The sequence below is a fragment of the Mytilus trossulus genome, chromosome 10 (genome assembly GCF_036588685.1).
Source record: "Mytilus trossulus isolate FHL-02 chromosome 10, PNRI_Mtr1.1.1.hap1, whole genome shotgun sequence".
NCBI lineage: Eukaryota > Metazoa > Mollusca > Bivalvia > Mytilida > Mytilidae > Mytilus > Mytilus trossulus.
The window spans coordinates 24,322,022-24,394,110 of NC_086382.1; the positions used below are offsets into that span (position 1 = coordinate 24,322,022).

Below are 72,089 nucleotides of genomic sequence, written 5' to 3' on the forward strand. Positions count from 1 at the left end.
TCCCCCTTTTTTTACAAAATACTCAATAACTTCAAAATAAAGTTTTGAATCATCAACAAAAAGTATACAGATCTTTATATTAATATAACAAAGAAGTGTGTAAAGTCTTAAGCAATAATCATAAATTGTTTTTGAGATACGGCACAACATGTAAAAAAAACCTCCCCCTTTTTTACAAAATACTCAATAACTCAAAAATGAAATTTTGAATCATCACCAAAAAATATACAGATCTTTAGATTAATTAAACAAAGACATGTGTAAAGTTTTAAGCAATAATCATAAATCGTTTATGAGATATGGTGCGACATGTAAAAAAAACCTCCCCCTTTTTTACAAAATACTCAATAACTCAAAAATAAAATTTTGAATCATCACCAAAAAGTATACAGATATTAAGATTAATATAACTAAGAAGTGTTTAAAGTTTTAAGCCAAAATCAAGAATCGTTTTTGAGATAAGGTGCGACATGTGAAAAAAACACACCCCTGTTTTAGTTACAAAGTGCCGTAACTGGGTGATACATGTTGCATTGGAGAAGGATATGCTCCAGTGGTCGGGCTAGAACAAAACTGCTGTTGTTGTGGAAATGGAAACATTGGGCCTTGTTGGTACATTAATTGTCAGTGTATCAGTCTGATTGAACTACGACTGCCTCATTTTGTTGGTATTGTTATTGTTATTGTTTATATTTACACCCGTGTTTACTCTACCGGCACAATGTGGAACTGCTGATTTGTTTTTGAATTAATGTCACATGAATTGTTAGTATTATTGTTATTTTCAGTTGAATTTATACTTCTAGCCTTCTTCTTAGACTTCTTTCTTGTTGGTTTTTTTTGCTTCCAGAATCATTAAGTAAACTAATGTCCTTACGTTTAGCTCTTTTTCCAGGCAATATACATCATTTTTCCAAGGAAATCACATAATTAAGGTACCGGACAATCAAAAAATACGTCTGTCACCTGCCATATTGTATTCATATTCATAATTGAAGAAACACGATATACAGTACTCTAGGTATCCCACAGTGTGATATGTGTTAACAAAAAACACAATAAATGAAATAAAACAATTGTTTGTATTTTAAGAGGATACCCAACACTTTGACTAAAATAGATTTGGGATCCTTTAATTCTCATAACATTTTGACAACATATTTACTTTGACCTGTTATAAAAAAATTAAATAATTGCAAAAAATTTGAACAAACAATTTACAGGAATAATTTCATTGGATATAAATTATAGCAGTTTGAAGACCACTGGTTTTGAGCAATGAGAAGCTTGATTTTACTAATAGTACATGTTATGTGATTAAATTCTTCAGCTTATTTTTAAAGTGTTAACTCACTTAGGTGTTCTATACCCCCTTAATAAGACATACACTCGGCATCGTATAGGTTACCCAATGTTTACATGAAACATCAAAGTAGTTTTTAAACCGGTTTAGGTGTACATACATTAAATTATGATCAGACCTTTTAAACAGAACAAATATCAAGGCGATTTAAACTTTTGAAGTCAGAACTGGTGATAAAAAAAAAATGTTTGCGTATCAATATCTCATAGAGTAAAGTAATAGTTGACCATATAAACATAAAACGGCAATTATTAATTTGAATTATATTTATTCATGTTATTTGTATAATTTCCATATTTGTTATGTTTAAGGATATTTAAAGACCACATAATGCAATAATGTGTCCACGACGCTAGAATATTTTTCAAAATAATTCGTTTGTCAATATAATTAAAAAATGATGATTTAAATTCATTATCCTTCGTGCGATTTCAAAACCAAAATGTTACAAATGAATTACCAAATGAAAGTTGGCTTAGTTTATTGACGATTTAAAAATCCTCATCTACCAAAGGGACATTCAAACAAATAAGCTGACAACGCCCTGGCTGAAAAAAGAAAAAGAAAAAAGAAGACCAACAGACAAACAGACAAACAACATAATACGCCATTTGAAATAGCAGTTTTACTTTTCCAGAATTACAAATACTGATAAGTAATCATTTGAATACAGAAATAATCAGTAACTGTTGTATGAATAAGTTTAGATGCTTAATGAACGTTTCAATTGTTTTACATTTGACATTTCTGGGCCTTTTATAGCTGACTATGCGGTATGGGCTTTGCTCAATGTTGAAGTTCGTACGGTGACTTATAGTTGTTAATTTCTGTGTCATTTGGTCTCTTGTGAAAAGTTGTCTCATTGGCAATCATACCACGTCTTCTTTTTTTATAATTATTCTCGTTTTACCATATAGAATTTTTTTTTTCAATTTTTCGCATCACTTTGGTTTAACAAATAACGTGAAATACGGAAACGTAAATCTTCGTAATGAATTTTAAAGTAATTAAAGAAAAGATTTCACAATTTTAAAGTAATTAAAGAAAAGATTTCTCAATTTTAAAGTAATTAAAGAAAAGATTTCACAATTTTCAGATAACGGTTTTATCGTGTTAAAGTATTAGCTAAATAAAAAAATACATGATGTATACATAGAATTTTAATGTGCGTATTGGTATGCGTTTACTTTTCTACATTGGCTAGAGGTATAGGGGGAGGGTTGAGATCTCACAAACATGTTTAACCCCGCCGCATTTTTGCGCCTGTCCCAAGTCAGGAGCCTCTGGCCTTTGTTAGTCTTGTATTATTTTAATTTTAGTTTCTTGTGTACAATTTGGAAATTAGTATGGCGTTCATTATCACTGAACTAGTATATATTTGTTTCGGGGCCAGTTGAAGGACGCCTCCGGGTGCGGGAATTTCTCGCTACATTGAAGACCTGTTGGTGACCTTCTGCTGTTGTTTTTTCTATGGTCGGGTTGTTGTCTCTTTGGCACATTCCCTATTTCCATTCTCAATTTTATAGAAACGACAAATATTCCAAAACGGTATTAGTTTAATCTTTGGTGTATTAATTTGGCTGCATTATTGTACAGGTCAGTTTCCCAATAAAACTCATTCCATTTGTTTTAAGATGTTGAATAAGAATAAGATTGATTCTATTACCTAACAAATCATTACACATTCAATATATATTCAGAAAAAAAAATCATCTGATAAAAAGTTCAATCCAAGCTCAATATCGCGGTTTCCCGAGAAATCTGTAAAAAACGAAGTTAACCTGTTGGAAGTTCTTCAATATTCAACACGAGGGCACCGCGACATTTTTAGGTGGAAATGGTACCATTTGTTTATATCTTTATTGATTTGTTCATCGTAATACACTTTTCGGCTAAAGTATATCAAAATGTACATACAAGAAGAGGAGGAGATCTCAGGTACCTGAAATGGGAAAGCAGAAACTGCTGTGCTAGTATCGGTCGTCGTGCTATTCATACATTGTAGTAAGTGAAAATTAGTTGATAAGTTTTATTTCGTGATATCGTGATCGAGGAAAAAAGAACAGCTGAATTGTGGCTAAAGTTGGATCAAATAAGTGGTCATTTATGACACAGATTTCCACAACAGTCATCCGGCTTCCTTAAACCTTTCGAACGGATGACTACAACTTTACCATTTGATAACTTTCATTCAATTTTGCAAGCACCAATCCTCTTTCAGAAAAAAATGACAGGGAATGCAAGCTGTCGAATATCGTACATATATACTTCATATGTAGTGCTTATGGAATGTTATTAAATTGTAAAGAAACATTCACTATTGGAAATATGAAATCATTCTTTATGACGTAAAGTTTTGTTCCTATATGAAAATTATTGTAAATTTTCTATATGTAAGTCAAAAAAATATAAGGCAGAGACTTGACTGTATCTTTTTACTATTTATTTCATAATAACTCATCATAGATACCAGGATTAGATTTTGTATTTAAGTCAGACGACCGTTTCGTCCACAAAAAAACTCAGCAGTGACGCTCGAATCCTAATAAACGATTGGAATGGATAAATGCATCATAGTCACTATAAACTTTTATCGATATAACCGCTACGAACGTAAAATTAAAGGAATATACTAGCGTCTTTTTATTCTTCATGAGAATCTTCTGCACGAAATCAGTCTCATATATGAATAAAATAAGATGTCGTCAAGAAGAGGATCACAGTTTGTTTCCATAAGAATGCCGGTTGTTAATAAAACACGTCCTTCAATCACTTCCTCTAAATTTTAAATTATAAATATGCATTTTTTCGAATTTGACTTCCTGTAAATTCTTAACTGCCTTTTTTTCGACTATACGGTATTGTTTTTGCTCATTGTTGAAGGCCGTGTTGTTGCCTATAATTGCTTACATCCACTTCATTTGAACTTTGGTGGATAGTTGTCTCATTTGGAATCATACCCCATCACCCTTTTTTATAACCAACAGCTGTGTTTTAACCCTAGTAGTCCCAACTGCCAACCAGTCTTTAACTGCGGGAACACTGCAGTCTTTGGGATAAATAAAACATATGTTGATCACAAAACCAGTTCATAACTATTTTTTTTTTCAAATTATTTTTAAAAATTATTCTATTGTTTAAACTGCAAATAAATATTTTGTAGACAGTCAAATGATTCGTCTGATTGCTTTAATAATGTATCAATATTGTATCCATTCGTTTTCCATATTGGTAAATCAGGACATTATTCAGAACAATTTTTAAATGGAACCGACTTTAATTGTTTTGTTCACCTTTGAAAGGAGATTAAAATTTGTATTACATTATAATGGAAACGATTAATACAAGATTTGAGTCGAAATCAAAAGGTTTACATCAAATATGTCATAAATAACTACTTTGCGTAAATGTAATGCGTACAATGAAGACAGCAATATTAAAAGAAAAAGCTATAAAACAGTTAAAGGGTGACACATTATAAATGACGTTCACAAATATAACTATAACATGACACTATAACAAATGTGTTCCACACCATAGATTAAACTTTGTGTTTGTTTTAAATAGAAATTAGACAATGTATAAAGCATATTAAGGTGGTACTCAACACCTTGTCTAAAATTAATTTGGCTCGTTTAATTTTCATTATTTTTTAACATAATATTTACTTTGACCCTTTGACAAAAATATAAAAATTTAAAAACAAATTTGAACAAACTATTTCATCAGAAAAAATGCATTGCCATGGCGTTGTCACTTTGTTTTAGATTTATGAGTTTGTCCCTTTGGTATCTTTTGTCCCTCTTTTATATGTACAAACACTAATTTTGATCATTGGGAAGCTTAATATTACCTTAACAATACAACGTAATTTAAACGTTTAGCTGATTTTACAGAGTTATATCCCTATAGTGTTAGGTACCAACAACAATGTCTCGTTTATGTTCAAAAGTGTTATATGACAATTGGTTTACGTTAATAGGAATCAAGAAAAAAACATTCTCTAATGTTCATGCTTTTATCAAATTTCTCGATCGGTCTGAGTAGCATATTTCTCATCCTTAGAGAAACCTTGATCTCAGCAAATGATTGGTCGAAATTAAATTATGACTTCAAATGCTCTTGGTTACTTCTAAATTTCCTATTGCGACGTCATGAAAAAAGACTATCATGTCTGATGACGTTACGTATAAAGAACACAACTTTGTGCAAATCTTTGAAAAGAAAAGTTGCTTTTAAAAATCATTAGAGAAACAAATTCCATCATATGAATCGTGTATTACGATATTTCTCCACTCTCTATATTTAAATTTTATTTAAATTTTAATTATTCAAAAGCTCAACAAGCTTCGTGCTTTAAAAAATCTAACTATCTTGAGTGGAGATATAAACTAAAACACTTGATGCAGTGTTGGAGTCGATATTTTATCAAGAACACTAAAAGTTAAAACATATCTACCCGATGAATGGGAGGTTTTCTGCTGACGCTCTTAAATTGAAACAAATTATTCAACAGTACTTTAGATCTGATAAAGTCCGCCAGACAAACGAAAATATAGTAAACAGATGGAATCAGACCGCTATGTTTTGTCATATTTTGTTATCCCGGAGCTTTTTTGTAGCTGACTTGATATCAAAAGTTTAATTCATTATTGTAGGACGCACGCTACCTTTTTTTAAATCAAGTCGTGTGAATTGATTGGATAGTTGTTTAAAAGGCAACCAACTTATGTCTGCTTATTTTTATAGTTGGATTTACGTTCCCACTTCTCCATTATTTGTAACTTAGCCTAGATAAAATGTTTTTGACATCCTTTGTCTCATTTTTATATAAACCTATCATTTTAAGGTTGTTATTTTGAACTAAAATGTGAAATTCAGATATTGTATAATTGACTTGAACTTGAATGCATACTGCGTATTAATTAATCATACAAACTCCAAAAATCCCTCCTGACTAAATCAAAAGCGAAGGATCAGATTCATATCTATGCTCTATGATGCATGTATTGTATAAGTCTGATTTATCTTTAAGATGGCACGGTAGTATATTCTGGTCCATAGGAATACCGAAAGCCTTTTTAGAATTTTCAGCACTTTCTGACACTGCCCAATATTCTACGTACATATTTAACTGAAGTACTACATTATACTATTCAGAAATTAGTATGAATATGTATGATGATCGCTTGCTTTATTTGCTATCTTTATAAACATAAGGACACTGGTGATTAACGGTCTTGTGTCATGCAGTGAATATAAAATTAAAAAATTTCTCAAACACTTATTTTCACCTGTATGTTAAATCATTTCATATTTTTCACACCTGATTCATACCTCAGTTTGGGAACGAAGGTTCAGAAGATGCTGTATTTGTTGTCCAATTACACTGTTCAAATACATGTCTTAAGAAGGGTACACAAAAGAGCAACATAAATTTCGGAATGTATATACTACCGTGCCACCTTAAACTGTTACTGGTAAGTAATGACAAAAGAGGAACGAAAGATACCAGAGGGACATTCATACTCATATTTAAAAAATTATACACAACACCATGGCTAAAAAAAAACAAACAATAGACTAACAATAGTACACAAAACACAAACAGAAAACTAAAAAAATGAGCAGCACGAACCTCACCAAAAACTGGCGGTGATATCAGGTTCTCAGGAAGGGAAAGCAGATCCTGCCTCAAATGTGGCACCCGTTAGTACAAACCTGGTAATAAGTCTAATTCAGTAGATCACATTCGGGGAAAAGGTACGGGATTGCAATGTAGCAACAATAATATTATATCGTTTCTTATTCGTTGCAAGTGTTACGGTGATGGATACTGTAGTTGAACATTTTTGATGAAATATAATAAATTATATATATTATATATAAATATACTAAATAAATAAATGATTTGGAAAATACATTGAAGGTATAAAAAGTCATGAGAATTCCGAATGCAATTAGGTTATATCCGGGCACTCTGGTTCTAAACCTTGGTTCCATCTTGGTTTTCTGGTTCTGAACCTTGGTTCTTTGGTTCGAAACCATGGTAACTGGTTCTACATCCGGGTTGTTTGGTTAAGGCAACCCAACTTCTTAGTTCCATCTGGGTTCTATTTTAGATCATTCTAATGTTCCCGTTGAACATAACAGAAGATAACCGCAAGTCTCCGGTAAAGGTAAAGTAGGTCAAAGACGCTATAATCTTCCCTTCAAACAAACGAGTTAGTGAAAGAACTTATCCAAACCATCGATGAAAATCTAACACCCGAAGACATCATTCGATCTCATAGAATTGGTAAACCACGCACAAGGGAAGGCAATGAAGACGGTCGAGTTAGCAACAAGTTTCAGCCTCCTAGACAAATAATTGTCAAGATTAAGGATCATAATGTTAAAAAGAGGATCCTTAGATGCAGAAAATTTCTAAAAGGTAAAACACAATACAAGTATATCAGAATTAATGAGGACCTGACCAAGCCGAGGAACGCCATTGCATACAAAGCCAGACAGCTCAGTATTGAGCGTCATCTAAGAGACACGTGGACAGTTGATGGGAAAATTTATGTAAAGGACAATCAAATGCAAGTCCATGTTGTCAACACAATGCCAGCGTTCCTACGTTTTGTATCGATATACTGCTGTCCTGGTTCCATGGACTTCCTTGATAGGCTCGACTACAACAACAAACTAAACAGACGCGAGTACACACCACCATAACTCATAACATATGCGGAAGCACAAGCGAAGGAATTAGCAGAGAGAGCATCTTCAAATACATCAGCTGAAAACACGAGTGTCAAAATGTCATGATTTAACTTTGAATAAAACTGCATATATATATATATATATTGACAATATGTTTATCTGTTTTTTTTTTGTATATATTTACTACATTTTTTTTTAGACTATTGACAGTCTTGTTTCAGAATCTCGCAAAAACAACTGTATTCTGACTAAATATAGTGATGTCATATAGTCTGCAATTGACTTTTGCTTCTTTTTTTTTTTTTTTTTTTTTGTTTCTCATGTTTATGTAATTTTTTTTTTAAATTTTACTACAATTATATGCTACACAATTCTTGTACATAATACATCTAATTTGTAATTCATCCGCATTCCTGTAAATTACACGGGAATACTTACCATGATCGCTGATTTGTCACGTGACAAATTTTAACGTATTGATTTTCAAAACACAACCTCTCATAGTAAAATTAATTACTCATGCGTGAAAATGGTAAAACTAACGGTTGTTTTTACATGATGTTAAATTCCATGGTAAAGAAATTTTCATGGCTAACTTCAAACTAATAAAACTGCTTAAAACAAAAAGATCTTAATTTCAATTTGTAAATTTTATCTTATACACGCAAACCTTATCATCGTGCACAGTGAATTGCACTGCTTAAAACGTGTATGCTTACTATAAATTTTAAATTGTATAGACATACCTCGTCAATTCAGCGATCAAATAATCAATTAGGCAATCAAATTAAATCGAGATGATCTGACACGGCTGGTATTAACAGTTGTACTGAATTACTACGTATAGATAAAGTTGTACCATTCACCAATCATTTAAACATGTGTATATACTCATTCCTCTAAACTACTTGTTAAATCCATGCACATGTGCATACTTTTTCTTCTGCTTCAGGCATACAACACATTGTTATTCAATTTTAGTTCCAACATATTTTTCATATTTTTCACTTTCACTTTTTTCACCAAACAGATGAAATGCTATTATGGTTTATTAAACTTTGTATATGGCCGCTCTCAGTTTGACCAGTTTCAACCAGATGTAACATAACTCATGGGGGTAGGAATCGAGTTATATCGTATGAGAGTTGGTCAATACTCACCAGGCAAAAACATCAAACAAAGACTAAATTATATTGATTTTATCTGTATCAACTTATTTCTCACTTGTAAAAGTGTCTCGCAGGCACTGGTGTTATCAATTTTAATCTTCACGTTGTCGCATCAACTAGGCGTATGCCTAATACCTTCAGAGATGAAACATGTAGACTCAAATGTACAAAAAATAACAAGTGTAAATGTTAATCTTAGATTATTTATTATTTTATTTTTACTATTTGTTATTCAAATTTTGCTTATCCTAGCAGGACTAGAGGTAAATCCAGGTCCAAGTGACGATATCGATTATTCTCAATTGACATGTCGGATTTCGGTGAATTTTTTTCAAAATCAGTCTCAATTCTTCACTTAAATGTACAAAGCCTAGCCCCGAAAATAGATCTGATTCAAGCTGAATATTCTGATTTCGACATTTTAGCGTTTAGTGAAACATGGTTAAACAATAATCATACCGACGAATCTATTGAAATCCTAAATTACCAGCACCCCTTCCGTCGTGACAGAGGTCCACACAAGGTTGGAGGGGGGATAATTGTTTATATAAAAAATGATATACATGTTCAACGTCGAATTGACCTCGAAAGCGAAAGCTTGGAAGCAATATGGTTAGAATTTAAATTTAAAGATAAAAAGGCTTTGCTCGGGACCTTTTATGTACCTCCTAATAGTGGATCAGATATCTGGGAAAAAATTGAATATTCTCTTGATATGGCGTCTAATGATAATACTATTAATTACATAATGGCCACAGGCGATTTTAACGATAACCAACTAGCTCCTGTTAATTCAAAAATTACACCTTTGTTAAGCCAATTTAGTCTTACTCAAATGATAGATGAGCCTACTCATTTTACTGAATCGTCGTCATCATTGTTAGATCTTTTTATAACAAACGATGCTCACATAATAAATTACAGTGGAGTCGGGCCACCTTTATTGGACCAAATACGTTTTCACTGTCCTATAATTAGTCTTTTAAACTTTCCAAAATGTCGTTAAACAATTTTTAAGCGTAAAATTTGGCTATATGATCGAGGAGACTATGACAGATATCGTAACATTTTATCTGAAAAAAATTGGGATTCCGTAATTAACTTAAATAACGTTGAACAAGTTACAACCGAAATAACAAAAACTATCATAGAAGCTGCTGAAAAATGTATTCCTAATAAAATAATTACTGTTCGTAAAAATGAACCTCCATGGTTAACAAATGATGTTAAAAAAAAAGATAAGGAAAAAAAAATAGAATCCACAGAAAGGCTAAAAAATATAATAACCCATCGGAGTGGTCAAAATTTAAGAAAATACGAAATGAAGTTACTAGTTTAATAAGAAAATCGAAGGATGATTATAATAACAATTTAATTAAAAAAATCATGAACAGTAACCCGTCCACTACTAACTGGTGGAAAACGGTTAAACAAATATCCGGATTAAAAACGAGCGACGCAAGTATAGTATTACCTCCTTTAATGGTTAATAACAACTTAATATTTGATGAAATCGAAAAGGCAAATGAATTTAATCGATTTTTTTCTTCCCAGTCAAATATTGATGATTCAAGTGCTGTGTTACCCGAAGAACTTCATAATATTAGTGATGATATTAGTTATATAGAACTTACTGTTACTGAAGTTGAAGATATATTGAAAATTGTTAATCCCACAAAAGCTTCTGGCCCTGACCTCATAAGTCCCAAATTGTTAAAAGAAGCATCTTCTGTTTTAAAGTATCCACTATGTAAACTTTTTAACTTATCGTTAAGTACGTCTACTTTTCCAGATCAATGGAAAAGAGCAAATGTTACCCCAGTTTATAAAAATAGTAAACCGAATGACGTTAAAAACTATAGACCTATTTCCTTGTTGAGTGTAATATCAAAGTGTATGGAACGATGTGTATACAAACATGTTTACAATCACTTTATGCGCAATAATATTTTAACGAAAAATCAGTCGGGCTTTACACTGGGGGATTCAGCGGTTAATCAATTAATTAACATTTCGAATGATTTTGGGAAGGCTTTAGATAGCGGTAAAGAAATAAGGGTAGTATTCTGTGATATAAGTAAAGCATTTGATCGAGTCTGGCATAAGGGACTGCTATTTAAACTTCAACAAGCGGGTATATCGGGTTCTTTACTAAGGTGGTTTGAAAATTATCTTACAAATAGAGTCCAGCGGGTGGTTATTAACGGTTCAAGTTCTGGATGGCTACCTGTAAATGCAGGCGTCCCACAAGGGTCCATTCTAGGCCCTCTCCTATTTTTGATATTTATAAACGATATTGTAGAAGATATCCAAGCTCAAATTAAGCTATTCGCAGATGACACATCATTATATATTATGGTTGACAATCCAACAGAAACAGCTAAAATTTTAAATGATGATCTAGATAAGATTTATAATTGGTCCAAAAAATGGCTTGTGAATTTTAATGCCCAAAAAACTGAAAGTATGATAATTTCAAAAAAAATAAATAGACCCTTTCATCCTCCATTTAATATGAACACCCAAGAGTTACAAACAGTAAGTAAACACAAACATCTAGGTGTCCTCTTTTCTAATAACGGATCCTGGAACGATCATATTGAATATATAGTTTCTAAATCTTACAAAAGAATAAATATAATGAGAAAAATGAAAAATGTCCTTGATAGATTTACACTTGAAAAAATTTATATATCATTTGTTCGCCCAATTCTTGAATATACCGATATCGTTTGGGACTCTCAAAATCAGAATTTGATTGCTAAACTTGAAAGTATTCAGCTTGACGCAGCGCGTATCGTCACGGGGGGGGGGTACTAAACTTACCAGTATAAACAATTTATATGTTGAAACTCGATGGGAAAAATTATCTGAAAGACGACGCAATCACAGACTAACTCAGTATCACAAAATTTTGAATAATAAAACTCCAGAGTATTTAAGAGACTTATTACCTGATTCAGTAGGCAGTAGGCATGATCATAATACAAGACAGAGAAATAATATTTCACAAGTCAACACACGGACCCGTTTGTATTCTGAATATTTCATCCCTGCAACAACAAAACTATGGAACACTCTTAACTTAAACATAAGTAAATGTGAATCTCTATCATTATTCAAAAAACAAATTAGTACCCAAAATAGTAAGATCCCAGCGTATTATTATATAGGACATCGTTTTGGTCAAATTCTTCATGCTCGCTTAAGAATGGATTCAAGTTCATTGAATTCTCACCTTTTCCTTCGTAACTTAGTAGACTCTCCAAATTGTCGTTGTGGTGATGTAGAAACAAATTCTCACTTCCTGTTATCTTGCCCTTTATATACTAATTTAAGACAAGAACTATTAGATTCTGTTTCAGTTCTTCCTGTCCAAGTTAACACAACAACTTTGCTTTTTGGATCAACGGTACTCTCAGATGAGCAAAATAGTCTTTTATTTAGTTTGGTGCAGAAATATATTATTAAAAGTAAACGTTTTAACCCTTGATGTTAATGCTTCGTCACTCATTAGGAACCAAAGCATTTCACACTGTATACAGTACAATAATTCATGTTTATTTTTATTTATTTTTTATTTTTTTCTCAATAATTTTTTTTTTCTTCTTATTCTTCTTTCACCTTTTTCATATTAATATATTTATTACAGAGCATGCCAGTTATTTATTTTATGTATTGTTCAATAAGTGTATTATTTTTGTAAAGGAGACAGATTTGTAAAAGCAAATTGCTTGTTTCTGAATCCTGAATATATTTGTATTATATCGTATCATGATGAATTTATCTGAATAAATATTGTTTAAACTAAAGACGCTATAATTATTTTATAACATTAAACATTTTAGCATCGACGGTAAAGGAAGCTATAAGGTATTTATCTTCTCATTTTAATTATTTTGATAAGGAAACTAGATAAAAATAAAGCATCGTATAGATTTTCAAAACAAACCGAAGTATACAGTACATCGAACATCCTTTTATTTAATTTAGTCGTTTTTATTTTGTTTTGTTTCTCTTTTACTCATCCCTTATTTACGTAAATATTTCTAGACAGTGGCGGATCCAGAACTTTTCCTAAGGGGGGCCCGCTCCAGTCATGCTTCAATGATTCCCTATATAATCAACCAAATTTTTCCCACGACAAGGGGGGGGGTTGGATCCGCCTATGCTTGAAGTTTTAAAACCACCCAATTAGGACATGTTGTTTATATGGCTAACGATATGTGCATCTAGCCACTTGACCAGTTGACGACTTGCATATATATTTGATTGCACATTGATTATCAAGTTCGACTGAATTTTATTTAATGGCTTTTTAATAATGTCAGATTTGAAAGAAATACATGTGAAGTATATGTAACAAATCTTTTTGTTCAAAACAGAATGTTAAAAGACATATAAAGGAAAGCGATGATCAATAAGTTGATAAGCTTTAATTAGTTGGAAAAAAAGTTATAAAATATAATAAAATGTATAATTATGTACAATAAATTTGTATTTGATACTCTTTTAGTCATTGTGAAGGGTATGCATATACTCATTCGGCCAAAAATAAAGAAATCAAAATTAAGATTGAATACTTTTATAATAAAATTATGTGTACATGTGTTAATGACAGTGCTAGTGGGATGTGTATCACCAGCACAATAGTCAGAACTTCTGTGTTGGCGCCACGATTAAGGGGCATAAAGAGTTACACTAGTCCGTCTGTCCCGAACGTCCCATAAAAACGGGTTCCACTCTCCTAACTTTAGTTTGCCTCAACCAAATACTACGAAACTTATACAATATACACAATATACATGAAACATAAAAGAAGCTGGTGCATGAGTGCCAATGAGAACTCTCCACAAGAGACTAAATGACACAGAAATTAACAATTATACAATGTAGCCTAGGTCACCACATGGTCTTCAACAATGAGCAAGGTTCATACCGCAAAGTCAGCTATTAAAGGCACCGACATGACAATGTAAAACAATTCAAACGAGAAAACAAACGGTCTAATTTATGTACAAAATATAAACGAAAAACAAGATAGGCACGTGCATATAAAATAAGACAGGGTTAAACATGTTAGCGGGATCCCAGCCCTACCCCTTATGTGGCATGAGTGCCAGTGAGAACTCTCCACAAAAGACCAGATGACACAAACACTAACAACTATAGGTCATATACAGCTTTCAACAATGAGAAAAGTCAATACCGCATATAGTCAGCAATAAAAGGCACTGAAATGACATTGTAAAACAATATTTAAACGAGAAAATAAACGAACAAATTTTATGTACAAAAAATGAAGAAAAACAAGTATGTAACACATAAAAAACGACATTCATTGAATTACAGGCTCCTGACTTACCACAGGCACAAACATACCGAATAAGGCGGGGTTGAACATGTAAGCGGGATCCCCACCTCAACACAAAATCAAATTTGAAATTTTTAAGTGTCACTTTTACCGTTCAAGAATCCCTTTAAAAACATATGAAGTGCTGACTCTTTCGTTTCTTTCTCTTAAATAAGTCTGACTCAATCAAATGTTAGGAACCTTATACGCGATTCACATTACCCCATAACACAGATCTATAAAGTTCGATATTGGGTCCCGATGGCGTCACTTTTCATGCGATTTTAGATGTAAAAAGTTGTGGTACGAGTACCAATGATACAAATGTCAACCCAGAGCCTTGAGATAGGAAAACTGCTAAATCTGTTGTTTCCGTTCTTTAACTTTAACGTGCCTCAACCAAATGTTTTGAAACTTATTTACAATGCTTATGGTTACAAAACGGTCAAAATTACGCGAATCCTGCATCTATATGTGGAAGTTTACACATTTTTTTCACAAGCAGGGGCATCTGTGGTTAATAGACATATTCTACATTTATTTCAGTAATCAGCTTATTTACTTCCATTGAAATCTTCTTTAAATAGACTTAACTTGCACATTTTTTTCCGAATCTCGGTGCAGTTTGGTAACAGACAGTGATATTTCAAGTTAAATGTGACCAACTTAACAAAGTGTTTCACTATATTGAGCTCTCTGTCTAAGTGTACTTTAAAGGTTTAGCATTGAGTTCAGTTTATTGATATGCGTATACCTTCTGTGTGAATTTTTATGATGTAAAAGCAGACTATCCATACCTACATGTCCATGAAATGAAATGTAAGGTAAAATGATTGAAACATTTTGCATTATCTATCACAACTGAAAGCACACGATGCTACTGAAGCAGTAAATTTTCTTACTAGATATTCACGGAAATTAAAGGATTTAGTTTCATCTGAACCAAACATTCTTAAAAATTGAGAATGGAAATGTGGAATGTGTAAAAGAGACAGTAACCATGTCAAAAGAGCAGAAAGCAGTCAAAGGCCACTAATGGGTCCTCATAGCTGACTATGCGGTATGGGCTTTGCTCATTGTTGAAGACCGTACGGTGACCTATAGTTGTTAATGTCTGTGTCATTTTGGTATTTTGTTGATAGTTGTCTCATTGGCAATCATACCACATCTTCTTTTTCATATCTTCAACAAAGCGAGAAAATCCCTCGCCCAGAGGCGGGCTTCAGATGGCCCTTAACAAAATGTGTACCAGTTCAAACTCCAAATTATATAATAAACTTACAATTAAAAACATACAAGACTAACAAAAACCAGAGACTTCTGACTTGACGTCAAGGTAATCATACCAAGAGACACATCCAATTTGCAAAGGTCAAGAGTCAAAAAGTCATAGTCTGGTCAAGAGATCCTTGTCAAAAAACAAACACAAAGCGGATTTTGAGAAAAGGGTCATCGTGGTACACAAAACTAACAATATATATATATATCTAATATATCTAAGAAGATGTAGTACGAGTGCCAATCATACAGTTAATTCTCCATTTAATTCAAACAAAATATACAAAAGTTTTACATTTAGGGCAAAGGTCAAGCTCACATGAAGTTTTTTGTGCCAATAGACTCATCATCTTATGACAACACATCTACATGCCACATATTCAGAAGCAAGGTCAATTGAAAATTATATTTTGAGGTCAAGGTAATATGTAGGACTCGGAACCGCGATGGTACTCCGAACCGCGATGGTCACGCTGAAATGCGATGGTCTACGCTGAAATGCGATGGTTTACACGCTGTTCTAAGTGCGATGATGACATTGTGACGTTAACTTGTTGATATCATGGCTACGCTGAAGTGCGATGGTGGTAACGCTGTAGTACTGTACGATGGCTAACCTAAGACTTTGAGTAAAAGCAAAATATACCGTGAGCTGTTCTAAAAAAATAGCATCATTAAGATTTGACAAAAGTAGCTGCTAGCCTCTGAAGGACGCCTCCGGGTGCGGGAATTTCTCGCTACATTGAAAAACCTGTTGGTGACCTTCTGCTGTTGTTGTTTTTTTCTATGGTCGGGTTGTTGTCTCTTTGGCACATTCCCCATTTCCATTCTCAATTTTATCTTATTTGGAAGATGTATTAACTTCTGTTTAGATCAAACCAAAGACTTTAATTTTTGTTTTAATCTAATTTTCCAAGTCTCCCATTCTCCTTGTAGCACGCAAGAGTATGAAATAAGGTGTTCAAGGGAGAAATAAAAAAAAAGATTCAGCGTGTAGGTCTTTATAATAGTACTAAGAAGTGTCAATCTCATTTACTTAAATATTATGATAAAACTTAGTAATTGCTTAGAATATCTCAGGAATAAAACAACATTATATGAACTTGGTATAGCAAAAACATTGAAACAATTGCTAATACTAGCATTTTATTTTATTAAATTGCCCACATAAAATTATGTGACGCCTACGTAAAGATAAATTAAGGTTAATATTTAGATTAGTATACTGTATTTATCATACAAAAAGTCTGCGGCATAATTCAGAATACTGATTAGCCCATTTGGTGACCAAGTTCATTTTTCAGTCGCTTTGCTGCCTAAAATGTTTAAACATGTTTTTGTAACCTCAACATGTATGTAATGCTTAACACTGTTTGGGACTTGAATCATTCGTTACTTTATTTTTCCCTTACTTTCCTTTGTTAGCATGAAACCTTCATCTACAAAACCCTATTCTCCTGCCTGCGAATCCATGTTGTATTTTGAAAACGTAACATTATTCAAACGTCATACACAAAAACCATCGCACTTTAGCGTACGGACCATCGTACTTCGGCGTGTACCATCGCACTTCAGCGTGACCATCGCACTTCATCGTCCCCATCACACCTCCGAGTCCTACAAATATACCGAGGAACACACTGCAACATGATGACACACCCAACGTGCATACATGTAGGTCAGGAGTCAAAAAGTCAAAGTCTGATCAAATGTTCCATGTAAAAAATACACACACCAGTCTTGCACGAAAGCTCATCATGGTACACGTAACAATGTCTTATGTCATGATGCACTACACGTGCAAAATATAGAAAACCTAGGGCAGAGACAGAAACACAAGACATATAACTAAACTCAATTGAATGGTACTTGTATTGCAAGTCACTACAATTGCCTTCAACAAAGAATATAAACTCTCGCAACAATGCATTTAGTTAAACCCGTCTTTCACTAAAGTTTGAGCAGGATTCTTTGCAACGATTATTTTACCACATATAATTGAGAATCGAGTCGTACAGTTATGTCAATAAATTAAAACGGTAAGATTAGACTCTAAAACACTAAAAACTAGGGTTTACCTTTTTTTTTTAACCCAACCATATGATAGTACTATAGTAAACTTATGGAAACACATGATACAGTCATGAAATTGAATATTTGAAATTGTACGACCAGAACAATACAAGACAGAGTTATAAACAAAAGAAAGTAATGATACATATCGAATTTTTAATCCCAATGCACAAATTAGGAACTGTAGTTTTCATTCAATTTATTTGTCTAAAATGTACGCTTGGGTTAAACTTAAACAATGGAAATTAACACTGTATATTTATATAAACGATCAATCTTGTATATAAATAAATAAATAGTCAGAAGTAAAGAGCCTTGAAAAAGATTGTTTGTATTCCATGTTCTTCAAAGGAGTAGGGGTGATAAGGCCCTTATTTGGCTTAAATATTACTGCAAATTTAAAAGTTATCATACATATTTTTAAATGTGTTCTGCATATTTTATAAAATTTCTTGATTTTAGACCGAGTTGTCTAATAAGGAAACTATTTGTCTGTTTACTTGTATCAATTGCGTTGCAAACACTTTGTGACATTTAAAACTTTCATGTGATGGTGTTATATGTGTCGAATCTCATTAACCATTCAAAGGAGTTGGTTCACTAACTCATAATCTTGGCCCTAAAAATCAGATTTTTTTTCAACGAAAATGTATTGTAAATTTGATGAAAATATATGCTTAAATGTTCAATAGTTTCGCAGCTAAAAAAGATTTTCACCAATTGCCTCATTTGTGACGTCATAATGTACTACTAGGTGAATTTCGTAAAATTTGTTTTGTGTTTTTTGCAGAATTCTGAAAAATTTATGACAGTTTTCTGCAAAATTAACAGTGAGGCCATCCTTCGCCACAAATATTTTTATTTTTTTTATACCATATTCTTTACTTTTCAACAAACAATTCAATGGACGAGAAATGTTGCCACATATAAAATCATCAAATGAGGTTGAAAAAGTTTTCCTATTTCTGGCATTATCTATATAAATATGAAGCAGATGTAACTTTAACTTAATATACTTTCAAATATCATACGTTTAACAATACATACACAACATATTTACTTTGATAATAAGAGTTTAAAAAAGCACCTTTACAAGACCGTTTATAGGGGTTCCTGGCTCTACTCCTTTGATGTAACCGAGTTTAATATATTTTCAAGTGTTCCTTGTCTATTTATATCATGTCAACTTTCATTATTTTTTTTCTTTTGACTACGGTTGATAATTGTTAATATTATATCTATCGAACGTGGTATCAAGTAAAATATTTGATATAGTTATGACAATATTGTTTTCATTCTAGACTTTTAATCGTATATACATAAACCTCTAAATGTCTATGATAACATAAACAACTCAATAACATTTTATTGGATACATACTTAAAACGTACTAGATCGTTATCGAAAGCAACATATTTAAAAACATTAAATCACGAAAGGCTGCATTATTAAAGTGGTTATTCAAATGGTTTTTCGTTTATTTGGGAACATAAGCTGTGTCAGTTGTTCAGTTATAATGGATATTGGTAAAATTATCAGAATGTTTCTATTCTTTTATTGAGCCATGTTCATGGTCAGACGTCGTCAAATATCAAACAATTATACGCTGACATTTTTACAAGCTACCAACCATCAATTCTTCCAAATTCTGATTTTTCAGCACCTTTAGAAATAACACTGACACCATATTTGATGACCATTACTCAATTTCAGGCCCCGGCGCCATAAAACTATTTGAGTACAGTTTTTTTACTCAGCCTGAGAATTTTCTCAATTTTTTTATTCTCAGCAAAATACCCCGCCATAAAAAAATTCTCAGGTTTTTTTTACTCAAAAGTTAAGAATATTCTTAAATATTTATTATATAAACAATGGCCGCTGTCCATGTACGCCGTATGAGAGTTCGCAATCGCAGACAGAGAAACCTACCTAGGCCGAGGGTTTTTAGAGACAGGCTCAATCCACTTGAGTTTATGGATGACAATGAGTTATTTGACAGATTTCGTCGACCAACCATCACTTATATATTAAATGGATTTCACCATTTTCTCGAGCGTCAAACTAGGAGGAATTTTGCCCTGTCTCCCGTTACTCAGTTATTGTTGTTTCTAAGATTTGTGGCAACAGGCACTCACTTGAGTTTAGTGGGGGATAGTTTAAATGTATCTGAATCGGCAACTGGGAGGGCCTGCAGAGACGTTTGTCAGGCAATTATAACAGTATTCCAGCATGTCATTTCTTTTCCCGTTGGTGAGAAGGCTATCCAAGTTATGGAAGGGTTTAGAAGAATTGCTGGTAAGAAGCTGCTATCTATTCAGTTTCCGCGTGCATCTTATTCATCATTCCCATAGCAAGTTTCAGAGTAATCGGACTTTTTTAGTCTTTCATAAACACGTCTAAACCGGTTTACGCTCATAAACACTATGACTAGTTTTGGGGCTCTCTTTGAGGGCAATTTTAATATGTTCATACCAACTAAATTGTTGGTTCTTTTTCATTAAAAGATATTATGCCAGTTTTTCGGACCTTCTTTGCCTTTCCGGCTTTTTATAGTTTGAACATGTAAATTGTAAACATTTGTTGTACGTACCTAATTATAAAGATTTTCTTGACAGTAGGCTAACAACGAAAATGATGAAAATAGTGACCGTAAGATTACCAAATAAAATTGCATTTGTAGTTAAAAAGATACTATAATGCACAGATATTTGGATAATTTGACAATCTGTTAGGAACTCTAAAGGAGCGTCTGCAAAATCTTAATAAAAACGACTTCGGACTTGCATCATCCGGATCAACATGGTTGCTTCGTGCCTCGAATAGCACCGTCCCTTTTTGTGGAATGTTTTATGAAGTAAAATCCAAATCCCTTTATAGAATTTTCCGCCCTCTAAAAAAAGAAAATAAAGGGGTCGACAGGAAACAATACTCAAAAGTTTTCTCTGAGTTCATCCCACTTTACAGATAGTTATTTTTTCGTTAGATAGAGGGCTATTGAAACTACCTGTATTTTCCAAATATCCATTTAAATACCGATAATTAAATATTCCACCAGGTGAATAAGAATTTTCACTAACAGAATGTTATGTGAAAAATCTATCTAATAATTGAGGGGTTTACATTACAAAAATCTCCATAGAAATGAGATGTACACGTGACTTATATGTCCTTATATTATAACATATTATTAACTTACCGTATGTGGCTTCTATTTAACTACTCGTAGTTACATCATAACTTTCACAATGAAATGCCATTTATAGCCGACTATGCAGTATGGACTCTGCTTATTGAAGTACATAGCAGTTGTTAATTTCTGTGTCATTTGTTCTCTTAATCTTTTTATATACATTGTAGTCAGGAAGCTAATGTTCAAAGATCATTGTTTGTTAATGTGGTTCATAATTGTTTCCCGTTTTTATAAAGATTAGACGTTGATTTTCCTTTTTGAATGGTCTAAAACTAATTATTTTTGGGGCCCTTTGTAACTTGTTGTTCGATTTGAGCCAAAACTCATTGTTGAAGCCCATGCTTTTGACCTATAATGCTTTACTTTTCCACATGTGGATGTTGGACAGAGAGTTGTCTCATTTGCACTTATACCACATTTTTCTTTAACATTTATATAAGCAGATACTTTTTTAAGACGATGCCCTGGGAAAAACTATTTCTTTTTTGTCTCATTATTTTACTCTTTGTGTTGGCAAGACAAAAATGAAACAGGGCTAAATTATGACTAAATTCCAGACACCAAAAACGCATTCTATGCAACAACGTTTGTAACGTTCATTTGATTGGATAACGTCACTTCTTTACATGGCATCATTTGACAATTGATACTATTGGACGTATGCGCAAGCACATACAACAGATTTTAATTTACATATTTTAACGTTGTTTTCTGTCAGTTTCATAAGAATGGAGATAACAATATTGTATTTTAAGCTCCGACAGAGTCAAATGTGTATTCTTTAATAGGGCATAGATACATATATTATTAATTTGTACATTTCAACAAATTTGATTCGTTTATGGAAAGTCAAATGTTAAACTATATTTTCGATGGTAGAGAGAAAACGGTGGATAGCAAAAAACACTTTGCACATCAAAAAGCACAAGGAGACAATATGATATCTATAAAATTCCAACATTGACGATTTTGATATAAATATGGTCTGAAATTATTAAGATCACAAATATAGCCTTTGTATGGGATATCGACCTGAAAAAGTATATTGACCTCAAACTTCGTCATCAATCAATATACTTCTTTAAGGTCAATATATCCTTTTATCATATGTTGAGTAGTAAATACACTAGTTTAGAAAATTTGATAAATAGCCTGCTGTTTAATCTATATCGTGCAACTTTGATGCGCACCCTTTATTACACCCCTACATTTTTCGGTGACCATGAATTTGACAGCTAGTGCCCCTTTAAAACAAGACAAAAGAGGAAATAAGGGAACCCAGTGAACAGTTCATATTATATAACTCTCCTATTGATATATATGATAAAGCATATAAAACCTGGCAAAATCTGTATCACATGCCATATCACCTTTGACAAATATCATACCTGGGGCTTAAAGGCCCTTGGGGTGATATTGGTGTCTCGGGATGATACGACATATGATACAGATATGTTACCATGTATAATTTTCTATTTATCGTTATTTTGTGCATTTTTCCTTTAATTTTGTTTTGTGATAATTTTCATATCGTGCTTCTCGCTTGAGATGGAAAAATTATCGCTAGAAACTAAGGAGGCCATGTGGCTTTGCTAACGAAATTGAGATTGAAATTGACAACATCGTCATAGGTAAAATAGCAATAAACAGATCGTCATTGGTCGTCTCAACTTGATTGCTTTTCTCACTTTCGCTGTACCAGCTCATGCGAGAAAAGCAATCTCGTTGAGATAATCAACGATAATCTATAAGTATTAATCTCATACAAAGGCTATATTTGCATAATATCCAAATCAATTTGCAATATATATTATTTAAGTTGTATTGCTTACCAACAAATAATTCTTATAAGATTGGTGGAGAGGACTTCTTGTAGTTGAGATTGACTGTGGTTATTTTTAAATGGACAACATTGGCCGAACTTCTTTTCATAACAAATGTTAACAGGATGGCGGTGAAAATAACACAGAAGTTAATAAAATTCAATTCCCTGCATGTTATTTGTTAAATAAAATAACTAAAACAAAGAGATTCGTTTGAATGATAAAAAAAATTGTAGTTTAATTTTTACAAGATTGCATAATCGACGAATACATATTTTTGCGTAAATATACAACATATGTGGAATATAGTCCAGTCAAACTAAGATTTAACCTCAAACTAATTGCAACAGAAAATATTTTAGTTCTAATCTATAGCAATATGCCCTTTATATACACAGAAAAAAGTCCCATAAAATCTAACTTGAGGAAAACTCAAAATCCACATTTTTAATTTCCTATGGAAATTAGCATTGGAAGGGGAGATAACCCTTGCAAAAATGAGTCTTTTTTTGTCAGTTTTTGGTTGTTTTTCTTGAAATTTATGTAAAGTATGATACTTTGATGAGGTTATAAGTTTGTAATTGACTAAATTATATAATCTTCTGATCATGAAATATAAAAAACCGAAGTGTTATGGGTAGTTTTATTTTTTTCTTGTATTTTTCATTCAGGAAATTGCAAATTTGAAGCTTTGTGACCATTTTGAAAAAAATAATGTGAAAATTTGGTATTGTTTATATCTGGATATTATATTTTTTCAGAAACTTACTAATCTATAGAAACTTAAAGCCACAAAAAGAAGAAAACGTGCTTAATAATTTTGATTAAATTTGAGATTTTAACCTTGACATGTTGAAAAATTCAATAAATGGTCAACTAATGAATTACGAAATCTAGATTATAGCTTCATAAAAGATATGAAAACACCTTTAGAGTTGTTTGTTATACTCTAAAGACCGCTAAAAAATCAAGGATCAATACATTCTGATGTATAGAAGCGGTAAAGTTATAATTTTGTATCAATTTTTATTGATATTTCTGCATTTTTTGCAAGAGTTATCTCCCTTTTCAATGCAAATCTCCATAGGAATTTTCAATGGTGATTCTTTAGTCTTCCTCAAGTAAAATTTTATGGGACTTTTTTCTGTGTATATTTGGGGTATAATGCCAAAGATTAAAACTTATAAATCGTCTGTTGCAATTACTTTCGGGTTAGGGTCAAATTTATGCTAGATTGACTGGACTAATAGAGGTTATTAAAGTGTTAAGAAACATATTTTTCCTATTTCAAATCTTAAACAATTGTAAGGATTAAACGTCTTTTTAAAGGAATTTATTGGTGTATAAACTGGACCAACTCATTCCCTCTATTCCCACTTTTTATAAATCTGGTAAGAAAAGGTAAAATTGCATGTGGGAATAGGAGGAAAACTTGTGCAAACAAAGGATTATACTGTACAAACATTTTTTAATCAACTGTTAATTGACCAGTGTTTTTTCTTTCTTATAAGAACAGGTAATAAGTTATTTTTGCATCTGCATGAATTCTGTTTTTTGAAATAAACAATGTATCCTTATTTCTTAAATTTTGAACTTTAAACATGAAATCTCCAATAGATACTGGAAGATGGCAAAACATAGAAAGAGAAAACAAAAAATGTGTATTGTGTAATTCAGATGCCATTGATGAGGAATACCATTATATTTTTAATTGTTCAGCTTTCGATAATTGTAGAAAACAATGTATTGCATTTTACAATAGAAATAGAACAAACACATTGAAGTCTTATGGCTTAATGAATTCTCCAAAATGTACAGAACTGAACGAACTTTGTAAACTTACTAAGGAGATTAATAACAAATTGAACTTTTCTGGGTGAACAATTGTGAATGCCTCTATCTACTTTCGTATATTTTTTATTTATGTAATTGTATTGAATTATGTATAATTATCTCTATACCTTTCTGTAATTTGGTTTGTGAGAATAAAGATATATATATATATATATAAGATTATACTTGGTTATAATATTATTTATATCATGATTTATTAGTAAAGCAGACAATTTTTTAAAAGTTACAAATTAAAAGATTAAAAAAAAAATCTGACTCCAATCTATTTATCATAATTTTTCTTTATTTCTAATTACAAATTCAAAAGTTTAAAAATAAATCTAACTCTAATCTATGTATCATAAATTTTCTCTATTTTTAAGTATTTATTTGAGGAAAAAAGAAACATATTACAAATAAACAAGGTATAATACCTAAACAGTGTACCAAATATGTTATGTTTTAAAAAAAAAGTACAGGTAAATCTTTGGCGAAATTCTAATTAACCCTGACTGTTATAAAAACAAATTATTTATCAAAACATCTATTGTTATTTGCAAGTGGGAATAGAAGGAATAGTATTTTTAAAAAGTGGGAATAGGAGGAAGACACCACTCACAAACATATAAAGTCCCTTTGGACTTAAATTTGTTTGTGAGTTAATTGATTGAGTTTATACACCAGTGACGTCCTATAAATAGGCTTTAAATCCTGTGATAAAATATTATTATTATAGTGAGCAACTTTTAATGATTCTTTTTTATATTTGAAGGATTTCCAAATGTACTAGGATGTGTAGATGGAACGTTTGTGAAAATTATCAGCCCACATGAAAATGAAGCCGACTTTGTTAACAGAAAAGGAGTCCACGCTTTAAATGTTCAAGTAAGATTAACAATTATAATACAGAAAATAATCCTTCAAACAGTATAATAACTTTTTGTGCTGATATAATCATACTTTCATTCAATACCAATTTTGCATTGTACCCCAAAAATTTAATTGTCGGTTGTCAAATTTGGAATTAGTCTAAATGCAAAAACGTCAACTGTATTTTAAGGCAACAGTTATAACTATGCATTTATTTTTATATTTAAATAAGCGGATCTCCTGTGTGAAATTAAATACTACATTTTTAAAGGTAAACCATGTTAATTTCAATTCCGAAAAATTTGAATGTCATTCCAAGCAGATTACATGATACATACTGTGTGACATTAAAAAATATGTTGCCTTAGTTTTAAACATACTGTTCTTTTTTTTGAAGATGGTTTGTGATCCTAATTTTAGAGTCACTTCTTTATGTGCAAAATGGCCAGGATCAGTGCACGACAGCAGAATATTCAGAACAAGTGGACTATGTCAACAATTTGAAAATGGTAACTTAATTTAATTTTGTTTTCTTATTAGTAGAACTGAAGAAAAACTTCTTAATCTTCAAAACTTCAATTTTACATACTAACATATAGGATGCTCCAGCATTTACACATATTTCAGGCTTATGATGAACTTGCATGTATATTAACCATATATCTTACAATATAATAATGAGTCATTTAAATAGCCCACACAAGCTAGTAAACATATATACATATCTGGTCATTTGGTGTTGATATGCTTATTACAATTTCTTTTATAGTTTTGGCGAAAGAATGCAAATGATTTATTGTGCATATACTCAAATGCATCAATAGTGGGGAGATAATTGTGAAGTTTCTTCCCTTCGCAGAAAGTATTTTATTTGATTTTTTAATACAAATAAATTGGAAGGTGTAGTTTCTATAACTGTTTATGTTACAAGCTTTAACTGTTTTAAACTGAATGTTGATTTATTTGATTATTTGAAATACAATGTGAATATTACATTAAAAAATTATTTTAACAGGAATTCACCAAGGACTGTTACTAGGTGACTCTGGGTATCCATGTACCAAATACTTGATGACCCCCTACCTTAGTCCAGCTGATAACTGCCAGGGAAATTTTAACAGAGCTCTTTGCAGGACACGGGTTCTAATTGAACAAACATTTGGGATACTAAAAAGGAGGTTCAATTGTTTACATGATGGTTTAAGAACAACACCAGAACAGTCTATTAAATATGTTACATCATGTGTTATTTTACACGATATTGGCATTGACCATAATGACATAATCATAAATAATAATATTGAGGAAATTGCTGTTGCAGATTGTACAGGTTGTATTAATATGAACCCAACCTTTGATGGCACTGCAAAAAGGAATGACATAGCATGACAATTTTTTTAAGTAAACCTTGCATTTGTAAATATCTTACTAGATTTCCGAATTCACATTTTCTTCATTATTAATTTATTAAATTATAAATTTTGATTACACTGGAATATTATAACATAGAACTTTCCCAATTCATGTCCGACAGGTAAAATAAATTTTTGGTATTTGAATTTATTATTTAGAATATGTTAATAAATAAGAGATCTCTTACACAAAGATTTCATAAGCGATATGCAACATATCTATAGTCACCAATGATCTGAAACTTGAATTAAATATGCTGTCAGAAATATACAGTTGCTTACATTTATATGATATGAATATATGTCAAGGTGACAAAATGGGTCAAATGTAAGACAATATTTTACCTAGTATAATACATGTGTTTGAATGAAGAACAGAAATACTTTAAAAGTTAAGTTATTTAAAATTGAATACCAAAATTTTCAGATTTACAGTAATAAACAGTCAGGGGCATTACTTAAACAAGTAACAATAAAAATTACCTATACAAGTAATGTTGAAAACGAGGCTAATTTAAATAAAACTTATTTAAGGTGGTACCTAACACTACAGGGAGATAACTCTGTAAAATCAGCTAAACGTTTTAATGACGTTGTGTTGTTAAGGGAATATTAAGCTTCTCAATGATCAAAATTAGTGTTTGTCAAACTGCTATATAACCAGTGTAATTTTTCTGATCAAATGGTTGGTTCAAAATTTTTGAAATTTTTATATTTTTGTTAAAGGTTCAAAGTAAATACTTAGTCAAAATTTTATGAAAATTAAACGAGCCAAATTAATTTTAGTGAAAGTGTTGGGTACCACCTTAAGTTATTTTTCTGAATATTATTTTTATAGGTGTCCAAGAATACAGATTTTACTAGCTTTAAATAATTTTCACAGTTATTTGGTTATTTTTCCCTTGATATATAGAAACTAATTCTTCAGAAACACTAATTAAATTTCTGACGCACTTATCTTTCATACCCACGCTTCTGGGTCAAAGATTGGTCTCTTGGGACTATTAAATTATCATTTTCTCTAAAATATTGAAGGTAGACTGATATAAATAGATAGATACTTGTGAATTAATTAAGACCTGAACTTATTTATAATTTGTAACCTTAATCAATTACATATGTGCCTTAGATAAGTGTAATTGCTTTTTTTTCCAAAAATGTTTAAAATAACTTATTCAAGTAATATTTTTGTCATTATTTTCAAAGTAACCCTTTATCTCTATACTCCTCTCAAATCTGATAAAAAAATTATTTTATGATATAAAATGTTGTTTAAAATTATGAAAACTACATTTGGTCTGTTTCTATTGAAAATTAAAATAACTCTTTTAAGTAATTTTGTTATTTTTAAAATAAAAAAATACTTCTTTATATAAGTAATTAAAAAAACCAACTTGTTTAAGTAACGCCCCTGACTGATAAACATGTTGTGATTATGGTTCATTTAAAATTTGTACACAATCAGGAAACTCAGACTGAAGTTTACAGATTAAACTTTGTTTTTTCAGGATAAAAACTTCTTTTGCCAATTTCAAATTTTCTTGTTCCATCTTTATTTTCTTGGTTTCTTCACGCAACCTTTCATTGTCCAACATTAAGTTTTCCTCTTCCAACTCTGCCAAACTCCTTCGTCCCCTTTTGATGTTTCCTATGGACATAAATTATAAAACATATAAAGTTGTTATAAAGTTATACAAATGTACATTCTTTTTGAATTTCATGATGAATCTGCTTTGTGAGCTGTGTCATAAAATAAGTTAATATCAAACCTTCTTATAATAAAATAGCTGAATCCATTTAAAGACATCAAGAAAATTAATTTGTATTTATTAAGTTATGTCCTATATGCAAATTACAATTGTGCAACAAGGTGGTTAAATTTTCAAAGATTTAGTTCCCCTTTGCTTGTTGACATAATTATTCATTTTAATATCCTAGAAACATTTTCATTTTCATATATCTGTTTTATTTGTTAACAGTGTTTAGAATGAATTTTTAATTATAATTCTACATAAATAAATATGATTTGTTTTTTGTACCTGAATTAAGCCATTAGTTTTCTTTTTTTTGAATTGTTATACATCTGTCATTTCAGGGACATTGATAGAAGGCAATGCTGTGTAGACTGCTCATTGTTGAAGGCTAAACAAAAGTCTTTAGTTGTTAATGTCTTTTGGTCTATTGAGGAGAGTTGTGTCATTGCCAATAATACCACATCTTCTTTTTTAAAGAAACATTTATCCTACTTTTAAAATGATTTTATTTAATTTCCTAGGTAGCAACATGAACAAATATGTCTATGTTGATCTCTTGTCTGGTTCAAAGTGATAATGATGTTGCAATTTCAATTGTGACGGCAATCATGTGATTCACATGTTTTAATCGAATTTATGATTAGAACATGGTTGGGTTTCCAAAGCCATAGAATAAACTCATATCAGAATCCATAACTTTTGAAAGACAAATTAGCCCTATGTTAGGAAACTTACCTTTACCTTTACCCTTTGGATTAGAACTTGGTACACTTGTCCTTTCACCATTTTGTTCTATAAAAATCAATTTTCATGTAAACATTCATAGATTTTTATTACATTTTACATGGACGAAGACTTCAATTTTCAAACATCAACCCCATCGATACATTGTAAAGAGGTATACTATTTCACAAATATATAGGAAATGCCCAGGTTTTATTCAATGAGCTGGACATGATCTCTGGGAAGTTTGCTACTGTAGACGTTTATTATCTCAAAAAGGTTATATATATATGTTTTATTTCAAATATGTATTTAATAACAGTTTTGATGTTATCAACTTAACCATTTTCTTTTCAACAATTATCAAAAATCACTTTTTTCATATGTTTGTCATATATAACTTGATAGTTTCAATTGCAAACTAAAAAAAACTGTTGTTCTAAAATAATCAAATATACAATAAGCTGGGTTAATTTCATGTTTATATGTCCATGCCATATCTGGGGCCTGTGATTTTGAAGTATTTTTTTTCCATTTGTAAAGGTCACCTGTGTGTAATTGCTCAATCAAACTTTTTATCACTTGTCAATTTTTCCAATGGGATCCATTACAGTGAAGACAAAAATGAAATACTTTATGTAACATATATGTTATAAATGTTGAAGACCATATTTTTAATAGATTTTGTCATACTCAAGACTTTGAATTATATACATGTATTAACAACTTTACCTTGTTCTTCCACTAAGTTTACTTCAATACATGTAGGCTCTTTGTCAGCTTCAATCTGTCCATCAAGCTCCTCATTTTGTGTTGATTCTGAAATGTAATTGCATTATGTTGTATAAGTTGATTAATAACTTACTATAACTTCAGAAATGTAATAAAATTGACACTGCCTTGACAATATTTTTGTTGTTATTTTTAAAAACATTAACTGTAGTTTTTTTTACACTAAAACTTAGTCTGACATGAGCAGTGGTGAGGGAGACAAATTACAATATTGAGAAAATTGAGAAAGGAAATGGAAAATATATCAAATGGTCAACAACTGGACCCAATAGAAGTTGACCTCCTTGACCTTTCACACCATCACATTGATTGTATACTAATATATATTTTAAATAACCGGAAATTAGTTTCTTTTGCTGTTGCCAAATTATTCATTTCATGTAAATTGGTTGGAGCAACAAACCTTTATATGTGTTTTCTTTTATAAATATCACCAAATCATTGATCAACGAAGGTAAATCAGGTGTTTTTAAATTTCTCAGGCAACTGTATGTGTGACATAGGTAATTCACCAATAAATCACTTTGTGATTCATCTTGCTCCACCTCATTCTGAGAAATTCCCTTTAAGGTATCCATAATGTGAATATCATTGGCTCTTGGGACTGGTGTTACAACTGTATGAGTGTCTAAAAAATTTTCTATTTTTACTGCCATTTTCTTGGCTGTTGTCACCAAATTTCTTTCTGAAAAATGAGACAATGGTTGAAATGACTTTATGCATGTCATATTTCTATGCATATTCATTTCTGACCTATATAGGAAGTTGTAGTGCAAGACATACATGTCAGGTTGGTGCTTATTTATTGTATATCTAAACTTAATTGTCATTATGGGACTTCAGGCAGTGACCATTTAATGAAACTTTAGCTTTTTTCTTAAGTAATTTTCTGATTTATAAGCAGGAAAGACAGACATCTATAAGTAACAATATCTGTTCCTCAAATAATATCAGTTAGATTGGAGATGATGAAAATCTTACCCCTGAGCATGATCAATTTTCAAGCCTCTTTCTTTCATATGTGTTTATTTCTTACACAAGAAGCATGAAAACAGCAAACTGTAATAAATGTATAAAGAAACAAGAGATTGTAAAAAATAAAAATACCTGATAGTTCTTTGTAGGCATCAAGAGCCTCCTTCTGTCTTGAAATCCAAGATCCAGAACATTCAGGTTGTGATGCAATTGCTGAAATAAGGCATATACTATCAGTTCTCATTTCGGACAAAATACCACATGTAACTAACTGACCAACAGTCCCACAAATAAAACCTTTAAATTAATTCAAATCAAAATGTAGAAAAAAAAAATCGTAAGGGTTCCGCAGAACCCAGTGTCTCGCCTACTTTTGCTGTTAATCACATGCTCAACAAAAATGAGAAAAAAAAAAAAATAAAATTATTCCTGTTGATACTATCTTTTGATCGTAAAAAGCTTCTGTCCAGGTTTGGTAAAAATCCAAGATAGTTTATGAATCTAATAAATGTTTTAATACTTTAACTGCAGACTGTATGTAATGTTAACTGGAAGAAAAACTAAGTCCATTTATAAGTAAAATACAGATACACAGGTACAAAATTTTAACAAAATTTCCTTCTCGATACTAGCTTTTGATCATAAAAAAGCTTCTGTCCAAGTTTGGTTCAAATCCAAAATGGTATAGGAAAGAAGAAAGTTATTTAAAAAAATCAAACTTTAACTACAAAGTGCATGTGTTGTTTCCTGGCAGAAAATCTAAGTCCATTTAAAAGTAAAATACTGAAAAAATTGAAATTTATTTTTAAAAAATTTACTTCTGGATACTATCTTATGATCATAAACAAGCTTCTGTCCAAGTTTGGTAGAAATCAAGTATAGTTTAAGAAAGTTATTAAAATTTCAAAAACTTTAACCAGAGTGAATGTAATGTTTCCCGGCAGAAAAACTAAGCCCATTTATAAGTAAAATACGTAAAAAATGGAAATTTATTTTTAAAAAATTTACTTCTAGATACTATCTTATGATCATAAACAAGCTTCTGTCTAAGTTTGGTACAAACCCAGGATAGTTTACGAAAGTTATTCAAATTTTAAAAACTTTAACCACAGAGTGAATGTAATATTTCCCGGCAAAAAAACTAAGTCCATTTATAAGTAAAATACTGAAAAAATGGAATTTTATTTTTACAAAATTTACTTCTGGATACTATCTTATGATCATAAACAAGCTTCTGTCCAAGTTTGGTAGAAATCCAGAATAGTTTAAGAAAGTTATTAAAATTTTAAAAACTTTAACCACAGAGTGAATATTTGTGGACGCCGCCGACGACTGAAAGTAGGATCGCTATGTCTCGCTTTTTCAACTAAAGTCGAAGGCTCGACAAAAAGACAGATGACTGGTTTAATATAGGTTAATTACAGATCAGGTTACATGTGTTTATTATGCAGTAACAACAATAGAAAAACATTATTAACTATATTGTAAAAACCATCCTATGATAACTTTAATGCATTATTGATGCAACACCAAATTTATCAAAAGCTGCATATAATTGTATTCAGTTTTAGACTTCTTCTATACTTTATTATTTACAGACTTTAATAAATAAAATCTACATGTAATTCTGGTGGTAATTCCACGTTTCACATGCATGTCACAATATATTGTCAGAGAGAATAGAGTGATTAATATCTTGATGTAGGAAGATGTGGTGTGAGTGCCAATGAGACAACAATATATATACATGTAATACTAACTGTCAGTGTCTACACCGTCTGGAAAACCAGTCAGCTGTGTACGCTTCTCTTCAATCATATGACTGATGAGGAGTTCCTCTGCCTGAGTGGTTTTGGCAGCAGGACCTCCTCATGTTTTTGGTCTCTTTTGTAGGTCATATTTTTCTCTACCTAAAAAGCATATATGTTTTTCAAATTAAGCAAGTTAAATATATTGGACTATAAAACAACTCAATTTCTGTTATTATGTCAATGGTAAAAGGGATTAAAGGGGATACAATTTGTACCGAAAATTATTAGGACAATATCAGCCAATCATATTGTGAGAAATCGTGATAATATTAAACATACATTATAGAAATATATCAACGATTTCACATCTAAAGGAAGCATTAATGTTTCCCCATTACACTGATGCCCCACTTGCACTATCATTTTCTATGTTCAGTGGACTGTGAAATTGGGGTCATATCTCTTATTTGGCATTAAAACTTTTAAAAACAAACATATCAGGAGGAACATGTGTACGTGGGGCATAAAAATGTTGCAGTTAAAATGTACATTTTGAATATAGTATGGAATGAGAATTATTTTCTTAATTTTCTGTTGTTTTTCTAGTTCCCATTTAATGAAGCAACAAATTGTTAAATTAATGTTGCCTTATGATGAATGAGATATTATACACCTGTTGACTGGGGGTGAGGGTAATAGCAAGTTTTTTGTGCCTGAGATACCAACTATTGCTCGAGGCAAAGCCGAGAGCAATAGTTGGTATGCGAAGGGACCACAAACTTGCTATTACCTGCACAACCAGTCATTAGCTGTTTTATTATACTGAACAACACAGCCACTAAGTGATTTTATATACAAAATAATTATTTTTCTAAGTGTATATATAACATCTGAAAGAAAAGAACTAGAGGCTCTCAAGAGCCGGTATTGCTCACCTGACTCTATTTGGGTTTTTGAATTCATATAAAAAAAGATTCAATATTAGAGTTTGACGTTGCAAAGCATACATAACCAAGCAGAGTAGTCAATGACATCATTATTGTCCAATGAAAAATAAGCATAAAAAAGTATTGGAAAGATGATTATGAAACTATTAACCAGGGCAATAGTCTTTCAAATAATTGACTGGCAAATTAAATGTTTCTGTGGAATGAAATAGGACTATTTCATTATTTTTTATATAAAAAAAACATACTGAGGTATAATAAATTGCTTTAGTATAAACACAACATGAAACTATTGACTTACTTCTCTGTTTTAGGTTGTAGTACTTTTTCTTTACTTCTTCAGCTGTTCTTTTACGAACTGTAAATCTTCTGCATTAGAATTAAAAAGCCAAATGTTAATGAATAATAGGAAAATTTAGGCCCTGAAATTAATTTAAATTTAAAAGAATATGGATTTAAAATGGTGCTTAACTAATAAATAAAGGAAAATCAAATCATGGGCGACAATGATTAAATAAATAAATATTTGATAATCCCATTCTAAGCATTCAAACCCTCATTTATAACCGTTGACATGTTCCCCTACGACTATGTTCATTGACTCTGGTACCCAACAAAACAAAATATCATAGTGCACAGTATATGCTGTGCTTCTCAAGTTTCAGTCTCACTATTTAAGTACATAGTAGACGTTTTCACAAGCAGGGAATTTAAAATATGTAACGGAATCACTAAACACACAAAAAATATGTTTGTTAGTCAATTCATTATGTCAGTTTATTTATAAAAACAAATCAACTAAATACCGTTCATTTATAATGAAGACTTCAGAATAAAGTAAATGTTAGTCATTTGCCAATTGTCATGTTCATCGTGAATGAAAGAAAAGGGATACATGTATTTTCACATATTTTGTTATTTTCATAGCTTTGAGTATAGATAGTAAGGCATGTTATTAACACTATTATGATGAAATAACATTGAACAGCAACTATTTTTAACAATTCTTTCTTGTTCAAATTGTAAAAACCTAAATAGCTTCAGGGGGTGCCCCCCTGACCACCTGCCTCGTTATAAACAGAAGGCAAGCTACGCCACTGATTAATTACATTTAGTTTCCAGACTAGTATCATGCAGTTATATTGGCATTGCTGGGACTGGGAACAACTATTTTGTTGACAAAATCAATAAAGATATCAGGGCGAACGTGAAACAGTGCTAATCGCCAAATGGATCCGGATTCTTCCAATTATATAATGACGAAGAATCTGATACAACTGACATACTCATTCTGAGAACGTTTAATAAATTGGGAAAATGAGAACCTACGCATTCAAAATATCACAGATTTCCTTCCAGCCATTTTGCCGAATCGTAGCAATTTTCACATCCCCACAACCTTTCATTTTCCCAAAAAGGGCACCCTCCCTTTGATTTGCGTGGTCTATAAGGGCTAGCTCCTCGTCAGTGGTCCAGTTTGCACCTCTCTTGTTTTTTTCTGCCATTATGGAGGCCACTAACAACAGAACTTACCTTGACAGACGACTCTACCATCAAAACTCACCTGCATTTTCGCGGACTTTAGCACTCTTTTTTCGGTTTCAAGCACGAAAGAGTTCCGTCTACCGCTTACATCGTGGAGAAAAAAATTCTCAGCTGAGAAAAAATATTCTCAGCTGAGAATATTCTCAACGTTGAGAATATTTTTTTATGGCGGATAAAAAAGTTCTCATTCTTAGCTGAGTAAAATACTTCATTCTGAGAATATTTTTTTACTCAGCAAAAAAAAGTTTTATGGCGCCGGGGCCAGGAGGTTGAAGAAACTCTGGACGTGGCTATAGGAATAGTAACGTCCTGGGTTGATGATGGATTGTCGTGGACTCCGTCCTCATATGGTAATGCGAAACAAATTATAGTGCCTCACACAGATGTGTGGACCCCGAAATTGGTTCTTGTAAATTCCGTAGAAACATATGAACCTTTAGCAGGAGATAACGATGTCTTTGCAACAGTATATTATAATGGTACTATGTCAATAATTTATGGCGATGTACTGTCATCGAAATGTACAGCGAATATATACAAGTTTCCGTTTGATTCTCAAACTTGTGATCTGCAGTTTGCCGTCTGGGGAATTACATCAAATGATATAACTATAATAGCAAACCCGGTTAACTTAGCGTTCTACAATACAAATTCCAATTGGGCACTGGATTCTTATAATTCTAAATCTACGGTTATGAACGGATACTCTATGCTAATAGTGTCAATGACGATAAAGCGTGCACCATTGTACTACATTGTAATGGTAGCTATACCAACAAATATATTCTTTTTATTGAATCCTCTCGTATTTCTACTTCCGGTAGAATCTGGTGAACGCGTAGGACTTGCTATGACAATATTATTATCGTATGCTATATTCCTGACAATGGTCCAATTGTCAATACCAGCCTCTTCAAATCCAATGAGTGTTTTACTGATTATAATGATAGTGACTATTGTAATGAGCGGTATAACTGCTGCTGCAACTATTTACATAGCGTCACTGTATCACAGAGAATCACATATTAAAATTAACTCTTTTTGGAAGTTCATCGGAACAAGGTTGCCATGGAGTAAAATACATGTACATGCATCTGTGAAGCCGTTGGTGAACAATGATGGAAAGGGGGAGATGATATCTTCCCCGCTAGAGACAAACATAACCTGGCAGAAAGTCTGTCACGCACTAGATACACTAATGATGGTCATAATATATACCAACATTTTCATTATTAATTGTGCATTTATGATAGCTGTATCGTAGTGATATAAACATATATGAATGAATAGTTTGGTGTTTGCTATCACGTGCACATTAAGTGCGAATCTACCTTACAATTAGGTAGTGGTAAAAACATGACTAACAAAAAACGCGCTCAACTCTACATTAATTTATGTTCCAAATGTAAAATATTGCAAGTATATAACACTCTTTGACTTTTACTATTTTGGTATATCAAGATATAATTTGGTTGACATGTACTAGAAATTAAGAATCAAGCAATCATTCTAAACAACGTTATCTAGAGATTTTTTTGAATTACCAGAAACACAGACACACAATACCTACTATTTTTGACTCCTGAGTCTGAGTTAAACTTCAAAATTAGATGGTTAGGTCGGTGTTTTTTTCAGCCATGTTTTTAAATTCCTTTGGTAATGAATAGTATACCGGTAAGTTATTTTTAACAGGTGTTCAAACTACTTGTCAATGTAATTGTTTTTTAATTACGAAATTGAATGGAACCTTGATTTAATAATTAGGTTATAAAATTATCAAGAGTGGCAGTCAACTTTTTTTTATAATTTAACACTATTTAAAAAGGGTGAAACACCTTACAGAGTACCTTACAATTATATTTTTGCACTTTAATTAATAAGTGTATACATACACGAAAGAGTACCATCAACGATCTAAACTAAAAATATATAAAAAGAAGATGTGGTGTGATTGCCAATGAGACAACTCTTCACAAGAGACCAAATGACACAGAAATTAACAACTATAGGTCACTATACGGCCTTTTACAATGAGCAAATTCCATCTCGCATAGTCAGCTATAAAAGGCCCCGAAATGACAAATGTAAACCAATTCAAACGAGAAAACTAATGGCCTAATTTTTGTACAAAAAAAATGAACGAAAAACAAATATGTTACACAGCAACAAACGACAACCACTCAATTACAGATTCCTGACTTGGGACAGGCACATACAAACAAAATGCGGCGGAGTTAAACATGTTAACAGGATTCCATCTCTACCCCTAACCTGGGATACTGGTGTAACAGTACAACATAAGAACGACCTATAAAAATCCGTTGAAAAAGGCTTAACTCATCAGATGGATACTACATCAAACAAAAACACAGAGTGGACGTGACCGGGAACTTGTACATCCTTACAAAAGAAAAGACACTAAGTACAGATCTGAGAGTACTCGCAGTTACTGCAAGCTAGTTTAAAGCCACTAACAGCTAATAAAAACAAAATCTAAGACTAAATTATAAATCAGTACATATCCAACATCCAATGCATGTAGTGTTAAGACGTCATAAACAGTCAGAGAAAAACATGACCTTATATATGATCATATAGATCTATTGAAAGCTAATAGAAAGTACCAAACCTTTGCATAAATTTGCCCGGGTTTATTTCCCCGCACTATTCATTTATCCTCCAGAATAAGCGACAATGAACACTCGCAAAAAAATACCATCTGTCATATTATTGAAATGTTGTCATCTCCACACTGAAGTTAAGTTTTTTTTTGGGGGGGGGGATTTAATCTATCAGTTGAATGGAGTGATTTTCGTTGTAAGCGGTATTATTGATATGTTATGTTCTGTTTTATTGTAAAACGTTCCGTACTAAAGAAAGTCCACTATCAGTGTATGTTGCAGCTAAAAAATAATCAATCGTATCAATGATTATTATTAAAAACGGTTGTCTAACAAAGCTTTATTAGCTGTAGGGTTTCTTATAATTGCTTACATCTACTTCATTTGAACTTTGATGAATAGTTGTCTCATTGGCAATCATACCATATCTCCATATTTTTATATGGACTAACAGCTTTTTAACCCTCAGTCCAACTGCTTAAACAGTCTTCTACTGCATTTTTTTTGGACAAATATAACATATGTTGACTACAAGTCCATGACTGAATATTCTTTTTTTCACAAATTATTGAATATAATAACCATTTTGATAAAACTGCAAAATTGCATTTTATATATAAATGATCAGACCAATGGAAGTAAACTGCTATTTCAATAAGATTGTATCAGTTCATTTCCCTATGGTAAATCAGAACATTTACTGAATAGAACCAACTTTAATTGATTTGTTCTCCTTTGAAAGAAGATTAACATTTGCATTATATTATAATTACATTAGATGTATGTTTCATTATAATATGTTATTCTGATTGGCTAATTGCACATCACATGTTATTCCGTAAGCAGTTGCATGAGACAATAACAGTTCATTCATGATGACACGAGGTCCCACAATAAAGTGCACAGGTGAATGTAAAAATTTAACTTCATGAAAATCGTGTTTTTATAATCCTAGCTAAAAAATGTAATTATAAGTATTGAATGCTTCTTTTTGTAACTTTATAGGGTTGTAAAAGCGTTGACCGTGCGTACATTTTTAGAATGAAGCGCTTCCGCGCTTCATACAAAATGTACTTCGGTCAACGCTTTTACACCCCAATAAATTTACAAAAAGAAGCATTCAATTCTTAAATAATGGACCCGATTAGTACAAGATTTAAGTCGAAATCAAAAGGTTTAAACCATATATGTAATGAATACATAATTTGTAATATTACAATTCATATAAAGAAAATAGCAGTATACAAAGAATAAGTTTTGAAGCAGATGAAGGGTGACACGTTCTAAATGACGTTGACAAATATAATTATAACATGAAACAATGACAAATTTGTTCTACACCATTACCTCAACTCTGGGTTTGCTTAACAATAAAAATGGGACAATGTATGATGCATATTAAGAGTATAGAAGGTCGACACACGTCATTAATTCATGTTTTAAATTGTTATATATCAATTGATTTGCGTTAAAAGCATTCTTAAGTTAAATGTTCACTAAGAGCACTTAATGTTATAACAATATTTACTCGATGACAAAGAGTTTTCTGCCGACTCTCTTAAATTCAAACATTTAAACAGTACTTAAATGTTATTTCGACCGACCATTCAATTGCATATAATGTGGAGTATTTTGATCTGCATACATACTATGATATCGACTAAAGTCAACTTTGCCTAATGAGTTTCAACTTAGTTTTAGCACAATTATGATGTATATCTTGAATTTAAACTTGAATTCACTATCAAAACGCATCAAAATAAATCATTTCAGAAGGGAATATGGTGTTTCTTAGGTAAACAAGTATTAAGCCGATTTGTTTGGTTGTTTTTGTTTTCAGAGAGGTTATATTTACCTCAACATACTACCAGTTAAAAATGACTTTACTCATCAACAAAACATTACACATCAATGTAAACAAACACTTAATTGTTACTTGGATGGAGAGTTATCTCATTGGCACTCATACAACATCTTCCTATATCTACAAACAGTATATTATGATACATATGACATCAGTATACAGATGTTCAGTTATATTTCATATGTTAAAGCATTATGCCAGTATTATGATTGAAAGTACAAATGGAGTCAACGGTAGTTATTCACGCTAATTAAAATTTGGAATTCTGAGGCAATAGTAGTTCACCAAATTAAATGATCCTAAATCCATGCATCAACATAATGCAAAATAAGGCAGAAATAAAAATTTATAAACGTAGTAATAAAAAAACTCAGCAACATTTAACATGTTTAAGGTAAGCTGAGTTAAAAATCCTTTTCAGATTATTGAACATTTTTATAACTTAAAAAAAAAGATAGTGACATATGGAATATAAGGCCAACAGATACTCAGTTTTAATGTTGAAAGAACAAAAAGTTCATAAAACATGTAAAAACAGATAATGCAAAACGTTATTTTCATAAACCGCAAATTTGAAACTTGAATACAAAACTTGCAAATTGATTTGTTTTTATTTTGAAAATAGCAAAATATGGGGCTTGATTGGGGTTAAAAAATATATACTATTCAATGGAATATACCATAAGCGTAATATAAACTTATAAAAAAAAGATAATACTGAATCATATACAGATAACGGTTGTCAAAACACTTGTAAAACCATCTCAAATACTTCAAATATTAAGTTCACACTAGCAGATCAAAAAGCATTTTAGGTTTCTGCAAGTTAATTATCGATATTTTTCAATTGACAAAGACTTGACTAAGGTACACTTAATTTGACCTCCTTGACCTTTCACACCATCACATTGATTGTATACTAATATATATTTTAAATAACCGGAAATTAGTTTCTTTTGCTGTTGCCAAATTATTCATTTCATGTAAATTGGTTGGAGCAACAAACCTTTATATGTGTTTTCTTTTATAAATATCACCAAATCATTGATCAACGAAGGTAAATCAGGTGTTTTTAAATTTCTCAGGCAACTGTATGTGTGACATAGGTAATTCACCAATAAATCACTTTGTGATTCATCTTGCTCCACCTCACTCTGAGAAATTCCCTTTAAGGTATCCATAATGTGAATATCATTGGCTCTTGGGACTGGTGTTACAACTGTATGAGTGTCTAAAAATTTTTCTATTTTTACTGCCATTTTCTTGGCTGTTGTCACCAAATTTCTTTCTGAAAAATGAGACAATGGTTGAAATGACTTTATGCATGTCATATTTCTATGCATATTCATTTCTGACCTATATAGGAAGTTGTAGTGCAAGACATACATGTCAGGTTGGTGCTTATTTATTGTATATCTAAACTTAATTGTCATTATGGGACTTCAGGCAGTGACCATTTAATGAAACTTTAGCTTTTTTCTTAAGTAATTTTCTGATTTATAAGCAGGAAAGACAGACATCTATAAGTAACAATATCTGTTCCTCAAATAATATCAGTTAGATTGGAGATGATGAAAATCTTACCCCTGAGCATGATCAATTTTCAAGCCTCTTTCTTTCATATGTGTTTATTTCTTACACAAGAAGCATGAAAACAGCAAACTGTAATAAATGTATAAAGAAACAAGAGATTGTAAAAAATAAAAATACCTGATAGTTCTTTGTAGGCATCAAGAGCCTCCTTCTGTCTTGAAATCCAAGATCCAGAACATTCAGGTTGTGATGCAATTGCTGAAATAAGGCATATACTATCAGTTCTCATTTCGGACAAAATACCACATGTAACTAACTGACCAACAGTCCCACAAATAAAACCTTTAAATTTATTCAAATCAAAATGTAGAAAAAAAAAATCGTAAGGGTTCCGCAGAACCCAGTGTCTCGCCTACTTTTGCTGTTAATCACATGCTCAACAAAAATGAGAAAAAAAAAAAAAAAAATTTATTCCTGTTGATACTATCTTTTGATCGTAAAAAGCTTCTGTCCAGGTTTGGTAAAAATCCAAGATAGTTTATGAATCTAATAAATGTTTTAAAACTTTAACTGCAGACTGTATGTAATGTTAACTGGAAGAAAAACTAAGTCCATTTATAAGTAAAATACAGATACACAGGTACAAAATTTTAACAAAATTTCCTTCTCGATACTAGCTTGTGATCATAAAAAAGCTTCTGTCCAAGTTTGGTTCAAATCCAAAATGGTATAGGAAAGAAGAAAGTTATTTAAAAAAATCAAACTTTAACTACAAAGTGCATGTGTTGTTTCCTGGCAGAAAATCTAAGTCCATTTAAAAGTAAAATACTGAAAAAATTGAAATTTATTTTTAAAAAATTTACTTCTGGATACTATCTTATGATCATAAACAAGCTTCTGTCCAAGTTTGGTAGAAATCAAGTATAGTTTAAGAAAGTTATTAAAATTTCAAAACCTTTAACCAGAGTGAATGTAATGTTTCCCGGCAGAAAAACTAAGTCCATTTATAAGTAAAATACGTAAAAAATGGAAATTTATTTTTAAAAAATTTACTTCTAGATACTATCTTATGATCATAAACAAGCTTCTGTCTAAGTTTGGTACAAACCCAGGATAGTTTACGAAAGTTATTCAAATTTTAAAAACTTTAACCACAGAGTGAATGTAATATTTCCCGGCAGAAAAACTAAGTCCATTTATAAGTAAAATACGTAAAAAATGGAAATTTATTTAAAAAAAATTTACTTCTGGATACTATCTTATGATCATAAACAAGCTTCTGTCCAAGTTTGGTAGAAATCCAGAATAGTTTAAGAAAGTTATTAAAATTTCAAAAACTTTAACCAGAGTGAATGTAATGTTTCCCGGCAGAAAAACTAAGTCCATTTATAAGTAAAATACGTAAAAAATGGAAATTTATTTTTAAAAAATTTACTTCTAGATACTATCTTATGATCATAAACAAGCTTCTGTCTAAGTTTGGTACAAACCCAGGATAGTTTACGAAAGTTATTCAAATTTTAAAAACTTTAACCACAGAGTGAATGTAATATTTCCCGGCAGAAAAACTAAGTCCATTTATAAGTAAAATACTGAAAAAATGGAATTTTATTTTTACAAAATTTACTTCTGGATACTATCTTATGATCATAAACAAGCTTCTGTCCAAGTTTGGTAGAAATCCAGAATAGTTTAAGAAAGTTATTAAAATTTTAAAAACTTTAACCACAGAGTGAATATTTGTGGACGCCGCCGACGGAAAGTAGGATCGCTATGTCTCGCTTTTTCAACTAAAGTCGAAGGCTCGACAAAAAGACAGATGACTGGTTTAATATAGGTTAATTACAGATCAGGTTACATGTGTTTATTATGCAGTAACAACAATAGAAAAACATTATTAACTATATTGTAAAAACCATCCTATGATAACTTTAATGCATTATTGATGCAACACCAAATTTATCAAAAGCTGCATATAATTGTATTCAGTTTTAGACTTCTTCTATACTTTATTATTTACAGACTTTAATAAATAAAATCTACATGTAATTCTGGTGGTAATTCCACGTTTCACATGCATGTCACAATATATTGTCAGAGAGAATAGAGTGATTCATATCTTGATGTAGGAAGATGTGGTGTGAGTGCCAATGAGACAACAATATATATACATGTAATACTAACTGTCAGTGTCTACACCGTCTGGAAAACCAGTCAGCTGTGTACGCTTCTCTTCAATCATATGACTGATGAGGAGTTCCTCTGCCTGAGTGGTTTTGGCAGCAGGACCTCCTCCTGTTTTTGGTCTCTTTTGTAGGTCATATTTTTCTCTACCTAAAAAGCATATATGTTTTTCAAATTAAGCAAGTTAAATATATTGGACTATAAAACAACTCAATTTCTGTTATTATGTCAATGGTAAAAGGGATTAAAGGGGATACAATTTGTACCGAAAATTATTAGGACAATATCAGCCAATCATATTGTGAGAAATCGTGATAATATTAAACATACATTATAGAAATATATCAACGATTTCACATCTAAAGGAAGCATTAATGTTTCCCCATTACACTGATGCCCCACTTGCACTATCATTTTCTATGTTCAGTGGACTGTGAAATTGGGGTCATATCTCTTATTTGGCATTAAAACTTTTAAAAACAAACATATCAGGAGGAACATGTGTACGTGGGGCATAAAAATGTTGCAGTTAAAATGTACATTTTGAATATAGTATGGAATGAGAATTATTTTCTTAATTTTCTGTTGTTTTTCTAGTTCCCATTTAATGAAGCAACAAATTGTTAAATTAATGTTGCCTTATGATGAATGAAATATTATACACCTGTTGACTGGGGGTGAGGGTAATAGCAAGTTTTTTGTGCCTGAGATACCAACTATTGCTCGAGGCAAAGCCGAGAGCAATAGTTGGTATGCGAAGGGACCACAAACTTGCTATTACCTGCACAACCAGTCATTAGCTGATTTATTATACTGAACAACACAGTCACTAAGTGATTTTATATACAAAATAATTATTTTTCTAAGTGTATATATAACATCTGAAAGAAAAGAACTAGAGGCTCTCAAGAGCCGGTATTGCTCACCTGACTCTATTTGGGTTTTTGAATTCATATAAAAAAAGATTCAATATTAGAGTTTGACGTTGCAAAGCATACATAACCAAGCAGAGTAGTCAATGACATCATTATTGTCCAATGAAAAATAAGCATAAAAAAGTATTGGAAAGATGATTATGAAACTATTAACCAGGGCAATAGTCTTTCAAATAATTGACTGGCAAATTAAATGTTTCTGTGGAATGAAATAGCACAACTATTTCATTATTTTTTATATAAAAAAAACATACTGAGGTATAATAAATTGCTTTAGTATAAACACAACATGAAACTATTGACTTACTTCTCTGTTTTAGGTTGTAGTACTTTTTCTTTACTTCTTCAGCTGTTCTTTTACGAACTGTAAATCTTCTGCATTAGAATTAAAAAGCCAAATGTTAATGAATAATAGGAAAATTTAGGCCCTGAAATTAATTTAAATTTAAAAGAATATGGATTTAAAATGGTGCTTAACTAATAAATAAAGGAAAATCAAATCATGGGCGACAATGATTAAATAAATAAATATTTGATAATCCCATTCTAAGCATTCAAACCCTCATTTATAACCGTTGACATGTTCCCCTACGACTATGTTCATTGACTCTGGTACCCAACAAAACAAAATATCATAGTGCACAGTATATGCTGTGCTTCTCAAGTTTCAGTCTCACTATTTAAGTACATAGTAGACGTTTTCACAAGCAGGGAATTTAAAATATTTAACGGAATCACTAAACACACAAAAAATATGTTTGTTAGTCAATTCATTATGTCAGTTTATTTATAAAAACAAATCAACTAAATACCGTTCATTTATAATGAAGACTTCAGAATAAAGTAAATGTTAGTCATTTGCCAATTGTCATGTTCATCGTGAATGAAAGAAAAGGGATACATGTATTTTCACATATTTTGTTATTTTCATAGCTTTGAGTATAGATAGTAAGGCATGTTATTAACACTATTATGATGAAATAACATTGAACAGCAACTATTTTTAACAATTCTTTCTTGTTCAAATTGTAAAAACCTAAATAGCTTCAGGGGGTGCCCCCCTGACCACCTGCCTCGTTATAAACAGAAGGCAAGCTACGCCACTGAAATTACATTTAGTTTCCAGACTAGTATCATGCAGTTATATTGGCATTGCTGGGACTGGGAACAACTATTTTGTTGACAAAATCAATAAAGATATCAGGGCGAACGTGAAACAGTGCTAATCGCCAAATGGATCCGGATTCTTCCAATTATATAATGACGAAGAATCTGATACAACTGACATACTCATTCTGAGAACGTTTAATAAATTGGGAAAATGAGAACCTAAGCATTCAAAATATCACAGATTTCCTTCCAGCCATTTTGCCGAATCGTAGCAATTTTCACATCCCCACAACCTTTCATTTTCCCAAAAAGGGCATCCGCCCTTTGATTTGCGTGGTCTATAAGGGCTAGCTCCTCGTCAGTGGTCCAGTTTGCACCTCTCTTGTTTTTTTCTGCCATTATGGAGGCCACTAACAACAGAACTTACCTTGACAGACGACTCTACCATCAAAACTCACCTGCATTTTCGCGGACTTTAGCACTCTTTTTTCGGTTTCAAGCACGAAAGAGTTCCGTCTACCGCTTACATCGTGGAGAAAAAAATTCTCAGCTGAGAAAAAATATTCTCAGCTGAGAATATTCTCAACGTTGAGAATATTTTTTTATGGCGGATAAAAAAGTTCTCATTCTTAGCTGAGTAAAATAATTCATTCTGAGAATATTTTTTTACTCAGCAAAAAAAAGTTTTATGGCGCCGGGGCCAGGAGGTTGAAGAAACTCTGGACGTGGCTATAGGAATAGTAACGTCCTGGGTTGATGATGGATTGTCGTGGACTCCGTCCTCATATGGTAATGCGAAACAAATTATAGTGCCTCACACAGATGTGTGGACCCCGAAATTGGTTCTTGTAAATTCCGTAGAAACATATGAACCTTTAGCAGGAGATAACGATGTCTTTGCAACAGTATATTATAATGGTACTATGTCAATAATTTATGGCGATGTACTGTCATCGAAATGTACAGCGAATATATACAAGTTTCCGTTTGATTCTCAAACTTGTGATCTGCAGTTTGCCGTCTGGGGAATTACATCAAATGATATAACTATAATAGCAAACCCGGTTAACTTAGCGTTCTACAATACAAATTCCAATTGGGCACTGGATTCTTATAATTCTAAATCTACGGTTATGAACGGATACTCTATGCTAATAGTGTCAATGACGATAAAGCGTGCACCATTGTACTACATTGTAATGGTAGCTATACCAACAAATATATTCTTTTTATTGAATCCTCTCGTATTTCTACTTCCGGTAGAATCTGGTGAACGCGTAGGACTTGCTATGACAATATTATTATCGTATGCTATATTCCTGACAATGGTCCAATTGTCAATACCAGCCTCTTCAAATCCAATGAGTGTTTTACTGATTATAATGATAGTGACTATTGTAATGAGCGGTATAACTGCTGCTGCAACTATTTACATAGCGTCACTGTATCACAGAGAATCACATATTAAAATTAACTCTTTTTGGAAGTTCATCGGAACAAGGTTGCCATGGAGTAAAATACATGTACATGCATCTGTGAAGCCGTTTGTGAACAATGATGGAAAGGGGGAGATGATATCTTCCCCGCTAGAGACAAACATAACCTGGCAGAAAGTCTGTCACGCACTAGATACACTAATGATGGTCATAATATATACCAACATTTTCATTATTAATTGTGCATTTATGATAGCTGTATCGTAGTGATATAAACATATATGAATGAATAGTTTGGTGTTTGCTATCACGTGCACATTAAGTGCGAATCTACCTTACAATTAGGTAGTGGTAAAAACATGACTAACAAAAAACGCGCTCAACTCTACATTAATTTATGTTCCAAATGTAAAATATTGCAAGTATATAACACTCTTTGACTTTTACTATTTTGGTATATCAAGATATAATTTGGTTGACATGTACTAGAAATTAAGAATCAAGCAATCATTCTAAACAACGTTATCTAGAGATTTTTTTGAATTACCAGAAACACAGACACACAATACCTACTATTTTTGACTCCTGAGTCTGAGTTAAACTTCAAAATTAGATGGTTAGGTCGGTGTTTTTTTAAGCCATGTTTTTAAATTCCTTTGGTAATGAATAGTATACCGGTAAGTTATTTTTAACAGGTGTTCAAACTACTTGTCAATGTAATTGTTTTTTAATTACGAAATTGAATGGAACCTTGATTTAATAATTAGGTTATAAAATTATCAAGAGTGGCAGTCAACTTTTTTTTATAATTTAACACTATTTAAAAAGGGTGAAACACCTTACAGAGTACCTTACAATTATATTTTTGCACTTTGATTAATAAGTGTATACATACACGAAAGAGTACCATCAACGACCTAAACTAAAAATATATAAAAAGAAGATGTGGTGTGATTGCCAATGAGACAACTCTTCACAAGAGACCAAATGACACAGAAATTAACAACTATAGGTCACTATACGGCCTTTTACAATGAGCAAATTCCACCTCGCATAGTCAGCTATAAAAGGCCCCGAAATGACAAATGTAAACCAATTCAAACGAGAAAACTAATGGCCTAATTTTTGTACAAAAAAAATGAACGAAAAACAAATATGTTACACAGCAACAAACGACAACCACTCAATTACAGATTCCTGACTTGGGACAGGCACATACAAACAAAATGCGGCGGAGTTAAACATGTTAACAGGATTCCATCTCTACCCCTAACCTGGGATACTGGTGTAACAGTACAACATAAGAACGACCTATAAAAATCCGTTGAAAAAGGCTTAACTCATCAGATGGATACTACATCAAACAAAAACACAGAGTGGACGTGACCGGGAACTTGTACATCCTTACAAAAGAAAAGACACTAAGTACAGATCTGAGAGTACTCGCAGTTACTGCAAGCTAGTTTAAAGCCACTAACAGCTAATAAAAACAAAATCTAAGACTAAATTATAAATCAGTACATATCCAACATCCAATGCATGTAGTGTTAAGACGTCATAAACAGTCAGAGAAAAACATGACCTTATATATGATCATATAGATCTATTGAAAGCTAATAGAAAGTACCAAACCTTTGCATAAATTTGCCCGGGTTTATTTCCCCGCACTATTCATTTATCCTCCAGAATAAGCGACAATGAACACTCGCAAAAAAATACCATCTGTCATATTATTGAAATGTTGTCATCTCCACACTGAAGTTAAGTTTTTTTTTTTTGGGGGGGGGATTTAATCTATCAGTTGAATGGAGTGATTTTCGTTGTAAGCGGTATTATTGATATGTTATGTTCTGTTTTATTGTAAAACGTTCCGTACTAAAGAAAGTCCACTATCAGTGTATGTTGCAGCTAAAAAATAATCAATCGTATCAATGATTATTATTAAAAACGGTTGTCTAACAAAGCTTTATTAGCTGTAGGGTTTCTTATAATTGCTTACATCTACTTCATTTGAACTTTGATGAATAGTTGTCTCATTGGCAATCATACCATATCTCCATATTTTTATATGGACTAACAGCTTTTTAACCCTCAGTCCAACTGCTTAAACAGTCTTCTACTGCATTTTTTTTGGACAAATATAACATATGTTGACTACAAGTCCATGACTGAATATTCTTTTTTTCACAAATTATTGAATATAATAACCATTTTGATAAAACTGCAAAATTGCATTTTATATATAAATGATCAGACCAATGGAAGTAAACTGCTATTTCAATAAGATTGTATCAGTTCATTTCCCTATGGTAAATCAGAACATTTACTGAATAGAACCAACTTTAATTGATTTGTTCTCCTTTGAAAGAAGATTAACATTTGCATTATATTATAATTACATTAGATGTATGTTTCATTATAATACGTTATTCTGATTGGCTAATTGCACATCACATGTTATTCCGTAAGCAGTTGCATGAGACAATAACATTTCATTCATGATGACACGAGGTCCCACAATAAAGTGCACAGGTGAATTTAAAAATTTAACTTCATGAAAATCGTGTTTTTATAATCCTAGCTAAAAAATGTAATTATAAGTATTGAATGCTTCTTTTTGTAACTTTATAGGGTTGTAAAAGCGTTGACCGTGCGTACATTTTTAGAATGAAGCGCTTCCGCGCTTCATACAAAATGTACTTCGGTCAACGCTTTTACACCCCAATAAATTTACAAAAAGAAGCATTCAATTCTTAAATAATGGACCCGATTAGTACAAGATTTAAGTCGAAATCAAAAGGTTTAAACCATATATGTAATGAATACATAATTTGTAATATTACAATTCATATAAAGAAAATAGCAGTATACAAAGAATAAGTTTTGAAGCAGATGAAGGGTGACACGTTCTAAATGACGTTGACAAATATAATTATAACATGAAACAATAACAAATTTGTTCTACACCATTACCTCAACTCTGGGTTTGCTTAACAATAAAAATGGGACAATGTATGATGCATATTAAGAGTATAGAAGGTCGACACACGTCATTAATTCATGTTTTAAATTGTTATATATCAATTGATTTGCGTTAAAAGCATTCTTAAGTTAAATGTTCACTAAGAGCACTTAATGTTATAACAATATTTACTCGATGACAAAGAGTTTTCTGCCGACTCTCTTAAATTCAAACATTTAAACAGTACTTAAATGTTATTTCGACCGACCATTCAATTGCATATAATGTGGAGTATTTTGATCTGCATACATACTATGATATCGACTAAAGTCAACTTTGCCTAATGAGCTTCAACTTAGTTTTAGCACAATTATGATGTATATCTTGAATTTAAACTTGAATTCACTATCAAAACGCATCAAAATAAATCATTTCAGAAGGGAATATGGTGTTTCTTAGGTAAACAAGTATTAAGCCGATTTGTTTGGTTGTTTTTGTTTTCAGAGAGGTTATATTTACCTCAACATACTACCAGTTAAAAATGACTTTACTCATCAACAAAACATTACACATCAATGTAAACAAACACTTAATTGTTACTTGGATGGAGAGTTATCTCATTGGCACTCATACAACATCTTCCTATATCTACAAACAGTATATTATGATACATATGACATCAGTATACAGATGTTCAGTTATATTTCATATGTTAAAGCATTATGCCAGTATTATGATTGAAAGTACAAATGGAGTCAACGGTAGTTATTCACGCTAATTAAAATTTGGAATTCTGAGGCAATAGTAGTTCACCAAATTAAATGATCCTAAATCCATGCATCAACATAATGCAAAATAAGGCAGAAATAAAAATTTATAAACGTAGTAATAAAAAAACTCAGCAACATTTAACATGTTTAAGGTAAGCTGAGTTAAAAATCCTTTTCAGATTATTGAACATTTTTATAACTTAAAAAAAAAGATAGTGACATATGGAATATTAGGCCAACAGATACTCAGTTTTAATGTTGAAAGAACAAAAAGTTCATAAAACATGTAAAAACAGATAATGCAAAACGTTATTTTCATAAACCGCAAATTTGAAACTTGAATACAAAACTTGCAAATTGATTTGTTTTTATTTTGAAAATAGCAAAATATGGGGCTTGATTGGGGTTAAAAAATATATACTATTCAATGGAATATACCATAAGCGTAATATAAACTTATTAAAAAAAGATAATACTGAATCATATACAGATAACGGTTGTCAAAACACTTGTAAAACCATCTCAAATACTTCAAATATTAAGTTCACACTAGCAGATCAAAAAGCATTTTAGGTTTCTGCAAGTTAATTATCGATATTTTTCAATTGACAAAGACTTGACTAAGGTACACTTAATTTGTTTTCTGTCAGTACCTACTATTAAGGATGTACACCTCCGAGGAGCCAAAAATTTCTAGAATTAAATTTTTTTTCTTTACCTGATTTTTGGGTTTATAAGACCGTTACAAAATAATTGGTGAAGAAAACATCATATGGTGGTGCACTTCTTTTTTGCTACATCCCTTTGAAAATGAACAATTTTGATGATTTTCCCATTTTTCATCGATTTTTACCTATTTTTGGGCTATTATCGTGAAAAAAATCACATTTCAACAATTAAACTTTTTTTCGTACTTTCTATAAAGATGAATGAATTTTACTTAAAAAAACTATAGGTAGGTGTTAATATAAGAAAGTTTTATCATATTATGACGCTTTTTTGTGTAAAATTTACCATGCTGTCAATTTTGTATTTTTGTGATTTTTCTCAGTTTTAAGAACAAAATGCATATTATTTCAACTTTTTTGTTATAAATGATTAACAAAATACATATCTAAGAAATAAGAAAAGACCAAAATGATACGGGATGTACATAATCCTTGTAAAATCATTTTTTGTATCCCTCACCCATTTTCTCAACATTATGGCTAAAAATACTGACTTGATTGGTCGTAAAATTTGAAAACTAAATTACTCAAAAACCATTCATTGTAAATACACAATTTTTTCACACAGTTTGATTATAATATTTCTAAATTTCATTGATATTTTCCATTTGTATCACATGTTTTGGAAATAATTCATAAACGAGATTTCAACGAGACTAAATGAGACTTAAAAGTCAGAAGAATACATCCTGTGTAATTTCACCCCCTACTTGCAATTTGAGGCATAAAACATGAAGAAATAAATTTGAAAAATTGGCAAGTAATCCACTGTCAACACTAGGGACTATATTCGTGGACAACGAAAAACAAGGGACGACAATTGTGGTCGCGGACCATCTGGTTCATTGTGATAAAATAAATACTATTATGTATATCATTAGTTACGTAGTGTGGCAGTGACCTTATTCGTTATTCGTTAACTAAACGTTAATGTGCTAGTGTTGTTAGTGTAGAATCTGTACAATATACACATTTCATGTAGCCGAGTTCTAAATGTTGTTTATATTTATAGTTATCTCTCCAGACGTTTGTCCTCGGTTGACATTTGTAAATATTCCATTGATCGAAAGTGGTTTCATGTAATAACATTTGATATAGTACGCATAATATTTTATCTTGGTAAACTTTAAATTATCTCTCTCTATATATATATATAACTGTTAATCTTTTTATTGAAATAAATCGTAGGCAGATTTGATTGGATGAATATTAAACTCTTACTACAAAATGTAGGTCTTTATCAAGACACCATATTTAAATACATGAAAATTATTGAATTCAAACATGTCGAAGGCTGCATTATTTAAGCTGTTATTCAAACGTTTATTCGTATATTTGTGAACATTACTTGTGTTGGTTTTTTAATTATAATGTATAATTGTAAAATTATCAGAAAGTTTCTATTTATTCTTTTGCTGAACCATGTTCATGGTCAGACATCGTCACATATTAGACAATTATATACTGATATTTTTACAAGTTACCAACCATCCATTCTTCCAAAATCTGATTTTTCAGCACCATTACAAATAACACTGTCACCCTATTTGATGACCATTACTGAATTTCAGAAAGTGGACGAAACTCTGGATGTGGCTTTAGGACTTATATCAACGACAAATTGTGGTATCGGACCATCTGGTTCATTGTAATAAAATAAATACTATTATATGTATATCATTAGTTACGTAGTGTGGCAGTGACCAATTCGATATATATAGGACCAATAAATTAGATATATAGTGAGAGCAAATTTATGGTCACTTGCACACTCTATAACGAATTTATCCTACCGACTATCTTAACATGTGACAATTAGGCTTATTTCTGATCAAAGAACCTACTTGTATTGGTCTAGACAAAACAAATGCCAACAGTAACAATTTTGTAGCTTGTAAAGTGTTTTCCGCATTTATTTCAATTGTTATAAATTAGAAGAACACAGAATAACAAATATACATATATATATAAAATTTGCCAATTTTGGTTAATCGTTATCCACCATTTCCATTGAATTTGATATTTTAAGGACCGTCAATAAAATTATATATGACCGAATAAACAACATTGGTGCATATTGGATGACTGAAAAAAAAGATATTGATGATCAGAAATAAGCCTAATTGTCACATGTTAAGATAGTCGGTAGGATAAATTCGTTATAGAGTGTGCAAGTGACCATAAATTTGCTCTCACTATATATCTAATTTATTGGTCCTTTATATATCGAATTGGTCACTGCCACACTACGTAACTAATGATATACATATAATAGTATTTATTTTATTACAATGAACCAGATGGTCCGATACCACAATTTGTCGTTGATATAAGTCCTAAAGCCACATCCAGAGTTTCGTCCACTTTCTGAAATTCAGTAATGGTCATCAAATAGGGTGACAGTGTTATTTGTAATGGTGCTGAAAAATCAGATTTTGGAAGAATGGATGGTTGGTGACTTGTAAAAATATCAGTATATAATTGTCTAATATGTGACGATGTCTGACCATGAACATGGTTCAGCAAAAGAATAAATAGAAACTTTCTGATAATTTTACAATTATACATTATAATTAAAAAACCAACACAAGTAATGTTCACAAATATACGAATAAACGTTTGAATAACAGCTTAAATAATGCAGCCTTCGACATGTTTGAATTCAATAATTTTCATGTATTTAAATATGGTGTCTTGATAAAGACCTACATTTTGTAGTAAGAGTTTAATATTCATCCAATCAAATCTGCCTACGATTTATTTCAATAAAAAGATTAACAGTTATATATATATATAGAGAGAGATAATTTAAAGTTTACCAAGATAAAATATTATGCGTACTATATCAAATGTTATTACATGAAACCACTTTCGATCAATGGAATATTTACAAATGTCAACCGAGGACAAACGTCTGGAGAGATAACTATAAATATAAACAACATTTAGAACTCGGCTACATGAAATGTGTATATTGTACAGATTCTACACTAACAACACTAGCACATTAACGTTTAGTTAACGAATAACGAATAAGGTCACTGCCACACTACGTAACTAATGATATACATAATACATTAATAGTATTTATTTTATCACAATGAACCAGATGGTCCGCGACCACAATTGTTGTCCCTTGTTTTTCGTTGTCCACGAATATAGTCCCTAGTGTTGACAGTGGATTACTTGCCAATTTTTCAAATTTATTTCTTCATGTTTTATGCCTCAAATTGCAAGTAGGGGTGAAATTACACAGGATGTATTCTTCTGACTTTTAAGTCTCATTTAGTCTCGTTGAAATCTCGTTTATGAATTATTTCCAAAACATGTGATACAAATGGAAAATATCAATGAAATTTAGAAATATTATAATCAAACTGTGTGAAAAAATTGTGTATTTACAATGAATGGTTTTTGAGTAATTTAGTTTTCAAATTTTACGACCAATCAAGTCAGTATTTTTAGCCATAATGTTGAGAAAATGGGTGAGGGATACAAAAAATGATTTTACAAGGATTATGTACATCCCGTATCATTTTGGTCTTTTCTTATTTCTTAGATATGTATTTTGTTAATCATTTATAACAAAAAAGTTGAAATAATATGCATTTTGTTCTTAAAACTGAGAAAAATCACAAAAACACAAAATTGACAGCATGGTAAATTTTACACAAAAAAGCGTCATAATATGATAAAACTTTCTTATATTAACACCTACCTATAGTTTTTTTAAGTAAAATTTATTCATCTTTATAGAAAGTACGAAAAAAAGTTTAATTGTTGAAATGTGATTTTTTTCACGATAATAGCCCAAAAATAGGTAAAAATCGATGAAAAATGGGAAAATCATCAAAATTGTTCATTTTCAAAGGGATGTAGCAAAAAAGAAGTGCACCACCATATGATGTTTTCTTCACCAATTATTTTGTAACGGTCTTATAAACCCAAAAATCAGGTAAAGAAAAAAAAATTAATTCTAGAAATTTTTGGCTCCTCGGAGGTGTACATCCTTAATAGTAGGTACTGACAGAAAACAAATTAAGTGTACCTTAGTCAAGTCTTTGTCAATTGAAAAATATCGATAATTAACTTGCAGAAACCTAAAATGCTTTTTGATCTGCTAGTGTGAACTTAATATTTGAAGTATTTGAGATGGTTTTACAAGTGTTTTGACAACCGTTATCTGTATATGATTCAGTATTATCTTTTTTTAATAAGTTTATATTACGCTTATGGTATATTCCATTGAATAGTATATATTTTTTAACCCCAATCAAGCCCCATATTTTGCTATTTTCAAAATAAAAACAAATCAATTTGCAAGTTTTGTATTCAAGTTTCAAATTTGCGGTTTATGAAAATAACGTTTTGCATTATCTGTTTTTACATGTTTTATGAACTTTTTGTTCTTTCAACATTAAAACTGAGTATCTGTTGGCCTAATATTCCATATGTCACTATCTTTTTTTTTAAGTTATAAAAATGTTCAATAATCTGAAAAGGATTTTTAAATCAGCTTACCTTAAACATGTTAAATGTTGCTGAGTTTTTTTATTACTACGTTTATAAATTTTTATTTCTGCCTTATTTTGCATTATGTTGATGCATGGATTTAGGATCATTTAATTTGGTGAACTACTATTGCCTCAGAATTCCAAATTTTAATTAGCGTGAATAACTACCGTTGACTCCATTTGTACTTTCAATCATAATACTGGCATAATGCTTTAACATATGAAATATAACTGAACATCTGTATACTGATGTCATATGTATCATAATATACTGTTTGTAGATATAGGAAGATGTTGTATGAGTGCCAATGAGATAACTCTCCATCCAAGTAACAATTAAGTGTTTGTTTACATTGATGTGTAATGTTTTGTTGATGAGTAAAGTCATTTTTAACTGGTAGTATGTTGAGGTAAATATAACCTCTCTGAAAACAAAAACAACCAAACAAATCGGCTTAATACTTGTTTACCTAAGAAACACCATATTCCCTTCTGAAATGATTTATTTTGATGCGTTTTGATAGTGAATTCAAGTTTAAATTCAAGATATACATCATAATTGTGCTAAAACTAAGTTGAAACTCATTAGGCAAAGTTGACTTTTGTCGATATCATAGTATGTATGCAGATCAAAATACTCCACATTATATGCAATTGAATGGTCGGTCGAAATAACATTTAAGTACTGTTTAAATGTTTGAATTTAAGAGAGTCGGCAGAAAACTCTTTGTCATCGAGTAAATATTGTTATAACATTAAGTGCTCTTAGTGAACATTTAACTTAAGAATGCTTTTAACGCAAATCAATTGATATATAACAATTTAAAACATGAATTAATGACGTGTGTCGACCTTCTTTACTCTTAATATGCATCATACATTGTCCCATTTTTATTGTTAAGCAAACCCAGAGTTGAGGTAATGGTGTAGAACAAATTTGTTATTGTTTCATGTTATAATTATATTTGTCAACGTCATTTAGAACGTGTCACCCTTCATCTGCTTCAAAACTTATTCTTTGTATACTGCTATTTTCTTTATATGAATTGTAATATTACAAATTATGTATTCATTACATATATGGTTTAAACCTTTTGATTTCGACTTAAATCTTGTACTAATCGGGTCCATTATTTAAGAATTGAATGCTTCTTTTTGTAAATTTATTGGGGTGTAAAAGCGTTGACCGAAGTACATTTTGTATGAAGCGCGGAAGCGCTTCATTCTAAAAATGTACGCACGGTCAACGCTTTTACAACCCTATAAAGTTACAAAAAGAAGCATTCAATACTTATAATTACATTTTTTAGCTAGGATTATAAAAACACGATTTTCATGAAGTTAAATTTTTAAATTCACCTGTGCACTTTATTGTGGGACCTCGTGTCATCATGAATGAAATGTTATTGTCTCATGCAACTGCTTACGGAATAACATGTGATGTGCAATTAGCCAATCAGAATAACGTATTATAATGAAACATACATCTAATGTAATTATAATATAATGCAAATGTTAATCTTCTTTCAAAGGAGAACAAATCAATTAAAGTTGGTTCTATTCAGTAAATGTTCTGATTTACCATAGGGAAATGAACTGATACAATCTTATTGAAATAGCAGTTTACTTCCATTGGTCTGATCATTTATATATAAAATGCAATTTTGCAGTTTTATCAAAATGGTTATTATATTCAATAATTTGTGAAAAAAAGAATATTCAGTCATGAACTTGTAGTCAACATATGTTATATTTGTCCAAAAAAAATGCAGTAGAAGACTGTTTAAGCAGTTGGAGTGAGGGTTAAAAAGCTTTTAGTCCATATAAAAATATGGAGATATGGTATGATTGCCAATGAGACAACTATTAATCAAAGTTCAAATGAAGTAGATGTAAGCAATTATAAGAAACCCTTCAGCTAATAAAGCTTTGTTAGACAACCGTTTTTAATAATAATCATTGATACGATTGATTATTTTTTAGCTGCAACATACACTGATAGTGGACTTTCTTTAGTACGGAACGTTTTACAATAAAACAGAACATAACATATCAATAATACCGCTTACAACGAAAATCACTCCATTCAACTGATAGATTAAATCCCCCCCCCCCCCCAAAAAAAAAAAAAAACTTAACTTCAGTGTGGAGATGACAACATTTCAATAATATGACAGATGGTATTTTTTTGCGAGTGTTCATTGTCGCTTATTCTGGAGGATAAATGAATAGTGCGGGGAAATAAACCCGGGCAAATTTATGCAAAGGTTTGGTACTTTCTATTAGCTTTCAATAGATCTATATGATCATATATAAGGTCATGTTTTTCTCTGTCTGTTTATGACGTCTTAACACTACATGCATTGGATGTTGGATATGTACTGATTTATAATTTAGTCTTAGATTTTGTTTTTATTAGCTGTTAGTGGCTTTAAACTAGCTTGCAGTAACTGCGAGTACTCTCAGATCTGTACTTAGTGTCTTTTCTTTTGTAAGGATGTACAAGTTCCCGGTCACGTCCACTCTGTGTTTTTGTTTGATGTAGTATCCATCTGATGAGTTAAGCCTTTTTCAACGGATTTTTATAGGTCGTTCTTATGTTGAACTGTTACACCAGTATCCCAGGTTAGGGGTAGAGATGGAATCCTGTTAACATGTTTAACTCCGCCGCATTTTGTTTGTATGTGCCTGTCCCAAGTCAGGAATCTGTAATTGAGTGGTTGTCGTTTGTTGCTGTGTAACATATTTGTTTTTCGTTCATTTTTTTTGTACAAAAATTAGGCCATTAGTTTTCTCGTTTGAATTGGTTTACATTTGTCATTTCGGGGCCTTTTATAGCTGACTATGCGAGGTGGAATTTGCTCATTGTAAAAGGCCGTATAGTGACCTATAGTTGTTAATTTCTGTGTCATTTGGTCTCTTGTGAAGAGTTGTCTCATTGGCAATCACACCACATCTTCTTTTTATATATTTTTAGTTTAGGTCGTTGATGGTACTCTTTCGTGTATGTATACACTTATTAATTAAAGTGCAAAAATATAATTGTAAGGTACTCTGTAAGGTGTTTCACCCTTTTTAAATAGTGTTAAATTATAAAAAAAAGTTGACTGCCACTCTTGATAATTTTATAACCTAATTATTAAATCAAGGTTCCATTCAATTTCGTAATTAAAAAACAATTACATTGACAAGTAGTTTGAACACCTGTTAAAAATAACTTACCGGTATACTATTCATTACCAAAGGAATTTAAAAACATGGCTGAAAAAAACACCGACCTAACCATCTAATTTTGAAGTTTAACTCAGACTCAGGAGTCAAAAATAGTAGGTATTGTGTGTCTGTGTTTCTGGTAATTCAAAAAAATCTCTAGATAACGTTGTTTAGAATGATTGCTTGATTCTTAATTTCTAGTACATGTCAACCAAATTATATCTTGATATACCAAAATAGTAAAAGTCAAAGAGTGTTATATACTTGCAATATTTTACATTTGGAACATAAATTAATGTAGAGTTGAGCGCGTTTTTTGTTAGTCATGTTTTTACCACTACCTAATTGTAAGGTAGATTCGCACTTAATGTGCACGTGATAGCAAACACCAAACTATTCATTCATATATGTTTATATCACTACGATACAGCTATCATAAATGCACAATTAATAATGAAAATGTTGGTATATATTATGACCATCATTAGTGTATCTAGTGCGTGACAGACTTTCTGCCAGGTTATGTTTGTCTCTAGCGGGGAAGATATCATCTCCCCCTTTCCATCATTGTTCACCAACGGCTTCACAGATGCATGTACATGTATTTTACTCCATGGCAACCTTGTTCCGATGAACTTCCAAAAAGAGTTAATTTTAATATGTGATTCTCTGTGATACAGTGACGCTATGTAAATAGTTGCAGCAGCAGTTATACCGCTCATTACAATAGTCACTATCATTATAATCACTAAAACACTCATTGGATTTGAAGAGGCTGGTATTGACAATTGGACCATTGTCAGGAATATAGCATACGATAATAATATTGTCATAGCAAGTCCTACGCGTTCACAAGATTCTACCGGAAGTAGAAATACGAGAGGATTCAATAAAAAGAATATATTTGTTGGTATAGCTACCATTACAATGTAGTACAATGGTGCACGCTTTATCGTCATTGACACTATTAGCATAGAGTATCCGTTCATAACCGTAGATTTAGAATTATAAGAATCCAGTGCCCAATTGGAATTTGTATTGTAGAACGCTAAGTTAACCGGGTTTGCTATTATAGTTATATCATTTGATGTAATTCCCCAGACGGCAAACTGCAGATCACAAGTTTGAGAATCAAACGGAAACTTGTATATATTCGCTGTACATTTCGATGACAGTACATCGCCATAAATTATTGACATAGTACCATTATAATATACTGTTGCAAAGACATCGTTATCTCCTGCTAAAGGTTCATATGTTTCTACGGAATTTACAAGAACCAATTTCGGGGTCCACACATCTGTGTGAGGCACTATAATTTGTTTCGCATTACCATATGAGGACGGAGTCCACGACAATCCATCATCAACCCAGGACGTTACTATTCCTATAGCCACGTCCAGAGTTTCTTCAACCTCCTGACCCCGGCGCCATAAAACTTTTTTTTGCTGAGTAAAAAAATATTCTCAGAATGAATTATTTTACTCAGCTAAGAATGAGAACTTTTTTATCCGCCATAAAAAAATATTCTCAACGTTGAGAATATTCTCAGCTGAGAATATTTTTTCTCAGCTGAGAATTTTTTTCTCCACGATGTAAGCGGTAGACGGAACTCTTTCGTGCTTGAAACCGAAAAAAGAGTGCTAAAGTCCGCGAAAATGCAGGTGAGTTTTGATGGTAGAGTCGTCTGTCAAGGTAAGTTCTGTTGTTAGTGGCCTCCATAATGGCAGAAAAAAACAAGAGAGGTGCAAACTGGACCACTGACGAGGAGCTAGCCCTTATAGACCACGCAAATCAAAGGGAGGATGCCCTTTTTGGGAAAATGAAAGGTTGTGGGGATGTGAAAATTGCTACGATTCGGCAAAATGGCTGGAAGGAAATCTGTGATATTTTGAATGCGTAGGTTCTCATTTTCCCAATTTATTAAACGACACACTAGTCGATAGTCGCCCTGATATCTTTATTGATTTTGTCAACAAAATAGTTGTTCCCAGTCCCAGCAATGCCAATATAACTGCATGATACTAGTCTGGAAACTAAATGTAATTTCAGTGGCGTAGCTTGCCTTCTGTTTATAACGAGGCAGGTGGTCAGGGGGGCACCCCCTGAAGCTATTTAGGTTTTTACAATTTGAACAAGAAAGAATTGTTAAAAATAGTTGCTGTTCAATGTTATTTCATCATAATAGTGTTAATAACATGCCTTACTATCTATACTCAAAGCTATGAAAATAACAAAATATGTGAAAATACATGTATCCCTTTTCTTTCATTCACGATGAACATGACAATTGGCAAATGACTAACATTTACTTTATTCTGAAGTCTTCATTATAAATGAACGGTATTTAGTTGATTTGTTTTTATAAATAAACTGACATAATGAATTGACTAACAAACATATTTTTTGTGTGTTTAGTGATTCCGTTAAATATTTTAAATTCCCTGCTTGTGAAAACGTCTACTATGTACTTAAATAGTGAGACTGAAACTTGAGAAGCACATCATATACTGTGCACTATGATATTTTGTTTTGTTGGGTACCAGAGTCAATGAACATAGTCGTAGGGGAACATGTCAACGGTTATAAATGAGGGTTTGAATGCTTAGAATGGGATTATCAAATATTTATTTATTTAATCATTGTCGCCCATGATTTGATTTTCCTTTATTTATTAGTTAAGCACCATTTTAAATCCATATTCTTTTAAATTTAAATTAATTTCAGGGCCTAAATTTTCCTATTATTCATTAACATTTGGCTTTTTAATTCTAATGCAGAAGATTTACAGTTCGTAAAAGAACAGCTGAAGAAGTAAAGAAAAAGTACTACAACCTAAAACAGAGAAGTAAGTCAATAGTTTCATGTTGTGTTTATACTAAAGCAATTTATTATACCTCAGTATGTTTTTTTTATATAAAAAATAATGAAATAGTTGTGCTATTTCATTCCACAGAAACATTTAATTTGCCAGTCAATTATTTGAAAGACTATTGCCCTGGTTAATAGTTTCATAATCATCTTTCCAATACTTTTTTATGCTTATTTTTCATTGGACAATAATGATGTCATTGACTACTCTGCTTGGTTATGTATGCTTTGCAACGTCAAACTCTAATATTGAATCTTTTTTTTATATGAATTCAAAAACCCAAATAGAGTCAGGTGAGCAATACCGTCTCTTGAGAGCCTCTAGTTCTTTTCTTTCAGATGTTATATATACACTTAGAAAAATAATTATTTTGTATATAAAATCACTTAGTGGTTGTGTTGTTCAGTATAATAAATCAGCTAATGACTGGTTGTGCAGGTAATAGCAAGTTTGTGGTCCCTTCGCATACCAACTATTGCTCTCGGCTTTGCCTCGAGCAATAGTTGGTATCTCAGGCACAAAAAACTTGCTATTACCCTCACCCCCAGTCAACAGGTGTATAATATCTCATTCATCATAAGGCAACATTAATTTAACAATTTGTTGCTTCATTAAATGGGAACTAGAAAAACAACAGAAAATTAGGAAAATAATTCTCATTCCATACTATATTCAAAATGTACATTTTAACTGCAACATTTTTATGCCCCACGTACACATGTTCCTCCTGATATGTTTGTTTTTAAAAGTTTTAATGCCAAATAAGAGATATGACCCCAATTTCACAGTCCACTGAACATAGAAAATGATAGTGCAAGTGGGGCATCAGTGTAATGGGGAAACATTAATGCTTCCTTTAGATGTGAAATCGTTGATATATTTCTATAATGTATGTTTAATATTATCACGATTTCTCACAATATGATTGGCTGATATTGTCCTAATAATTTTCGGTACAAATTGTATCCCCTTTAATCCCTTTTACCATTGACATAATAACAGAAATTGAGTTGTTTTATAGTCCAATATATTTAACTTGCTTAATTTGAAAAACATATATGCTTTTTAGGTAGAGAAAAATATGACCTACAAAAGAGACCAAAAACAGGAGGAGGTCCTGCTGCCAAAACCACTCAGGCAGAGGAACTCCTCATCAGTCATATGATTGAAGAGAAGCGTACACAGCTGACTGGTTTTCCAGACGGTGTAGACACTGACAGTTAGTATTACATGTATATATATTGTTGTCTCATTGGCACTCACACCACATCTTCCTACATATCAACGCAAATTCTGACGGAAATGCATACATGGAATCTTTATATCCTTAGATATACACTGTAACAGACACTTTACAAAAACTATTGTTATTGCACTGGGAACGACATTTTGAGACTAAATTCAATTGTTCATGTCCGGGTTTTTTCGAGAGCAGTCCGGGCTTTTTCGAGTGTGTCTTTTTTTCATCGAGTGATTATCATTATTATACACATTTCTTATAGCTAAAAATATTATGTGTTTATGTTTAAAAACTATAAAAATAAAGGTTTAAATTAAGTACTTTCAAGGCACATGGTGTATCAACACTTGCATTTTATAAACATGTATCGTTCATTTTTATTTATTCTTTTTCTCACATCTTATAAATTGTATGTACAGTATATATCCGTGAGGGCCCCAAAATTACTTGTGTAAAACCATTCAAACGGGAAAACCAACGGTCTAATCTATATAAAATAAAAACAACGAGAAAAGAAAACACGTATAAATTACATAAACAAACGACAACTACTGTACATCAGATTCCTGACTTAGGACAGGTGCAAATATTTGCAGAATGATTAAACGTTTTAATGGATCCAAATTAACCTTCTCCCTTTTCTGAAACAATAGCATAACATCACAACATAGAACAACACACGGTAAAATATCAATTTGCAGGCTTAACTCGATCAAAAAAACGTACATATTTAATACACTGTAAACAAATAAATTTGATCTGCGATATCTGAATGCAAATGCACAGTTAATAAAATATTAGGGACAAACATTCAAGGCCAAAAAAACAGACAAGTCCAAACAAAGCCATGGGAAGTCACCACTGCGAAATATTTAACCCTTCGAAAATATTCACTTTATAAATAAAAACCGGTTGTAAAAAAATACAGGTAAATCTTGAAGTGTATACAAATGTAGTAAGAAGAAGTGAAACTTAGAATATATTCCAAATAATCAAAGCTGGTATATAGACAAGATCCATATAAATATAAAATAACAAAAAAAAGCATTATAAACAGTATCAACAGGTCGATTTACACTTTAATTATGAGTTTTGTATTCTTTATATTTTCACAGTAAATGTTTTTTCAAAGGCATACATTATCATGGGGTGACGTACATGAGACTAGTATTGTGTAGTGAAGTTTAATACATAAACATAATTTATCGCTATTTTGTGCATTTTTCCTTTGATCTTTATTTGTGATAATTTTCATATCATGCTTCTCGCTTGAGATGGAAAAATTATCGCTAGAAACTAAGGAGGCCACGTGGCGTTGCTAACGAAATTGACATGAAATTGACAACGTCGTCATAGGTAAAATAGCGATAAACAGATTATCATTGGTCATCTCAACTCGATTGCTTTTCTCACTTTCGCTGTGCCATCTCAAGCGAGAAAATCAATCTCGTTGAAATGATCAACGATAATCTATAAGTATCTATGTGATAGATTACAAACATGAAAAAAATAGATAAGCCAATCAGAGCGTTCTCCATATCATGGTTTTTAGATCACAAGAACCACAACTATTATTCCTCCTGAGAGACAATTATTTTTCGCATTTATCCACATCATAGTGTAAACTACGATTATACTACTATAATATATAGAGACTCTCTGTATTCTGTCTACAGTTTTCTTTGAAATACTTAGTATCTTAGGGGTCATATCAATTGCATATATATTGAAATAAGTAAAATATGTAGAAACGAGAATGTGTCCATAGTATACGGTTGCCACATCGGCACTATAATATTCTATGTTCAGTGGACCGTGAAATGGGGTAAAAATCTTTAATTTGGCATTAAAATTAGAAAGATCATAATGATCATAGGGAACATATTTACACTTAGTTTCGAGTTGATTGGACTTCAACTTCATCAAAAACTACCTCAACAAAACAATAACCTGAAGCAGGAGAGACACACGGACGGACGGATGCACGGACGGACGCACAGACTAGAAAACATAATGCCCATAAATGGGCATATCAAATTATTGTTGAAAGTATAAGTAGTGATTTGGCCAAAATGAAAGTAGGGTAGATGGAGGCAGGACTTTTTCGGGAAGTCGGAATCGGGTGTTTTTAAGCTCGGGATTTCGGGATTGATCCTTACAGGATGCCTGTAAATTCAAATACTACCATTGGCATGTTAATAGGGCTCTCAAAAAGAAAAGCACTGATGGATTGTCCTAGAAGCATTTTTTATTAGAATAATAATGGTCTATAATAAGCAGTTTCATTTATTTCATGTTCGAAGCGGTGCAAATTTTTAATTTAATTTGACTTTTACCAAAAAATATCATTGTAGCAAAGGAGAAGAATAATTGTGGGCAAAGGCCTGAAACACGAAAATAATGGAATTTAACAGAAAGGAAACATATATCGGACTTTGGAAAAACGGGAGAGGGCTTTTGATACCTTATATGAAATTCTCCAGACATAATATATTTTACAAAAAATCATCCTACAACAAGCTGTTTATGCCCGCGATTTCGCGGGTGTGTTCTAGTATATATTAAAATCCGTAAAACATGTGGAAACAAGAATGTGTCCATAGTACACGGATGCCACATTGGCACTATATTTACTAAAGGAGGGATGAAAGATACCAAAGGGACAGTCAAACTCATAAATCTAAAATAAACTGACAACGCCATGGCTAAAAATAAAAAAGACAAACAGACAAACAGAAGTACACATGACACAACATAGAAAACTAAAGAATAAACAACACGAACCCCACCAAAAACTAGGGTTGATCTCAGGTGCTCCGGAAGGGTAAGCAGACCCTGCTCCACATGTGGCATCCGTCGTGTTGCTTATGTGATAACAAATCCGGTAAACAGTTTAATTCGGCAGGTCACATTCATGGAAGACACAACATAGAAAACTAAAGAATAAACAACACGAACCCCACCAAAAACTAGGGGTGATCTCAGGTGCTCCGGAAGGGTAAGCAAATCCTGCTCCACATGTGGCACCCGTCGTGTTGCTTGTGTGATAACAAATCCGGTAAATAGTTTCATTCGGTAGGTTTCATTCATGAAAGGGAAGGGAATTGTAGTTACGACTTAAGGAACATATACTAAGTTTCGAGTTGATTGGACTTCATCAAAAACAACCTCTACCAAAAACTTTAACCTGAAGCGGAACGGACGGACGGACGGACGAACGAACGAAAGCACGGATGCACAGACTAGAAAACATAATGCCCATTAATGGGACACACAAATTTATTGTTGAAAGTAAAAGTAGTGATTTGGCAAAAATGAAGTAGGGTAGAGATTAGAGGGAGGCAGGACCTTTTTCGGGATGTCAGGATCAGTTGTTTTTAAGCTCGGGATTTGGAGATTGAGGATCCTTACGGGATTCGGGAATATATTTTTCAACTTCGGGATTTCGGGATACGAATTTCTTTAAATTCTGCATCTCGTGATTTCATATTTTTATGCCCGGGATTTCGGGATCAGGACCCCTCCGACCACCCCTCAAATAAGCCTGAGTTGGTCTTAGTCATTTATACAAAATTCATATCTTACCATTGGCATGTCAATAAGGCTCTCAAGAGAAAAAAAGACTGATGTATTGTCCTAGAAGCATATTTTATAAGACTAATAATGGTCTATATATAAGCAGTTGCATTTATTTCATGTTTGAAGCGGTGCAAATTTTTGATTTAATTTGACTTTTCCCAAAAGACGCAATGCAGCAAAGGAGAAGAATAATTGTGGTCTAAGGCCAGAAACACGAAAATAATTGAATTCAACAGAAAGGAAACAAATATCGGACTTTGGAACTAGAGGCTCTTAAGAGCCTGTGTCGCTCACCTTGGTCTATGTGCATATTAACCAAATTACACAGATGGATTCATTACAAAATTGTGTTTTGGTGATGGTGATGTGTTTGTAGATCTTTATGTACTGAAATTCTTGCTCCTTACAATTTTCTCTATCTATATGACAATAAACTTGGCCCTTTCATTACAGAGGAAAATATTTTGTAAAAATTTACCAAATTAATGAAAATTGTTAAAAATTTACTATAAAGGGCAATAACTCCTTAAGGGATCAACTGATTTTAGTCATGTTGACTTATTTGTAGATCTTACTTTGTTAAACATTATTGCTGTTTACAGTGAGTTTATCTCTATCTATAATAGTATTCCAGATAATAACCAAAAAAAGATAATAACCAAAAATGACAAAATTTCTTTAAAAATTACCAATTGGAGAACGGCAACCCAACAACCAGTTGTCCATTTCATCTGAAAATTTCAGGACAGATAGATATAAACTTGATAAATAATTTAGATGCTTGTCAGATTTGCTTAATAATTGTATTTATGACGACACAAATACCGAACAAAAAATTGTTTGTATTGCTCTTTATGAGATCATCTTTATAGGTTGGATTTTCCACTTTTCACGACAGTCAATGCATGTTAGTGAATGTACTTTATATATATATATATATATATATAGAACAAGTTTTAAAAGTCTTTCTAAGAAACCACAGCTTTACAAATACGTGGTTGTTTTCTGTAAATGAATAAAAAGTCGTAAGACTTAATATAGATATTTATGCCTTGTTCATACTTTCGGTGACATAAACCTCTGTATTATCTTTGCAGTTTATTCGATATGAAATATAAGTTAAAAAACTTAAATCAATGCTGAAACTCGGTCAAGTGTTACTTTAAAATTTGAGGTACAAGTAGACACATAGTGCTAACATTTTCTGAGTATTTTTTAAGCCACAGCTTAAGAAATACGTGCATTTCTAAGACATACACAGCACACCATTTAAGAAACAATTGGCTGCAAGTGGATCCTATCAAGTTTCTCCAATGCTGAATGCAGTGCCTACTTACGGTATCATTCCCGTAGAGTCAATGGCAAATCCCATATTTATCACTCCAATTATGACAACCTTGTCAGCTCCTGGAGCTCTAATAGGCTTCCAATAACAGCAAGCTGACTCCACTGACCGACCAAAAGAATGTGGCAACATCTCTTCTTCAGATTCCTCATTGGAGAGAGAGAATATACCCGGTGGCAAGAAAATCTTGGTGCAAGGGACCGGAGCCGAAGCCCACAGCTTCCAAAAATGCAAAAACTCAATTGAAGAGGATCCTTGAATTGGGAGGCGTCCATTTACCAGTTTTGACGAACTGCCGATAGATGACAATGGGAAAGCAGGAAAAATGTGTGTAGGCCCTAGATTGCCAGGCCGATGTTGGCTTTGAGTTCGCTCGCAAGGTAAACACTGATGATGATTCAAAAGCCTTTAAAAAGAGCATTGGAGCAGCGCTTCAACAAGAAAGACGATCCAACCAGATTGGAACCGAAGCATTCCTCCGAGGATGTAAAGACAAAGATTCTGCAAGGCATGTAATAGAGAGGAACACAGAAACATTCAACAAGTCGTTAACACAATTGAAAACCTAAATAGCAAACCAGATGGCGATATCTGGATCAAAAAGTGCCAATTATGACCATCGACAAGTCTACTTTCCTGATGGTGCATTATCACCTACCGATAAATGAAATATGAGCAGTCCTTTGGATAATGAGGTGAATAACCTCACACAAATTGTCGCAAAACTAGCTGATGTTATGCTTTCAACTAATCAGCATAACCGTGGATTTGACGATCAATATAACCTCGGTTCTTCTGATAAAAAAATCGTGGAAAATCATCAGTTCAATTGCAGATCACCTGATCAATATACACGTAGAAGAGCCCCTGAGCAATACAATCGCGGTAGTTCGCCAGATAGAAATACAACCAAGCTTAATGCATATCGATCTACAACACCCCAACTAAGCTAGAGATTATATAGATCGTAAAGACAACGGTTAGCATATCCATGGACAAACTCCAGAAATCCCGGTTATTACAGACAACGGTCACCTTCACCAGAATACGGAGCAAATCAAAGTGCAACACCAACAATGGAGTCTTTAAACAGCAAAGGGTCGGGCCAGTAGGCCAACGCACGATTCCGAAAGTCTATTGGCCATGAAACATCACCTCATTACAAAATAGAATAGTGGCCAACGGCCTCGTCTGATATTGACATCAAACGAACCATTTGAAAGAGCTTAGCAGTACGAGGTACTATACATGACCAGAGTGTGAGCATTGATGCAATGCTAACATAACTAAACGACAAACTAATTCCGGCAGAAAATGAAGATTTTGAGAAAGTAACGCTACGTGGTTAGGGTTAACAGCTTGTTATTGGGAAGATTATAAAGAACAACTCTCGACATTAATAGAATACACATACAATGGGATGTGTGCAAAGAGCCACTAACAGACGATGTTATACTTAGGCTAGATATTTTGGACACACTGAGCGCATAGATAAACCTGAGTACTCCACACACTTACCATCAACAATAAAGTGGTAAATGTGACATTTGTTAACAGTGGAAACGAGATTTCAACTCAGCATTTTTGCATGAAACGAACCAGTCAGTTCCGCCAAACTCAGAAATTACTGTTACCATTAAAACTAATAAAAGTTCTGACCAGGAGTTCATTTTCAATTCCACCACATTTAACCGACCTATATTAACGTTCAATCGACTCGTATCAACCTATTTCATTCCAAACATTAAAACTGAAAGCGTTTAAAGAACAATTACAATAACATGTAAGATATTGATTAACATTTTGAATTTCACTATTTGTTTTTGTATATTGAGCCATATTTGCAAATGTATGTGTTTTAGAAAAAATCAAATTATTATTTTTATATTTTAAAATTAATTTATAACAAATTCAAGAACATGCAGTCCATTTTTAAAGAATCATTACTTTAATTTCCGAAAGTATATAGAATACCTTTAGAACAATCTTGATATTTATACCGTTTTTTCCGCCATCTGGAAAATGGCAGCCGTATTGGATTTTTCAGAGTGGGTCCATAGCTGAAATCAAAGGGTTTATAACCAAGAACAACTATGCAAAGATTCATGCTTTCCTCAGCAAGTGAGCAATTCTGCTCTATATCTGCACCAATCGGCCGGACTATGTGTAGTTACAGAAAGCAATACATTTAGGAGTTTTGTTTTGTAATTCAGCCCCGGTAAGTTTGTCCAATCATAAAAATGTTTGGTAATGCATTTCATTGACAGAATTTTTCGATAAAATGATTTGCAAAGTACATGAAGAAGAGAAAAAAAAACAAAGAAAAAAAAACAGAAAAAAAACAAAACACCTTATGTCGGCACGGATATGTTACAAGGACTTTCAAACAGAAAAAAATCACAATCTTGATTTTTTCATATAAAGATCTTTTGAAAGTGAATTTATTCGTCAGCTATCCTATACTACACTGTACTGTTCACCAACTGTCTTTTTGGACAGTATTCGAACTAGCATCTACAACGCTTAACCTTTTATCTTGAGTGCTATATTATTTCTCTTGCGCTTACTTTTCAAATATCTTCAGCTCTTCCGGACTAGGCTTGAAATTTCGTTTTCTAGGCTTCAAAAATCTGAACTATTTAACATATGTACATGATTCGATCATACAAAAAACTAATGTCAGCACAAGACCAATGTGTAATTACAAATAAAGGCAACAGTAGTATACCGCAGTTCGAAATTCATCAATCTATTGAGAAAAAAAATCAAATCCTGAAACTGAGGGAAACGTATCAATTGTAAGAGAACTATGACACAACATAAACTCAACATTAAAATGTAACACACACAGAAACGAACTATAATATAACAATGGCCATTTTCCTTACTTGGAACAGTACATTTTAAGAAAAAAAGAGTGGGTTGAACGTGTTTTGTGGCATGCCAAACCACCCGCTTTAATGGAAATGTTAAATAACTGATTTCTACAATACGTATTGATGAACTCATTGTCATTTTGTCAGACCTTTAACGAACTGGCTGTACTTACCTTTGGGAGATAAGTAAGTCCGAGATCATGTCAAATTATATTGACCCGAGTAATGAACGAGAAAAGCTCTTATTCAGTTACATTAAACAAAATATTTTCAGATTGACAATAATATAAGTTGATGAAATATCGACCTACCCAATCTTTTGTTCAAGGAAGACTCAAAAGGAACAGCCACAGTAAACTGTTTTCTTGCTTATCCGTTTGGTTGAGATTTAATGGTTTACCAGGCGTGATAAAAAATCCAGCTAAAACAAATAGTTATTCAATATTTGTTTGGTCACAAATACATTTATTCGCTTATGATTTACCAGGCGTTTTTATGAAATAATCTTTTATTTGAGGTTACTTTCTCGCTCCCGTTTTGCACGATAGTCAATGCATATGCAAGTAATTTACTAAAGAAATAAACAATACCAATACTGTTTAAATTAAACTGTCGATATAACAACATAAATCAAAATGATTGGTACTGATATGAAAATTATTTCTATGGCTATAGCTATAGGTTGATAAATACATCAAATAAAATTGAGAATGGAAATGGGGAATGTGTCAAAGAGACAACACCCCGA

At 31.9% G+C, this 72,089-nt stretch overlaps 3 protein-coding genes and 1 pseudogene across 3 annotated transcripts; 2 read left to right on the forward strand and 2 right to left on the reverse strand.

The window, feature by feature from the left end:
- Positions 1 to 19,815: 19,815 nt before the first annotated feature.
- On the forward strand, positions 19,816 to 27,049 carry LOC134687777 (putative nuclease HARBI1). Its single transcript, XM_063548234.1, has 4 exons — positions 19,816 to 20,239; positions 25,563 to 25,675; positions 26,058 to 26,169; positions 26,676 to 27,049. The coding sequence occupies exons 1-4, from the start codon at positions 19,816 to 19,818 to the stop codon at positions 27,047 to 27,049; spliced, it is 1,023 nt and encodes a 340-aa protein (XP_063404304.1).
- Positions 27,034 to 35,692, reverse strand: LOC134687085 (uncharacterized; annotated as a pseudogene).
- A 617-nt stretch (positions 35,693 to 36,309) lies between these two features.
- LOC134687778 (uncharacterized) lies at positions 36,310 to 46,497 on the reverse strand. Its single transcript, XM_063548235.1, has 6 exons — positions 46,234 to 46,497; positions 45,004 to 45,071; positions 43,762 to 43,911; positions 41,755 to 41,835; positions 41,051 to 41,332; positions 36,310 to 36,545 (listed from the first exon to the last, which is right to left on the reverse strand). The coding sequence occupies exons 3-6, from the start codon at positions 43,817 to 43,819 to the stop codon at positions 36,310 to 36,312; spliced, it is 657 nt and encodes a 218-aa protein (XP_063404305.1). The 5' UTR covers positions 43,820 to 43,911; positions 45,004 to 45,071; positions 46,234 to 46,497.
- A 14,403-nt stretch (positions 46,498 to 60,900) lies between these two features.
- Positions 60,901 to 68,553, forward strand: LOC134687779 (uncharacterized). Its single transcript, XM_063548236.1, has 4 exons — positions 60,901 to 61,328; positions 62,210 to 62,277; positions 63,371 to 63,520; positions 68,372 to 68,553. The coding sequence occupies exons 1-4, from the start codon at positions 61,153 to 61,155 to the stop codon at positions 68,551 to 68,553; spliced, it is 576 nt and encodes a 191-aa protein (XP_063404306.1). The 5' UTR covers positions 60,901 to 61,152.
- Positions 68,554 to 72,089: the final 3,536 nt, after the last annotated feature.

What these genes read in the sequence shown, in the direction of transcription:
- LOC134687777 (XM_063548234.1), top strand. Translation starts at nt 19,816, where the DNA reads ATGGCCGCTGTCCATGTACGCCGTATGAGAGTTCGCAATCGCAGACAG. An exon ending in TCCACGCTTTAAATGTTCAA is followed by an intron (nt 25,676 to 26,057) that starts GTAAGATTAACA and finishes TTTTTTTTGAAG; the next exon opens with ATGGTTTGTGATCCTAATTT. An exon ending in ATGTCAACAATTTGAAAATG is followed by an intron (nt 26,170 to 26,675) that starts GTAACTTAATTT and finishes TTATTTTAACAG; the next exon opens with GAATTCACCAAGGACTGTTA.
- LOC134687778 (XM_063548235.1), bottom strand. Translation starts at nt 43,819, where the DNA reads ATGATTGAAGAGAAGCGTACACAGCTGACTGGTTTTCCAGACGGTGTA. An exon ending in TGCCTACAAAGAACTATCAG is followed by an intron (nt 41,333 to 41,754) that starts GTATTTTTATTT and finishes CTCATTTTTCAG; the next exon opens with AAAGAAATTTGGTGACAACA. An exon ending in AAAAGAAAACACATATAAAG is followed by an intron (nt 36,546 to 41,050) that starts GTTTGTTGCTCC and finishes CTATGTAAATAG; the next exon opens with TTGCAGCAGCAGTTATACCG.
- LOC134687779 (XM_063548236.1), top strand. Translation starts at nt 61,153, where the DNA reads ATGGCAGAAAAAAACAAGAGAGGTGCAAACTGGACCACTGACGAGGAG. An exon ending in CTACAACCTAAAACAGAGAA is followed by an intron (nt 62,278 to 63,370) that starts GTAAGTCAATAG and finishes TATGCTTTTTAG; the next exon opens with GTAGAGAAAAATATGACCTA. An exon ending in AGACGGTGTAGACACTGACA is followed by an intron (nt 63,521 to 68,371) that starts GTTAGTATTACA and finishes TGCATTTCTAAG; the next exon opens with ACATACACAGCACACCATTT.